Here is a 72,089-nt window from a genome sequence, read left to right as displayed (position 1 = left end):
ATGTGGTATCTATACACAATGGAATTTTATGCAGCCATGAAGAAGAACGAAATGTTATCATTTGCTGGTAAATGGATGGAATTGGAGAACATCATTCTGAGTGAGGTTAGCCTGGCCCAAAAGACCAAAAATCATATGTTCTCCCTCATATGTGGACATTAGATCAAGGGCAAACACAGCAATGGGATTAGACTATGAGCACATGATACAAGCGAGAGCACACAAGGGAGGGGTGAGGATAGGTAAGACACCTAAAAAACTAGCTAGCATTTGTTGCCCTTAACGCAGAGAAACTAAAGCAGATACCTTAAAAGCAATTGAGGCCAATAGGAAAAGGGGACCAGGTACTATAGAAAAGGTGAGATCAAAAAGAATTAACCTAGAAGGTAACACCCATGCACAGGAAATCAATGTGAGTCAATGCCCTGTATAGCTATCCTTATCTCAACCAGCAAAAACCCTTGTCCCTTCCTGTTATTGCTTATACTCTCTCTACAACAAAATTAGAAATAAGGGCAAAATAGTTTCTGCTGGGTATTGAGGGGGTGGGGGGGAGAGGGAGAGGGCGGAGTGGGTGGTAAGGGAGGGGGTGGGGGCAGGGGGGAGAAATGACCCAAGCCTTGTATGCACATATGAATAATAAAAGAAAAAGAAAAAAAAAAGAAAATGTGCCAAGGATGAACAATGGAATTTTACTCAGCCACAAGTAAGAATGAAATTTTGTCATTCTAAAGTAAATGGATGGAACTGGAGAACCTTACTAAAGTGAAGTTAGTCAGACTTAGAAGGCCAAAAGCTGCATGTTCTCCCTCATGTGCAGATTATAGACCTAATAGAAATGCAGAAGTATTATGGGACATAGGTCACACTAAGGGGAGGCAGAGCACAGGAGGGATAGGACAAGAGAAGGAAATCAAAAACTTGAATGTGGCTGATGTGCTCAAGGTACAGGAATGAATATAGAAATCTTAAACTGGCCGGGGCCTCCATGGGAAGGGGACTAGGGAGAAGTGAAGAGGACTGGTAGAGATGAAACATTTGGGGTTGTATGACACACATGCATGGAAACAAAACAAGGAAACTCTCTGTAGCTATCTTTATATCAAACTAGCAAAAAATGCCATGTTTATCTTTTTCATCTTTTATGTGTTTTCTTCTACAAAATTGGAGAACAGGAGATTGGAACAGGTCCTGCTTAGGGGAGGAGGGGGTTTAGCATTGGCGGGTGGAGGATGATATGGGGAAAGGGGTAGGAGGCTAAATACCGTGCAGATAATGTATACACATGTATGTAAATGAAAAGACGATAACTGTTGAAACTGTTCCAGGAATCAGGGGAGGGAGGATGAAAAGGAGCAGCTGAGGGGGTGAATTTAAGTATGGTATAATTAATACATTGTAATAATTTTGTAAATGCTACAATGTACTCCCACCCATCACAACAATAAAAAAAGAAAAAAAAGAAGTGATATTTAATTATTAAAATGTTGGAATTCTAAAGGGAAGGACAATACTGAAAGAAGGAAAGAAAGCTAAAATATCTTCAGAAATTAAAATTCAAGTTACATGAATTAGAGTGCAGTGTACATAATAGACCAGAATCATGGTCATTTTCACATTCATAAATATTGAAGAACAAATGTCATATTTGTTACAAAGAATTTTTCATTTTCTGCTATGAGTTTCTGAAGTAAACTGGAAAAGGGAGTATTTTTAGTTAACCTATAAAAAGGCAGATATAAAATGAAGTTGCATTTATATTTTAGTGAAATTACAGTTTAATTGATTACTGAATGGTTGAATCATTTAAATATTAAAAAATCTTACCCAGTTTTCTCCTTTTTTACTTTGCACTTTTTCTCACATTGTTTCTTCACATTACATTGTAGGGATTTAATTGCCTCAATCAGTTTGTTTAAATCATCATTCTTTGAAAAAATAAAGACAATTAGATTTAAAAGTATGGATTCTCACTCTTCTTTTGTGAAACATTATTCTCATAAGTTTAAGAGTTAGGTTTCTAGACAAGTTCACCAAACACATTTTATAAAACTGATGGCAATACGCACAGACGTACGTTATGACTTCTTTTAAAACAGCTGAAATTGAATTATACTTTCACAACTATGTTCTCTGTAATTTAAATTTCCAGATCTTATTTAATAAAAATAAATGTTGTTACACTTCTATTTACGAAAATAATTAAGTATAATTATGTTTGTTAACTTTTAAAAATACCATGGAAACATTTAAATAAATACTTCCAGCTAATCAAGGTTTATTTAAATCATTTTTTATTTAGGCAATTTTTAAAACTCTCAGCTCACCTTATTATATTCTTAATTCTCATCTGACTTTAGGATGAGAAAAATACTATCATTCTTTTAAAGAATTCTGCCAGGAGTTTTAAGTCTTCCTTTGTTAATAACAATTTCTATTTAAAATTCCTTCTCTACAATAAAAAAAATTAACATCTGTCTAGCTATTGAGTTTCCTATCATCCTGTTTATTTCAATCTTTGATTCCTAATATTCTTAAAATAGAGTCTAGTATACAAATCTATTTAAAAATCACTTAGTGTCTTATTTTACAATAAGAAATTACTTCTAATCCTATAACTTCAATGAAAATTTCAGGGTCATCAAAGACATTTTTAAATGTTTAGTTCTTATCCTTCACAATTTCTCAAAGCAAATGCCAAGAGTACCTGTAACCTTCACTCTGTTTCATTTCAAAACACCAGTCACTGTTGCCTTATCCTGGCTCATATATTTTTCTCTTTGTAAATTTTCTCAGGGTTTCTGAAATCCAAAGGCTTCAACTATTATTCCTAATCCACACTTCAAGCCCTGACCTCTTTACCAAGGTCATTTATATATTTCTGTCTTTCCCCTAGTTCACTTCTCATATACTATAACCTCAGAACCCATTACCAGTTGTGGGTTACTGTTGCACATAACTAATTTCATATCATTCATGTTGATTCCTATTGGTTTTACATTGAGTGGAATAAAATTTCTGAATTTCAAGGATGTGCTTGGGTCCACATTTGAATGATAACAACCATACTTTGTCTTCCTGTTATAATGCAAAACTTTTCCATGAGAATCTCTTTCTCAACTTGTCCTTTTTGAAATTTGAGTAAATTTATTTTCTATGTAGATATGACTTTATAGAAGTCTCCTTAGTGAAGTCTCTTCTATGAAGGCTTGAGTGAGCTGTTGCAGCTAGCTTCTCTTCCCAGCACACACAGTTCATAATCAAAATTGTGTACATCAAAAATCGTAACAGAGCGAACCACTGCCATAGAGACCCATGAATTGAGAGCTTTCTGGAGAAATCAAGAACTGTTGCCTGGGGTGGAGGTCCTTTGTTAAATTTGTGATTCACAGTGTAGAATTCAGAATGCTAAAAATTCTGTGCTATATTCCGATTTCATGACTTTGGAAGTCTATAGAAATTCCGTCATTATTTTCAGTAAGTTTAATAGGTTGGGGGCACTTTTACACCTTTTCAAATTTTGAAACAGTATTACATGTCTGTAAGGACACTTTTGTAGGGAGATATCTCCTGGGACTCTCATTCAGAGAAGACTCCCCAACAATAAACTATGTCACATGTACGAAAAGTAAACCAGTAAAAGGGTAAACCAATAAAAGGGGAATGAATTATATGAGTACTAAAAAATTATTTATTAATTTATTCAGCCAAAAAAAAGCACAAATTGCTCCCAACAGGCACCGATGGCTGATGGCTATAATCTTAGCTACTCAGGAGGGAAAGATCAAGAAGACTGCAGTTCAAAGACAGTCTGGGCAAATATTTTGCAAGACTCTATCTTGAAAATATCCAGCAAAAAAACTAGCTGAAAAGTATCTCAAGCGATAGAGTGACTGCCTTGCAAGTGTGAAGCCCTAAGTGAAAAACCAGAACTGCCAAAAAAAACAAAACATAGCAAAAGTTCTCTCAAGATGTTTATCTCTCTAATCCAACTGTATGAATGTAACCATTGTGACTTAAAGAAACCAGTCAGTGGGAGCAATTACTTCACTGTTCCAAGGTAGTGTCCACTGTGTGATTCTGTTCTCAATTTCTATGAAGAAAATGTAACCAGTAACGCAGACATTTGTATGCCAATATTCAGTGTAGCATTCTTCACAGCATCCAAAATGTGGATAAAATGCACTTGCTCATCAACAGATGAATGGAAAATCAATGCATGGATTGTATAAAATATAGGTTGCAGTCTATCACAATCTTTGTTATTAAAATGTTATAAACATCATTAACCTTATGATTTAAGTCACCCACTTCTATACAGTTAAGAATCTTTGCACTACTAAAACAAGTAGTAACAAATGCTTTTAATATTGTCTAAAATATTTCTATATATTATTAGTACACAAAGAGAAATTTTGTAACAGCATCACAGAAATTAATGACAGACATACTTACCAAAATTGAACTGAATTGCTTCTCCTGAAGTTGTTCCATTTTCTTTTTTTGCTCTCTTATTGTATCTATTAACTGGGGGTGTTCCAAAGTCAGCCTACAATACACATATATACTTCAAATTTATTCTCAGATCAAAATTGAAAATTCCACATAATGTGAAAACAAATTCTCAAAGATGATTACATAAATTATTATATACTAAAATATGAAATGTAGAGTATTTGATAACTGCAACATATTTTTAGTTGTGTTTTGTGGATAATGCACAAAGAAGAGAAAGGGAATATCACATCAAATAGCAACGCATACCAGTGGGTCATTAGTGAATACTTGTAAAGTTGATGTTGTAATAAACTGGAAAATCTAGAAAATATGGATAGATTTGTAGACTCATCTGACCTGTCTATATTTACTCAAGAGGCTACCAATTGCTTACAGTACTCTAAAAAAGCAAGGACATTGGAGCAGTAATAAAGGTACCAACAAAAAAGAGCTTAGGCTCAGAAGAATTCACTGTCAAATTCTTCCAGACCTTTAAAGAAGAACAAACATCAATGCTTCTCAAAATATTTAATAAAATTGTAAAAGAAGGAACTCTACCATACTCATTTACAAATCCAATATTATCTGAAACTGAAGCCACATAAGGAAATAACAAAGAAAATTATAGATCTATTCACTATATGAACATACTTGCAAAAAAACCTCATCTCAATGAAATACTTATAAACAAATTAAATAGTCTTTGAAAAGATCATACACTATAACCAAATTAATTTCATTAAGTTGATGCAAAGATTGTTCAACATACATTGGTCAATAAATGTAAGACAGCACATAAACAAATAAAGGACAAAAATCACATGATTATACCAATAGATTCAGGAAAGTTCTTTAACAAAATTCCATACCCTTTCATGATAAAAACTTTGAAGAAATAGGAATAGAGGAACATACTTCAAAATATGATAAAGCCTATCTCTGATAAGAACAACTGCCATCATTGTACAAAAAGGGATGAAACAGAAACCATATCCTCAATAACCAAGTGCCCAAAAAATTTAAAATAAAAATAAAATAAAATTCATATGGAAGCATGAAAGACCTCAAATAGCCAAACAAATCCTGGCAGAAATGAGTTATGGTTGAGGTAACAATATTTCACTTTATTTATTTTATTTTACATTTTTACTTTTACTTACATGTGTATACATTATTTGACTTTAAATTGTACTATAGAGCCATACTAAAAAAGCAGTATGGTATTGGCACAAAAATAGCCATGAATGCCAATGGAACAGAAGGCCCAGAATAAAGCAGCACAGCCACAGTCATCTGATCTTTGACAAGGAAACAAAAACCATGTGTTGGAGAATAGACCATCTGTTCAATAAATGATGTTGTGACTATTGGATATCCACATGTAGAAGACTGAAACTAGATCCCTTTGTCTTACCCTGTTATAAAATCAGTTCAAAGTAGATCATGGCCCTTATGGTAAGACCTAAAACACTGAAAATACTACAGAAAAGTGTAGAGAAAACCCTGGAAGATACAAATGTAGGAAACAACTTCCCGAATAGGACTCCAATAGATCAGCAATAAGAATAAGCATTGACAAATGTGGTTCTATCAAATAAATAGCTTTGGACATCAGAGAAAACAATTTCCAGAGTCCAGAGAGAACTTACAGAATGGGTGAAAATCCTTGCAAGCCATTCTTCAGACAAAGGAATAAAATCCAGAATACAAAGGAGTTTCAAAACAATTAAAGACTAATTGAACAAATAATCCAATTAATAAATGGTTAATCAAATTGAGCAGAAAGTTTTCAAAAGAAGTATCAATTGACAATGAAAAAATAATAATCCTTAAAGGAAATGCAAATCAAAACAACATTGAGTGTTCATGTGAAAATGGCAGCAAACATACAGATTGGGTATCCTCACAACCATGTTTAAGGCAGCACTGTTTACAACAGAGAAGATCTGGAACCAAGCTAAATGCTAACAAGCAATCATTAGATAAAGAAAATGTGGTACATATATACAATGGAGTATTAGTCAGGCATACAGAAAATGGAGTTATGTCCTTTGCAGGAAAATGGATAGAAATGGAGGACATGATGTTAAGCTAGATAAGGCAAGTTCAGAAACACAAATATTGCATGCTTTTGCTTTTATGTGTAATCTACACCAAAAAAAGTCCAATATGACATGATAGTCAAAGGGAACCATTTTGGGGAGTGGGACCAGTAGGCGTGGGTGAGAAAAGAGAGGGTGACAGTGGGTGAATATCACAATAATACAGTAATATACACTTTACCCTGGAGATATGTCCCCAGCCATAAACTAAACAGTCCAGTCAAAGTTAAACAAATTTCTTCCGGGCTTCACACAGGTATACTTTTCATCACAACTGATGTAATTCATATACTTCTAGACATATTTTAATCACTTACAAACACTCATATTACTCTGTAGGCTGGTTTAAATTATACCTTTGAAGAAGACAAGACCTCTTGTGAGCACACTCTCCAGCGTCTGTGTGTTTGTCCTGTGTTTTTTGTAACTGAATCAAATAGAAAAAAATCATTACTAATAATTTAACAGAAATCTTCCCACCCTGATTTTTATAGGAAGTTTTATTGGGACACATCTGCACCAAATCATATGCATGTTATTTGTAGTTTGCTTTTGCACTATAATTGGAGAATTGACTGAGCTGGTGTAACAGGGATTCCATGGCCAGTGGAGTCTCATATCATACTATGTGACACTTTACAGAAACATTTATGGGACACTGATCTTGGGCGAAAACATATTTTTTTTTAAAGTATATTTATCAGATACTTCTCACGTTGATAAAATTTGGTGAAAGGGGAATAAAGATGAGGCTAGCTATGGAGCAATTTATATTTTTGTATTCAACGCACCACAACATCAATGGTAAATTAAAGCATTGCTGCATACAATTGGTTGGGACTCTGCAACTGATGATAAAAATTAAAAGGATGCATTAGTTACAGATTGGTATCTCATGCAATGATAGAAGCAATATCTACCCAGAGGTCAGTATGTCAAGTCTGAATCCAAGCTCCATAGGCTAATAGCTATGGGGTCATGAGCAACCTGGTACAATGCCCAGAAAAGACCTGTTTTACCTTCCTATTCTACATTTTTTGAAGAAAGGCATTTTTGTTTGGTTAGGAGAGCTATATAAGGAGACTCATTCATTCATTGTGACATTTCCATGTACATATGTATCATAACCCAAATCGACTCATCTCCCCCTTTCGTCTCTTTTCAAGTTTAGTCATGCTCTTACGGTGATTTCAAAAGATTTACAAATTCTATATTTATTTTGTATAGAACAATTTTATAAACAACCATTTTATCCTTCTTAATTTCCTTCTTTTACCCTCCCTCTTCTACTAGCTGTCACTCTTTGTTTTGGTTAACAATAATTCATTTTGTGTTATTTTTACCAAAAAATAATTTTTAATTTAATGACGCAAAGGTTTCCTCACATAAAATGTTTTTGCCTCAATATATGTTAAACATGAAGACTTTATTATGCGTTTATACCCATTTTTGTTTTGTTTTTTTCGATCTTTTCCAGATTTTTAAAATATTTTTTATTTATGTCTTTTCAAAAGGACAATTAACTTGCAATTCAAGACAAACTTGAATTTATTAAGAGCAAAATCCATGACATCTGAACAGGCAGAAAAACAAATTGTTAAATTTTGGTTCAGAATATATACTTTTATAATGTATGGCTCTATATAGCCTAGATATACATTCTATCTGTATTAAGTTCATCTCAAAAATATACTAATCTCCACTAAACACAGTGGGTCAAAATTACTTATGTTTATTGATTTAATACAATAAAATCAAGTAAGGTAGAAATTTATTTTTTGTACCTTAACACTAAAAGGCCCATTCTAGAATATACATTTTTTTGAATAGTGATAAAGTGGTATCCAAATTTGGTGTATTTATACAGCTCATTTAAAAAGATAGTAGCATAAAAGTCGCAGGAAAAAAATGTGAACATAGAAAAAAAACAGAAACCATCCAGGAAGATGGTACAGCCTGGATACAGCAAATTTATGTCTCTGCCACACACAGAATGAATACCCTTTCCCCCTCATCCTTGTGCTGGCAATAGGATATGCATTTGGATATGCATTAGAAAATTTGATCTTGGAGTCAGTGAATGAAAGGATGAGCTCTCACATCTTGATCCCTCTTTCTAAAAAGGATGCTGATAATTTAGCGATGTCTCAATGGAAAGGAGAAGCTATAGGGCAAAAGGCTGTTTCACATTTTGTAGTCCACTAGTTTTGGGCAGCTTTCTACTGAGGACAGATTCATGTAGGAAGCCCCAGATCTGTGGGTATCTCCACGCGGTCAAAAGAAAAGAAAAGGAACAATTTAGAGGTGATCTCTGCTGTAGTGGTGGGCAGGGTTTAGGAATTCAGCCAAAGATGTTGCAGAGACTTGAAGCTGCAGTGGCTCACTTGTAGGGGATGAGCTCCAGCATGGGCAGAAAGAAATCTGTGAAGCCAGCTGCATCCTCTTGAGACCACTCATACTTTTCCACTACAACCTCAAAAAGCACCCAGGGCTTCAGCTTTGTGATGTGCTTCAGGTCACCTTTTTTTTGGTGAAAAATTCCTTGGAAAATTTTCCTGCCACAATGAACTTGCAAGGCACCTTCCCCCAAAGTTGTATGATCCGTGCAATGTGATCTTCATCTCGAGTATAATCTTCCCCTGAATGAGGTTCAAACAGTCACCTGTTTTTAACAGGCACTTCAGTTTATCACCCTATATGCTCCTTCAGTGTTCACTGCACTCAACTAAAGAATACAAGGCAGCATTCAGTTTTAACCTTGGTTATACTGACAGGTAATATAAAACATAAATGTAAACCACAGGGAATGATCACCCTTGACATGGATCTGACTCAGGGCTTATCACTGTGTTTTATTGTTCATTATTTCAACGGTGTAATCACAACACTCAACTTCCATCTCATCTACTTTATCATGTAAGTTTATTCAAATGGAAGCACAGTCGTTATTCAGAAAAATATTGTGTCAATACATATAACACAAAGTATATTCTGTAGTTTATAAAATATTTCAGGATTTATTGCTATTTAAAATGTTTTCAAAAATAATATTAAATATACATTATGATCTACTGATTCTAAAGTGTTAGTCTGAAAAATAATTTATTTACTACATTATTAAATCCAAGAAACCATTATTAAACCAGAAATTTAAAGAATAGTTTCTATACCTGGAACTTATTTTCACTACCATCAAGGCTCTCTTGCTCTTCATCTGATGACACTATTAAGCCCTTTTCTGTAGAAAAAAATATTTAATTAAAATAACCTCCTAGAAAACTAAGATTAAAAAAAATTTGTTATAAAAATGGATCAAAATTGATGAAAATTAGTAAAAGTTATTTTTATTTTCCCAATTAAAAATCTAAAATAAACTTAATGTTCACTTGAATATTCATTTCTTTAGGAAATCTTTCTAATCATCCAAAATTGGAATATATCACTCAGAGAATTTAGGTATCACAAATTTTAAGCATAAGATCCTCCCAAAGATTCATCCACAATTCATCCACCCAACATCAATGAACAAAACTTTAGAAACAAAATTTAGGAGTATACTACAAGCACATGAACTCACACGTTACAATTTCCCCTTCCATGTAATAGTAACTGGTTTTAGATAGGCTCTTGCTTTGTAACCTAGGCTGGCCTCCAACTCACAATCCTCTTATCTCACACAATACATTGTTGTGATAACAGACTTTATACCTTTTCTGGCTCATAGGAGACCAAGCATGTTCTTCAGCAATTATATTTTTCATAATTCTGGTTACTTTTTATGCATCATCTGAGAACACCCTGCTCCTTATGTCAGAAATATTTTCATCCACTTCCTTGCAAAATTCTCTTCTTCTTTTAATCCTTGATTATAGCAACTTTTCCTTAAGAACAAGTGCCTCTTTTGGTAGTGCTCCTATAGTACTTTATTGACTTTCCTACTATGTCTTTAGCACTCGAACAATGAATTATTTCTTTGCATATCTATCTTTTTGCTTCTAGACAGGCAGGGGAAAACTTATGTTCTCTTTGCACCATCTTTATATGTTTTCATTTCTCAATCATTCAATTTTTAGTTCCTGCGAAGTGATTGGCACTGGAGTTTAAAGAGTGTCAATAAAACGTGTTAGAATTGACACTTCTACAGTTAGTGTCTGGATGTGGAATTTCATGAGTAAACTCAGCCAGATAGAGGACAGGAAATGATTACATCCTGAAAGTCAGTTAGAAGAAAGAAGTAGCAAATGGGGTTTATATTTCTCAAAAATATACAGCTCATTGAGGAGGATACAATCAGCTGTTTCATAATGCTCAACATGAGAGTGGAGAATAAAATGGTAGGAAGGGAAAGTAACACAGAATTCACATCACAAAAGCTTCACATGTAGCCTTAAAATACTTGGACATTAATGATTTAAACAGTGGTTCATGGTCATATTTGCACCAGAGATAAGTCACTCCACATGTTGCTAGGAAGGTGAGTGTTGGAGTTTCAAATAAAAGGAAGGAGTTGATTTTTGGACAGCAACAGAACAAATTAAAGATGATGCAGATCTGAACTGAGAATATTTTTCCAGAAAATTATATAAAATTATCAGTGACAAGGATAAAAGAACATATTAAAAAATAAAGTAATGTTTGTATCTATTGAGAATTATATCCTCCTCATTACTTGGCAAATGGTTCGAATGAGATGTGAAATGAACTACCCACACTGTTTAAGTGCCTTGCATTTCCTTTGCATTTTGTCTGCTCTGCATCTTCCTATGCTGAGGGAACTCATTTAGGTTTTTGTTTTAAATCTCCTGCTTCTCAGAGTGACATAGCTTATCTAGAAATAAGAGTAGGGCTGGGGTTGCTCCTCAATGGTTGATCATGTGTTTGTCATCCATCATATTTTATGTTGCATCCCCAGAACTACAGAACAGAGCTACCCATTTTCAAAAGGTATTCACTGACCCTTGTGTGAGCAGGTATTACAGCAGTGATACTCATTTACTTTAATATTTGAAGAAATGACAACCTGAGTAACAATGTGAGCATTAGCTCCTTAATTGAAGAAACTGAAAACATATTCAACAAATAATTTCCATTATATAATTAGAACAAAAAATTAAGAAAAGTAAAATACTTTATCTTGTTTCAATGACAGAAATCAGGTTTATATGACACAAATGATTCTAGTAGATTCACTTCTAAATGAAGTCCATTTATCATAAAATTAAATAGGATACATGGCTGTTAGATTTGGCAGTACTCAGTTTAACCTCAGAACCTCACACTTTATAGATGTGCACTCTATGAATTGAACAATGCCTCCTACCCGCCCAGTTTTATTTTTTGGGATTTTGGGGGGGAAAGTTCTCCTATTTAACCCAGTTATTCCTGGAAACATCTGCCTATTCAAGACCTGCCTCCAACTCAAAATCCTCTTCTTTTACCTCCCAAGTGTTGGGATTACAGGTGTGAGTCACCACCCTTAAATCTAGAGTATCCATTTCACAACTTTCCAAATTTGTTATTAAGTGCCCATAGAAGAAAAATATAGTACATAGAGGAAAAAACCCTTTCTTTCTTTCTACTTAAATATACAAAAGCTTTCAGGGCCCAAATTAAATGAATCATTTTAGCACAAATACTGTCTTAGATTATAATTTTCATACAACTAAATTCTTTCATAATTCTGAAATAATAAATTTATTAGGAAGGACTGGAGGAGTGCATCAAGTGGTAACAGCACCTGACTCACAAGTGTGAGGCCCTGAGTACAAGCCCCAGTGCTACAAAAAGATATTTTCTAATTTATCTATTTTCCTAATGTAGAAGGAAAATATGTAAATGTCATTTATATATCAATTATTTTACCTGCTGTCCTGAGATTAAAATTTCTTGTTCTCACTCTCTTATATGGGATAAGATTTTCACAAGTAATATATAATCAGAAGTCTTACCTGGTTTGCTATTTGGAGAATTTTCAGGTGTTTTTCCTCCACATTCCAAAGGTATTGGTTTTCTGCCATTTAAAAAGTGATGAATAATATTATAATATTAATGTTGATATGAAAATCTTTTACTAAATGCATTAAAACTTTTATAGTATTTAATATTATAAGTAGTATCATATTTTTACATATGATTCAAACTTACAACCTACAACATTTTTTCAATTAATCTTGTATTCAAAGACAAAGTAAATGTTAGGTGAAACTGGCAATACATCTCACTACATTAACTCCATTAGCTTGATACAATAGAAAGTGATCTGAAATCAGAAGAGCTTCTAGCTCTGCAAACAATAGCTGTATTTCTAGCAAAAGTCCTTTGTCTCAGGGGCAAACTTTGTTCTGATTATGAAGGAAGGGATTTTACTAAATTAGTTAGCAAGGTTATTTGGAAGAGTTAATGACAGCATATAAAAATATTCATGGATAAATAGTAAGATTAATGTAATAACTTGTTCTTCCATGCTGAACCATTCTGAAAATACAACTAAAACAAATTTGTGTTATTACACAGACTATTACATTCAAATACTACATTTATCAGACAATCTTAAGTCCAATCCTTGGTTAAGAGATTTCTTGTTTTTACAGTTCATAAGTTGGAATAAATCAGACATTTAATAATTTGTATCTAATTTTAGCAAATTATCTCGAAACATAAATTACAAAATTTCCCCTACTTTTGAAGTAATCAACCCTACCAAGAGAAGAAGACTAATATATGTCATGACTTCGATAGAACTACCATTGTTGATTCTCTGCATAATCAAACTCTGAAACAATAGACCTTTACAAAATGACACTACATTTCCATGTTCATTAACAAATCACTTCAAGGCAGCTCCATCTGTTCTACACGGATACTGATGAGTCATGAGGGGGATTAGCTGTCTTCAATTCAAGTAAGCTTCTTTAGTTTCAGAGAATTCTGCTTAATGGCCGCTTTTTGAAACACAATTTGGAAATATTTTAAAAACTTAGGAGTGTCACTACTATGAAAAACATATGACTTGAAAGTCAATTAAATTTTGGAAAGGATAGTGAGAAAAAGAATTGTTGCAATGTTTGTTCTCTTTTTACCTCTCCAACTCACTTGTGAAGGAGAATTTTCTTCCTTGGTTTTAAGGACACCTTAAGTTACTGAGAAACTCAAAAACATGGTGTAAGGGAGAGCTCCAGGAGAATAAAACAAGATTTACATTAAGGTGGATTTTCCAAGACAAAAAAAAATGGTAATGAGAAAAATCAAAGTTGTGACATGCTTTAAACCTCAATTGGAATAAAATAGCATTCTCATGTAAACATTTACGTATCACAGCCACAAAAAAGCGTAATGTATTGCATGCTGTCTAGAAAGAACATTATCAAAGACATCAATACCAAGCAGAAGGTTTTACTTATATTGTGATAACACATATTAAAGCTTCTGGGCTGTCTTAAATTAAGAGACATACCTTCATTCTTAAGTACTTAAGATAGTTATATTTTAAAAGACATCTGAATATATTATAACAAGTTCATATTTTGCCTATCTGTGTAGAATTAACCAAATAAACATTCTTATAGACAAAAGTATCTTGGAACCTCAAGTGTTAATTTTTGTAAATTCACTCAAAGGCCTAAAGCAAACAGGAAGCCTCTTCTTCCATAAGGATATTGCATAGAAGAAGTTCCCATTTAAAATTTTTTGATGGGTAATAACCATGTAGATTTAATTTATCTGAAGTAGGTAAATGTATAATTGAAAAAAAACTCCATCACTTCTGTAGTCTGATATAATATATAGTACTTCATACTAATCTAAACTTTAAATAAATAAAAGCTATTTGAAGTCTACAATTAATAATACTAATATAATGTATTTAAAATAATGACATTATTAGCTTAATATGTTTTAGTCGGTAATACTGCAAATATTTTCTAGGACCTAAACTAAGTGCTATGTGTATAAACTTCCAAAAACTATTCAGAATTATATTATGCTCTTTTTCATATCATGAAGCATATGTGGGAATAAGTAATTATCAAAGATTACACACAAAGCAAGAATGAAAGCCCAGAATTAAGTCCACGTTGTATGAATATAAAGATTATATTTCTTCTCTTTACTCTTCTCCTATGACTTGTCATCATTAAAGAAAAAGTTTTCCTAAATAAAGTTATTTATCTTCCCTATGCTCATGCCAATTAAAACGAGAACATCAAAATCTATTAGAAACCAAAGAGGGAAAAATGAACAATGTGTGGTTAATACAATTGACAGTTACTCAGAGATGACATAACACCAGTATTCTTCAAAGAAACCAGTTTAATATTAAAAATCATCAAAAATACATTATGATTCTCAGCTCCTGCTCATGCTTCATGCAGCATTTGAAAGGCAACAGGTAAAAGAAAAGGAGGTGAAAAAAATGATGAAATGGTCATAAATTTCATTGTGAATCAAGAAGTAAACTATAAGTTTAAAATTTATAAAACTGATATGAAACTCCTTCAGCTAACATAAGAGCATATCACCAAAAAGTCAGATTATGAACAAACAACAATCTATACTATACTATTATTTCTGTTCTTCAGCCTAATGACTTTTTACCTGATGCTTGGTTTCACTATATTCCATTAAGTATAACTTAATCTTCTACATACTAATATAATATTTACAAATTAAGTAGTATTTACCACTGTACAACACACACAAGGTTTGAGAAAGTGATAAACATATATACCTTCCCATCCTATCAACTCCACATAGATCTTCTTTGATGTTTAACAAAGATTCTGCCATTTGATGTCTGTTTTCACTTATAGCAGGTATAAGCTGTGTGAGGACAGCCTGTAAAACAACAGTGACAATCTATTATTATTCTATATTTCTCAAATGAACTGAAAATCTAAAGATACCCTATGGAGGTATAACTACAATGCCAAGAATAAATACACAGCATACACAGCACTCCTTCCCTTCTCACCCACTGGGTTTTCATATGTGCCACTCCTTCCATGCGTCAATATCTTTGCCTTTGCTTAAAATCAACCCAAAATGCAAGTTAAAAGCCTCATAACACCTTTGCTTAATGAATTTTCCCATCATTTACTATTGTATACTCCATTAGTATTTAATTCTCCAATACTGTTAATTAAATGAATAATTATTTGCATACGATGGTTGAAACTAAACAATTAAAAGGACTCTCATATATATTCTCATGAATCTTATGGTTTTCAGTGTTTACTGCTCCCAGCCTGATGATTCCAGGGGACTATGAACTTAACAGACACAGTGAGGTCAACTACCACCCAGGAAACAATGACAAAAAATGTTGAGTGGAACTTTTCTGATAAAGGAAGAAAACCCTGCTTATAATTGTTACTTAGTGACCTGCTGAGCTGAATGATGAGAAGGGGATATGAAATCTTTGAGACGTGCTTCTACTTATGAAAATACAACTTAAAGCATATTTCTCAAAACTTTCTGAAGAGCAGTGAGTGTCAAAAGTTTGGAAAGAAAGGAGTATCGTTCTGTAAACCAAGAGATATGGCCAGTAATTCTCTTTTAACTTTTCTTCAAACCACAAAAGCAAAGGAAGACAGAGGAAATCTAGGCTAACATTATGGGAATGAAGACACTGGAAAGAAGCAGTACCCAATGAACCACCACCTCTTATAGAGATTTCATAAAGCTTTGAAACCTCTAAGATCATATATGACAAAAATGTATTCAGCGGTATTTATCAAAGAGCTGTATTAGAATGTCAAGGAAATATTTTTAATTTACCATATCTAGTCCAAATTAGATTTACTGAATCATACTCTCCAGGAGAAACCTGCACCTGTAAATTTTCAATACATTCCTTTGGTCAGTCACTTGAAATGCACAATTTTACTTGAAAAGTAGAGAAGACTTACTTAACTCTCTTCATGTATGGACAACTCCATTTAATTTTCTTGGGTAGGGTCAGAACAGGGACGATTCAAATCAAAATACAACCTCAATTCATTATTCAAAAATACAAGTAAAATATTTTTATTTGTCACAGCAAGACATTGTAGAAATAAGAGCTGTTTTAGTCTCTTAACCAATTGATTGTTTCTGCCAGTAAATGTTACTAGTGCAATGTTTTATCATCACTCTGGCTGTACATATAATACCAACTACACAGTGAGTTTGGTTTCGTCAGAATATTCCTAAAACTAATCTCTATGCATGTTTATGACTGAAAGTTTTTCTTTCTTAACTAAGAATAATCATTCAAAAAACTGAACAGCACCACTACATCAATATACATGATGTGGGAATCATCTCCAAACTCCTACAAATAACTCTTACTGATAGTTTCCATCAATTACCGCTTTTCAAAATTTTCTTGCATATTTTTATCTGTTTCCCTTTCCATTTCTCATTTTAGCTTGATCACTAAAGTTAAATCCCTTTGATCTAATTGCCCCAGCAACAAAATTTCCATTTACTGAAAAATATTTTTGAATGCTGAATGCTGAATTTTAAGATAAAGCTGATTTCCAAGACAAAGTTGGAATTCCTATATTGCATTACACTAATAAGGAAAAAATACAGTAACTAGAGAAAAGCACATGTAAGTGTAAAAAATTCAAAAATAAGAATAGGATTTTCATAAATATTTGACATGAATACATATAAGAAAACTGTGTTCTCTAATACTACTTTCAAACTATCCATATTTACATTGAAATCTTTCACAAGTAAGTTATTTTAACATAATTTTCACTCAGAGAATGTTTGAGAATTCAATATGGCATATCCGCTCTACTAAATATGTTTATCTCATGATCAAAACACATTTTTAAATTTTGGAAGTAAGTTTGGAGAATCTATACCTTGATTTTTTCATCTTTCTTTGCATTATACGCAAGCAGCTGGGCAGCTGTTGAGGTGTTCCCCATACAGACGGCATAGTGAAGGGCAGTGTTGCCCCTGGAGTCTTTCACATTTGGATCAGCACCATGTTTGAGCAGAATAGATAGACATTCCTCCTGCTGGTATTGCGAGGCCTGTTGGTTTTGAACCAAGAAATGGTTGTCAGTTGCATAGATTCAGGATAAGCTTTCCACGTGTTTCATAAACTAGTTCTACTTAAATGAGTTATTTTCATTTCTATTTCAAGAATTTAAATCAAATCCATCTCTTGATGATATTGTTGGCTTCCACTTACCTTTATCAAAGCAGTGCTGTGTTCATTGTCAAGAGTGTCAATATCACACTTCCTCTCTACCAAGAGAGTCACCACTTCTGGATGGCCATAGGCACAAGCATAATGAAGAGCAGTCCTGTGAAAGTGAGATTATTTTCAAGAAATTATGCAGCATAATCCCAAACCGTTCCATTCTTCATTCATTGCAACCATTAAATAGCATGCAATTCCTCTGCCTTCCATACACATTTTCTTCTGAAAAAGGACAATGTGTATTAGCTCTTAATATTTTCTACAAAGAAAAGACAGGCAATTTGTTTCTCTCTCTCTCTCTCTTTCTCTCTCTCTTTGTGTAGATGCATCCCAGGCCCAGAGCACCAGAGCACAGAGAAGCCTGTATGAAAACAAAGAGCATAGCCTTTGGGTTTACTTAACTTGTATTTGAATTCTATTTATGCTGTGCTGCTTACTACTATCACTTATTCTTTATGCAATTTCCTCACTCAAAAATGGGGATTTAAGAAAAAGTAGTTACTTCACAGAAATTATTGCTGACACATGAAAATTTATTCAAAGTATTGAGGCCAGTTTTTAGCACATAACACCTCAACACATTTTAGATATTATAATTAAATAGTATTGTTAGTATAAAAAAAGACTGCATTTCCACTAAGTGAAAAAATATGATTATACCTGATTTGCAGATATGTTTAAATGACATTTAATTATAATTAAATTATAATTGACATTTCAAAAACTTCTTAATAGAAAATAAAGGATGAAAAAATTTTGTGCAAAATGAGATTTTTTCATATGATATACATGTACGTTACAGACATACATGTAGATTGTAGATTATAATGCCTGTTTTTCTTAATTTTTTCACATACAACATTTTCAATTTCTTTTCATTTTTTCTTATTTTTATTCAGACAGTCCCTCACTGTGTAGCTCAATCTCAACTTGAGGTCCTGATCCTCCAGAATCACTCTCCCTGGTGCTGATATTATAGGCCTGTACACCATACACATAGCAGTGGCTTCAATTTCTGTTTCAATAAATTGACCTACAGAATGCTTGCTTTTGAGCTGGCAGTGTATCTTAGTGATAGAATCTGTGCATGGCAAACCCCAGGCCATGGCTTCAACCGCAGAACAACCACCAAAAAGAATGCATAATTTTGAGTTGTGCAAATTATGGTACTCTTCACCACCGCTAAAGTTTATAAACATTCAATTGCTTCCTTCATTCCTTTTCTCATTTTGCATTAGTTAAAATTTTAACCTGTATTCAATCAGAAATCAAGTGTCACATAGAGCACAGCTAGCTTGAAGGACTAGGGTAGACCATTTGCACAGCATACACCAAGCTCTAACTTCCATCTCCAGAAATTCCCCAAGCAAACAAACAAACAAAAACAACCTAGATGCTTTCTTCCAAATTTTTAAGGTGCATTTCATTCAGGAATAATTCATATTTTATAACTTGTATTGAATATCACCCATACCAAATTCTATATTCTTAAATATAATTGGGTGTTTCAGGGTTTTCTATTACATTACCCTCATTTATGTAGCTTACCTATTTTTTCGCTGATAAGGCATTATGTTGTGACAAGTAATGGCTCACATTGATTCCAGGAAGACTAGTGTGTTATGTAGAGACAGTTTCTCAGTGTTCTCAAAACCAAAGTTGACCAGCCCAGAAAGGGCTCTACACTTGGGGAAAGGAGACTTGCAGTTGAGTACACAGTGAACATAGCAGTACCAGTGACAAGGATCCTTCCGGTTAGGACACAGCCTGTAGGTAGCCTTGGATCACCTTCTCACTGCCTCCCTGGCAGTTGAGAGTGAGCTGGCTGGACCTACTCATGCTAGCTCCTGACCAAGATCACCCTAAGTAACCCTTCAGAACTAAACCAACTGTGATGAAAAGACATCAGAGAAACATGAGAAATCTAAGGACCAGCAAAAACAATGCCTCAAAATAATTTAGTGTCACATAACTTCAAAAAAAAAAAAAACACAGAGCACTTAAAATTTTCAGGTAGGTTGTCTCAATAAACAGAAATCATACATGAATGTGCATTGATATAAACTAGATCCTGGATTTTAAATGAAGACTATTGAGTTTTGATGGCAATACAGGCCAGGAAAATTTTTCCCTTTATGCAGTTTTCTACAGTATCTAAATCAGGATTTTTACACTATACATTAAAAATAAAAGAGTGAAATGTGCTTGTTGTTCCTGTCATCACTTTTAAATGTAAATATACTACTCTCTACACTAATTAGTGGGGCCCTGAAAGCAGCTAAAGTTTTGTTCTTGCGTTTGCTGTTCATAAAGACAGGCTTGGTTAGAGTCCAGCCCAGGGGCAGAGGACCTAGGTGCTAAGTAGCCTGAGGCAGGAAGAAAGCCCAACATCCCTGCAGAAACAGGACCCAGCCCTTCCTGCTCTTCAGTACTAGGGTTTGAACTCAGGGCCTCATGCTTTCTAAGCAAGTACTCTACCACTTGAGGCACCCCGCAAGCCCTTACCTGTTCTTCTTGTCTCTGCCATTCAAGCTATTTTCCCCACAAAGGAGCATTTGCTGCACTTTGGCCACATTGCCTTTGCTTGCAGCCTTGTAGATCTTTCCTGTAGGTTTGTATCCAGCAAGGTATTTGTGCACAGAGAGACTATCAGCACTCTGGATCTGTCGTCCGAAATCTAGGCAGGTTGTCTGCAGACCAGTGGAGAAGCCCGAGGGCTCCCGGCCCTTTCTCCTAAAGCCAAAGATCTTCTTCATGGCTTCTTCTCCAGCCCTCCCAACCTCCTCCCTCCCACCCTCCCTGTCTCCCACCCTCCCTCTCCTCTCCCTCTCTCCTCCTTGTCTCCTTGCCGCCTCCTGAACCAAAGACAGCACTTAGAGTGAACAGAACAGTGATTATAGTGATTGGATTAGTACTGCGATAATCGCAATCAGACCAATACAGCAATAATAGCGAAAGGACCAAGTGTCTCTCTCAGCAGCTTCCCAACAGGGCAGCACAGCTGTTTGGCAGCTGTCAATTGGCACGTGCACGTTGCCAAGCAACACAAATAAATGCAAGTACCGGCCTGTGCGCGCACTTGCATCACAAGCCTCCAGACAGCAGCGATAGCAACTGGCTAGAGCCAAGGTTGCGCAGTGCGCATGTGCAGAGCCACTGTCAAATCTCACCTCAAGGGCGGAGCTATAGTCCCTTCAAATGTTGGAAATTAGCGCGAGTTCACGTAGTAAGTCCAGCAAGACCCGGAGCAGCTTCCCAATGGGGTAGCAAAGCGATTATGTCAGTTAACCGCCTCCTTGTTGCTGAGCAACGCCTCTAAACACAAGCACGTGCTTCAAGTCCTTGTGCACCTGCAGCTCCTGCATTCTGACACCAGTAATAGCTCCTGGCGCTCTTTAAAGGTGCGCAATGCGCATGTGCAGAGCTGGCCTGTCACATCTCAGCTCAATACCAGAGCTGGGTTCCTGTCAAACGTCAAATGTTGGAAATCAGCAGCATGTTCACGTCACTTGCCAAAGGCAGACTCGTGCTTGTGGGAAAGGAGTGTTTGTACATGACTGGGTTTAAAGTAGAGTGGAATTTCAGGATGCTGAAGCAGGAGTCTCTAAGAACACTCCCCTAAATTCTCCAATCTCCCTGTCCCTCACTTTATTCCCCTTCCACATCAGCTGGGCTGCAGCTGGTATCCATGGACAATTAGCTGATGCAGTAAGAGAGGCTTTTGAGTGATTTCTCAAAAGGCTCAATTTTTTTAGAAGAAACTAGTGCACAGGGCTGCCTTTCTAGTAAGGGCGAGTCCCTTAGTTCAAATTCTTGTATCGCCGAAAGAGCAAATAAATAAATAAAATAAAATTTGCCTGGGAATGATGGACATCAGGGACAGTGGCCAGTCCACACCCTGCTGAGCATTGGTGCCTTCCATATGTACGGGGACGTGATGCAGGGCCAACAGCGTTAGAAGGACGTGAATGTGGTGGAGAACTTCAGTTGTGGCCGTTTTTCAAGAAGGTAATCTGGAATAGGTCAGTCACACACAGGTCACTCGATTTTATTTGTTTGTAGTGACAATGATTTACACCTCACACAGACAAGGCCTTGCACATGTGAGGTAACCATTGCACCGCTGAGCTAGATCATCAGCCCTATGGCACACCTCTTAAACGGCACTGATATAGATTTTAATCTTTTGTCTCATCCCTGCCCTTCTTCATTCCTTCCTTCCATTTATTCCCTCTAATCGCTTCTGCCTTCCAAACCAGCCCTTTCCGTTGCTTCTCACCACTAAACAGTCCTGTTACTTTACACTCTTGTCATTCATTTTTTAGGGCTATATTCTGAATATCAAAGAAAATATGTAATATTATCTTTCTCAGTCAGGGTTATTTCACTGAATACGATGTTTTCCTGCCTCATTCATTTTCTTGCAAACAAAATAATTCATTAAATACCATAGTGATTTCTGTACTGTCTGCACTAATTTAGATTCCAAACCACAGTGTATACGAATTGCATTTTCACCTGCATCTTCACCACCTATAAGTTTAGTAGCATTACTTCCTTCTCTATTTTCTGAGAAAGTTTGAGAAGCATTACTCTGATTTCTTTAAATGTATGATAGAATTCAGTAGTGAATCAACCTGTACTTGTCTTTTTCTTCATTGGGTGACACTTTCATCAGCAGGACAAGGCCTTGCATCTGAGAGGCTGGAATTGTAGAGCTTGCTTTTGTTGTAGAGGTTTGTATTGATACCCAAGCTGACCTGATCCACAACTATCATACTGACAGTTCCCTTCTAGCTAGGATGAGAGGCACATGCCATCGTGCTCCACGTTTTAATTGATAGGGATGTAGTCTCAGTAAATTTTCTGTCAGACTGTCTGTGGATCATGATCATTCTGAGCCACACCTCCCAAGTAACAAGGATAAAAGCTGTGAACCATCACGCCCAATGAGAGAGACTTTATTACTTCTTAAATTTCATTGCATGTTGTTGATCAGATTAGGAAATGTATGTTCTCCTAGTCAATTTTGTTAAGTCATATGCATCTAGAAGCTTACCCTTTTCCTCTATGATTTTCCATTATTAGAATATAAGTTTTTGAGATATTCCCTAAGATCCCTGTAAATTTCATTGCTGTTTCTTTTCATAATGCCTTATCACATGTCCAAATCTGTGATTTTGGATCTTTTGTTTCTTTCCCGTGTTGAGCATGGCTAAGGGTTTTTCCATTTTATTTATCTTCTTAAAGAAACCAATATTTGTTTCATTGCTTTGGTGTTTATTACTTCTTTCCAGCTACTGCTTTTGGGTTTGGCTTGTTCTTGTTTTCCAAAGACTTGAGGGGCATCATTGGATTACTTTTGGATATCTCTCTGATTATTTAGTAAAGATGCTTACAGGAATCAACTTTCTTGTTAGAACCCCCTTAAATATGTCCCAAAGTTTCAAAAAAGTTTTACTTTCATTTTTGTTTGATTCTAGGATCTTTTTGATACACCCCATTTCTTGGATGACCCAATGAGCACTTTAGAGTGAACTATTTCATCTCCATGTATTTGAGTATATTATGCAATTTCCCATGTTATGGATATCTAATTTAATGTCTTTGACAAAAACAAGAAATTATTTCAGTTTACTTGTATTTGTTAAGACTCACTTTATGCCTTACGATATGATGTATTTGAGGGAAAGTTCTGTGGGCTCCTACGAAGAAGGTGTATTCTGTGAATATTGGGTGAAATATTCAGTAATTAGCTTTAGGTCCTCTTGACCTAGTGTGGTTTAATTCCAGAGCTTCTGTGTTGATTGTTTCCTCAGTAGATTGTTTCTATTAATGAGAGAGATGTACTAAAACCATCCATTATTATTGTGCATGGATCTATCTGTGTTTTTATGTCCAGTAGTATTTGCTCAATATTGTTGGATGAGATGTCATTCAGTTTCTATATATTTACAGTTATTTTCAAATCCTAGATCATTGCCTTTATCAATATGAAATGATATCCTTTATCTTTTCTGACTACTGATGTTTGAAAGCTACCTTGTTAGACTTTAATATGTGTATTTTTGCTTGCTTTCTGTCTCCATTTGTTTAGAAAATGTGTTTCCATCCTTTCTACTCTGAGCCAATTTTTTTCTTTGCCAGTTATATATATTTCTTTACTTTTATTATTATTATTACTGTGTGTTGGGGGTACATTGTGACATTTACAAAAGTTCTTGCAAATTTCATAGTTGAATTCACCCCCTCCATCATTATCCTTTATCCTCCCTTCACTCATTGACATATATTTCTTAAATGCAATAAATGGTCAAGTCTTCTTTTCTAATCTTTGTTGTTCTTCAGTTTTTCTTTCATTTTTTTGTTGTTACAAATTTTTATTGGATATATTTTTTTTCAGGTGTGAATGAAAATAACAATCCTGATTAGGCTTACATTGTGCATTAGTTACAGTGCTCCCATCATCTCTCCTCAATTTCCTCCCCACCCACTTAAGGAAATTGCAAGATTTCTTTGTTCTACTTCATATATGCATATGAAATCCACCAACCATATATCCTTACCTTAAACTCCTTCATTCCCCTTCCCACCTCCCACTAGTACTCCCTGACAAACTGCACCTAAATTACAGTCCTGCCTTTCTTTGTTAATAATAAAGTATATGCTCAAAATAAAGTATAAGCTCAAATGCTGAAAATGGTTTTTCAGTATATTCCCATTGTTGGTATACTTTACACTTGTCCATTCACCCCCTTCCATTACTTTCTGTTACCCATTTACCTCCTATCCCCCTCATTTTTCAACAGCTTTCAATCCATACACTTATATCTTCTACATAACAAATGTTATGCTTTACAATATTACTTATGCTCTAGCATTCTCTTTTTCTTTCCCTCTTTTCTTAAGTTCCATGGAGTAGTTCTACTATTACAAACATGTTCTTCATATGAGTTTGTGTGCCACCATGCTTGGATTTTTTGTATATATTTATCTTTTGGATGTATCTTCAACATATAAGACAGTCTTTGTCTGTCTTACCCTGGCTTACTTCACTTAACATGATGTCCTCCAATTGCATTCATTTACCTTCATACCATATATCATTATTCCTTATGGATGAGTAAAGCTCCATTTTGTATATATATCACATTCCTCGATCCTTTCCTCAGTTGTAGGGCAAATGGGTTCTTTCCAAATCTTGGCTATTGTGAATAGTACTGTGATGAGTATCAGTGTACAAGTGTCTCTATTGTATTATTCCTTTGGGTATATGCCTAGAAACAGTATGACCATATAAATGACAGTTAAATCTTTAGCTTTTTGAGGAATCTCCATACTGCTTTCCATAGGGGTTGTATTAATTTGTATTCCCACCAACAGTGTATAAGGGACCCTGTTTCTCCAAATCCTTGTAAGCATTTGTGGTTGCTATTGACATTGAGATGGCCATTCTAACTGGGGTGAGATGAAATTTTACTGTAGTTTTGATTTGCATTTCTGTTATAAACAGGTGAGTTGAATAAATCTTCATGTATTTACTGTCCATGTGTATCACTTCCTTTGAGAATTCAGTTTAGTTCATGTGCCCATTTCTTCATTGGGGTGTGAATTGTTTAGGGGTTCAGTTTTTTGAGTTTCCTATAGATTCTGGACTATAATACCTCATTGGATGAGTAGCTGGCAAAGATTCTTCTCCCTTTCTACAGACTGTCTCTTGAATCTGATGACTGTGTTTTCTTTGCTATGCAGAAGCTCTTCAGTTTGATGCAATCCCATTTGATCATTCTCTTAGATGCTGAGCCTTTTGAGTTCTGTTTAGGAATTCATTCCTTATTGCTGTCTCTTCCACTGTATTTCCTACTGCTTCTTGGAGTTGTTTCAATGATTCAGGGCTTATATTAAGGTGTGTGATACACTTTGTGTTGATTTTAGTAAAGTGTCAAAGACAGGGGTACAGTTTCAGCATTCTACATGTGGATATCCAGTTTTACCAGCAACATTTGTTTAACAGGCAGTCTTTTCTCCATTGTGTGTTTTGGAATTCTTTTTCAAAGATCAGTTGGCTGTAGTTGTGTGGGATTATATATGGTCTTCTATTCTGATCCATTGGTCTTCAGTGCTGTATTTATTGTTATAGCTCTGTAGTTTAGTTTGAAGTTAAATTATTGTGATGCCTCAAACATTGCACTTTTTGCTCAGAATTTCTTTGGCTATTCAAGGTCTTTTGTGTTTTCTTATGCATTTCAGGATTGACTTTTCTATTTTGCTGAAGAATGTCATTGGAATTTTGATAGGGATTGCGAAGACTATGTCAATTGCTTTTATTTGGATAACCTATCTACTGATGATAATGGGGTAGTAAAGTCTCCCATGACCACTGCGTTGGAGTTCATGTATAATTTTAGGTCCTTCAGGATATGTTTGATGAAATCGGGTGCATTGACATTGGGTACATATGGGTTCATAATTGTTATTTCCTTTTGGTCTATTTCCCCTTTTATTAGTATGGAGTGTCCTTTTTTATCTCGTTTGATCAATGTAGGTTTGAAGTCTACTTTGTCAGAGATGAGTATTGCTACTCCTGCCTGTTTTCAGGGGCCGTTGGCTTGGTAAATCTTCTTCCAGCCTTTCATCCTAAGCCTATGCTTATTTCTGTAGATGAGATGGGTCTCCTGTATGCAACAAGTTGTTGGATCTTCCTTTTTAATCCAGTTCATCAAATGGTGCCTTTTGAAGGGGGAATTTATTCCATTAACATTAAGTGTTAGTACTGATATGTATGTGGTGATTCCTGCCATTTAGTTGTCTTTGTTGTTTGAAGGTTTGATTGTGTGTACCTAAATTGAGGTTACTCTCTACTTTCTTGCTTTTTCTTTTCCTGTAGTTTGGTGCTGCCTGCCCTTTCATGGTTATGTTAGGTTTCACTTTCTGTGTGCAGAATCCCTTGAAGAACCTTGTGTAGTGGTGGTTTGTGGTCACATATTGTTTTAGTTTCTGATTATCATGGAAGACTTCTATTGTTCCATCTATTTTGAATGATAGTTTTGTTGAGTACATCAATTGCTTTCGATAGTATGGCCATTTTTGCTGTGTTGAGTCTGCTTATCCATGAGTATTGGAGATCCTTCCATCTTCTGATGTCTAATTTGATTTCTTTCTTCAGTGGCTTACAGTTTTCATTAAAAAGATCTTTGGTTTCCTTTGTTAAATTTATTCCATGCTGCTTCATTGTTTTTGAGGCTATTGTAAGTAGGATTGTTTCCCTTATTTCTTTCTCAGTCTGTTTGTATATAGGAAGGCTACTGACATATGTATGTTAATTTTATATTCTATTAATTTGCCAAAAGAGTTTATAATTTCTAATACTTTTGTGCATAGTTTTTAGGGTCTGTTATATATAGGATCATGTCATCTGCAAATAGGGATACTTTGACTTCTACCTTTCCTATTTAAATCCCTTTTATTTCTTGTTCCTATCTTATTGCTCTGGCTAGGAATTCCAAAACTATATTGAATAAGAGCAGGGAAAGTGGGCATCCTTGTCTCATTCCTAACGTTGGTGGGACTGGTTTCAGTTGTTCTCCATTTAAGATAATGTTCAGTATAGAATTTTCATATGTAGCCTTCATTATGTTGAGGGACATTCTTTCTATTCCTAGTTTCTTCAGAGATTTTATCAAGAAAAGGTGCTGAATTTGGTCAAAAGCTTTTTCTGCATCAGTGGAGAGGATAATGTGGTTTTTAACTTTGCTTTTGTTTATATGCTGTGTTGTGTTTATAGATTTACATATGTTGAACCATCCTTGCATCCCTGGAGTGAAACCTACTTGGTTACGGTGTATGATCTTTTAGATATGTTGCTGAATTTTTTGCCAGTATTTTCTTAAGTATAATTGTATCTATATTCATTAAAGATATTGATTTGTAATTCTCTGTTTTGTTGCTTCTTTATTAGGTTTTTGAATGAGTGTAATGCTGGCTCCATAGAATGAGTGTGGTAGTGTTCCTTCCCTTTCTATTTCCTGGAAAAATTGGTATTATATTAGCTCTTCTTTAAAGGTTTGGTAACTTTCAGCCATTAATACATCAGGTCCTGTGTTCTTCTTTGTAGGGAGGCTCATTATTACTGCTTCGATTTCATTGTTTATAATAGATTTATTTAGGTGGTTAATATCTTCTTGGTTCAATTTTCCTTGGTTATATGCATCTAGAAATTTATCCAATTCATCTACATTTTCCAGTTTATTTAAATATAATTTTCAGTGTACTCTCTAATTCTTCACTGGAAGACATTAGTATTTGTGGTTATGTCCCCATTTTCACCTCTGATTTTATTAATTTGGTTCTTTCCTCTCCTCCATTTTGTCATGATATCTAGGGGTTTGCCAATCTTGTTAATATTTTCAAAGAACCAATTTTACAATTCATTGATTCTTTGTAGTTTTCTTGGTCTTGACAGAATTGATCTTGGTCCTGATATTTATACTTTCTCTCTGTGTGCTGGTTTGGGCTTTGGTTTGTTGTTGCTTTTTCTAGGAGCTTAAGGGGCATAATTAGGTGGTTTAATTGAAAAGTCTCTGTTTTTTAGTATCAAATATTTTTAAAGAATATGAGAAGACACAGAAACAAATAAATGAACTCATAGGAGCCCTAAATACATACCAAAGTGAAACAGAGAACATTATAAATAGAGATAAATGAATTAAAGACAAAAATTGACAATATTAAAGAGGAAACTACCCATGATATGGAAAACCTCAGAAAAAAGAACAAAAGAGAAACACAAAACACAATGGAAGGCAATTCCAGCATACTAGAAGAAGTGGAAGTCAGAATCTCAGAACTTGAAGATAAAACAGAAATTAATGGAAAAACACAAAAGCTATTAGTCAAACAACACAAGACCTGCAAAAGGATTTGTAAGAACTCACTGACTCCATCAAAAGACCAAACCTGAGAATCATGGACATTGAATAAGGAGAAGAGTTACTAGTAAAAAATATTTATAATATATTCAACAAAATAAGAAGAGAAAAATTCCAAAATCTAGAGAAAGCTATGCCCACTCAAGGACAGGAAGCCTCCAGGACTCCAGACAGACTTGACCAAAATAGAGCTACTCCACAATATATTATCATTAAAACAACAAGCACAGAGAATAGAGAAAGAATATTGAAGGCTGTAAGAGTGAAAACACAAATAACACACAAAGGTAAAACCATTAAGTTCACAGCAGATTTCACAACAGAAACCTTAAAAGCAAGAAAGGTACAGAGTGAGGTATTCGGGGCACTGAATGAAAATAACTTTAGCCCTAGAATACTCTAAACAGCAAAACTATCATTCAAAATAGATGGAGCAAAAAGTCTCCCACAGTGAGCAGAAACTAATACAATGTATGACCACAAGTCACCACTATGAAAGATTCTTCAAGGAATTCTGCATATAGAAAATGAAAGCAAATAAAACCATGAGAGGGCAGGCAGTAACCAAACAACTGGAGAAGAAAAGACAAGGAATCAGAGAGTAACATTAATTCAGCTGCACACAATCAAACCCTTACAACAAAAACAACTAAATGACAGGAATCACCACATACCTATCAATATTAACATGGACTTAACTTCCCTATCAAAAGGCACCATTTGGCAAACTGGATTTAAAAGGAAGATCCAACAATTTGCTGTTTACAGGAAACCCATAATATCAACAGAAACAAGCACTGGGTTAGGGTGAAAGGCTGGAAGAAACTTTACCAAGCCAATGGCACAAAAAATGACAGGAGTAGCAAAACTTATCTCGGACTTAGTAGATTTCAAACTTACATTGATCGAATGAGATAAAGAAGTACACTCCATACTAATGAAACTAGAAATAGAGCAAAATGAAATAATAATTATCAACCTATAAGCACCCAATGTTAGTGCACCCAACTTCATCAAACATACTCTGAAGGATCTAAAAGCATATATAGACTCCAACACAATGGTAGTGGAAAACTTTAATACCCTCTTATCACCAATAGATAGAGCATTCAAATAAAAGTCAATACAGAAATTGTAGAATTAATCACACCATAGATCAAATGGACCTACCTGAAGTCTACATAATATTTCATCTAACTTCCACACAATATACATTCTTCTCAGGAGCCCATGGAACATTCTCCAAAATTGATCATAACTTAGCACACAAAGCGAGACTCAGCAAATATAAGAAATTAGAAATAATCCCATAAATTATATCTAATCAAAATGCATTAAAATTAGAACTCAACAACAAAAACAATAGTTGAAAATATGCAAACAATTGGAAACTGAACAATACATTGCTCAATGATCAATGGGTCACTGATGAAATAGAAAAGGAAATTAAAAGGCTCCTGAAAGGTAACGAAAATGAAAACACCATCTACCGGAACCTATTGTTCACAGCAAAGGCAGTCTTAAGAGGAAAGTATATAGCCATGAGTGCATATACTAAAAGGACAGAAAGATCTCAAGTCAACGACCTAATGCTACATCTCAAACTCCCAGAAAAACAACAACAAGCAAAACCCAAAACAAGCAGGAGAAAAATAATTAAACTAAGGGCAAAAATTAATGAAATATAAACAAAAAAAAAACCCGTACAAAGAATCGACAATCAAAAACACCACCAACAACATGTGTTGGCAAGGATGTGGGGAAAAAGGAACCCTAGTACTCTGCTGGTGATGCAAGCTGCTGAAAACACTTTGGAAAAAAATTTTGGAGTCTTCTTAAAGATCTAAACATAGACCTGCTGTATGATCCAGCAATCCCACTCCTGGGGATATACCCAAAGGAAAGCAACACAGGTTACTCCCGAGGCACCTGCACACCCATGTTAATTGCAGCACTCTTCACAGTAGCCAAGTTATGGAAACAACCAAGATGCCTCAGTACTGATGAATGGATCAAGAAAATGTGGTACTTGTACACAATGGAATTTTACTCAGCCATGAAGAAGAATGAAATCTTATCATTTGCAGTAAATGGATGGAACTGGAGAATATCATTCTGAGCGAGGTTAGCCAGGTTCAGAAGACCAAAAATCGTATGTTCTCCCTCATATGTAGAATTTAGATCTAGGGCAAATGCAGCAATGTGGTTGGATTTGGATGACATGACAAGGGGATCGCATATATGGGAGATATAGGAATAGGTAGAAAACCCAGAACATGAAAGTGTTTGATATCCCCACTCCAGAGGAACTAATACAGAAACCTTTAAAGTGACAAAGGTTAACATGAGAAGGGGTTCAGGAGCAAGTGTAAAGATCGGTTACCAATGAGCAAAGTATACACAAAAGCAATGCTAAGAATATTTCTGTATAGCTATCCTTAACTCAACTAGCAAGAGTCCTTTGTCTTCCTTAGTATGTTTATGTCTTTTCTTCAACAAAATTGGAGAACAGTTTCTAACTGGAAGTGGGGGATGAGGGGAAGAAGGAGGCAAGGGGGAGAAATGACCCAAACAGTGTATGCACATGTGAATAAATGAATAATTAAAAACCAAGACAATCAATGAAACAAAAAGCTGCATTTTTGAAAAAATAAGCAAGATTGAGAGACCCCTGGAAAATCTGACAAAAATGAGGAGAAAAAAAATCCAAATCAGTAAAATCAGAAATGCAAAATGTGAAATAACAATAAACACCATAAATCAAGGGAATCATCAGAGACTACTCTGAGAACATATATTGCAATAAATTTGAAAATGTTAAAGAAATGGGCAAATTTCTAGATACTTATGACCATCCAAAATTGAACCAAGAGGACATTAATCACCTTAATAGATGTATAACACAAAATAAAATAGAAGCAGTAAGAAAGTCTTCCAAAAAAGAAAAGTTCAAGACCTCATGGATTTTCTGCTGAATTCCACCAGACCTTTAAAGAAGAACTAATAACAACTCTCCTTAAAGTGTTCCATGAAATAGAAAGGTAAGGAACACTGCCTAAGTCATTTTATGAAGCCAGTATCACACTCATCCCAAAACCAGACAAAGACATGTCCAAAAAGGAGAACTATAGGCCAATCTCCTTAATGAACATCAATGCAAAAATCCTAAATAAAATAATGGCAAACCAAATCTAACAACATATCAGAAAGATCAGTCAACTCGACCAAGTTGGCTTCAACCCAGGGATGCAGGGGTGGTTCAAAATATGCAAATGTGTAAATGTAATACAGCACATTAATAGAAGGAAAGACAAAAACAACTTGATCATCTCAATAGATGCAGTAAAGCCTTTGATAAGATCCAACACCACTTCAAGATAAAAAGCTTTTTTTTTCTTTTATTATTCATATGTGCATACAAGGCTTGGTTCATTTCTCCCCCCTGCCCCCAACCCCTCCCTTGCACCCACTCTGCCCCAAGAAAATTAGGAATAGAAGGAATGTACCTCAACATCATAAAGGCTATCTATGACAAAACTATAGCCAACATCATACTGAATGGAAAAACACTGAAACCATTTCCCCATACACAGGAATGAGACAAGGGTGCCCACTTTCCCCACTTCTATTCAACATAGAACTGGAATTCCTAGACAGAGCAATTAGGTAAGAAAAAGAAATAAAAGGAATAAAAATAGGAAAAGAAATTGTCAAAATATCCTTATTTGCAGAAAACATGATCCTATATCTTAAAGACCTAAACAACTCTACCCCATATCTCCTAGACATCAAAAACAGCTACAGCAAGCTGGCAGGATACAAAATCAACTTACAAAAATCATTAGTTTTTCTATACAGCAACAACAAATAAATTCAGAAAAAATATATGGAAAAAATTCCATTTACAATAGCCTCAAAAAATTAAATACCTAGGAGTAAACTTAAGAAAGGCTGTGATTGACCTCTACAAGAAGAACTACAAACTCCTGAAGAAAGAGATCAAGGAAGACTACAGAAGGTGGAAGAATATCCCATGCTCATGAACTGGTAGAATCAACATAGTAAAAATGGCTATACTACCAAAAGCAATCTACAGGTTTAATGCAATTCCCATCAAAATCCCAATGACATGAATCACAGAGATTGAAAAATCTACCCTAAAGTTCATTTGGAAACACAAGAGACAGGAAATTCTCCACTGATACTCAGCAAAAAGAGCAATGCTGGAAGTATCACAATACCTGACTTCAAACTATATTACAAAGCAACAGCAATAAAAACAGCATGGTACTGGCACAAAAACAGACATGAAGAACAGCGGAACAGAATAGAGGTCACAGCTATGCCCACCTTGTTTTTGACAAAGCCTCAAAAGTATATAATGGAGAAAAAGACAGCCTCTTCAACAAATGTTGCTGGGAAAAGTGGTTATCTGCCTACAAAAACATGAAACTAGAACCATGTTAATCACCCTGTACTAGTATCAACTAAAAGGGATCAAGAACCAGACTAGAGGACACAGCAAAAGGACAGAGTGGGAGAAAATATTTCCCTGCTATACTTCAGACAAATGATTGATGATCAGAGTATACAGGGAGCTCAAAACACTAACTCCCCCTGCAATCAATGAACCAATAAAGAAATGCACAACTGAACTAAACAGAACTTTTTCAAAGAAGACATTCAAATGTCCAAAAAGCACAAGAAAAAATGCTCACCATCTCTGACCATAAAGGAAATGCATATCAAAACCACACTAAGATTCCACCTCACCCCTGTTAGAATAGTGATCATCAAAAACACCACCACCAACAGGTGTTGGTGAGGATGTGGGCAAAAAGGACCCTTCATACACCACTGGTGGAAATGCACGTTAGTGCAACCTCTATGTGAAACAATATGGAGACTTCTTAAAAAATTAAATGTAGATCTGCTGTATGATCCCACAATCCCACCACTAGGAATATACCCAAAGGAATGTGACTCAGGTTACTCCAGAGGCACCTGCACACCCATGTTTATCACAGCTCTATTCACAATTTCCAAGTTATGGAAACAGCCAAGATGCCCCACTACTGATGGATGGATTAAGAAAGTGTGGTATTTATATATAATGTAATTTTACTCAACCATGAAGAAGAATGAAATCTTTCCATTCACAAATAAATGTATGGAACCATAGAACATAATCTTGAGCAAGTTTAGCCAAGCTCAGAAGACAAAAAAATCATATTTTTTTTCTCTCTCATATGTGGACTTTAGATTTAGGGCAAATGCAGTAATGTATTTGGACTTGTATTTCTACTCTAAGGGTAGAGCACATAAGGAGTAATGGGGATAGGTAGGAAACCTAAAACTTGAAAGTGTTTGATGTCCCCACTGCAGAGGACCTAACACAGTAACCTTAAATTGACAGAGGTCAATGTGGGAAGGTGACTGGGAAGTAGTGAAGAAGTCAGATAATAATGAATCATTCAGGTTGGAATACATTTGTGCATGGAAGCAATACTAGGAATCTCTCTGTATAGCTATCCTTATCTCAAGTACAAAAATGCATGTCTTTCCTATTATTGCTTATGTCTTCTCTTCAACAAAATTGGAGAAAAGGGCAGAATCAGTTCTGCCTGGAAGTGAAATGGGTGATGGGGGAGAAGAAGGGAGTGGGGTGGGCAGGGGGGAGAAATATCCCACACAATGTATCACATATGAATAAAAGAATATAGAAAAAAAGTAATGGAAATGAGAAGATTCAAACAGGAGGGGGAAATTGCATATTGTATTTGTGGTGAAAATTATACTGAGAGAGACACATTAAATATTTATAGAAAAAGACAAAGTGAGAATGGATGGTCAAACAAAAGAATAAACACTTTCAGAAAAGAAAGAAATACCTTAACCTGTTCATATTTTTTCCTTGTTGAGAAAAAAGGGTGGGTTCCCTCCTCCACAAAGCAAGTTTTTTTCTACAAATAAAAGGAGAAATGCACCAAAAGAAAATAACAATTATCAACCTATATGCACCCAACGTCAAACCACACAATTTCCTCAAACATACTCTGAAGAAACTAAACACATATATAAAGTCCCACTCAGTGATAGTGGGAGACCTTAATACTCCCCTATCACCAATAGATAGGTCATCCAAGCAAAAAATCAATAAAGAAATTCTAGAACTAAACCACACCATAGATCAAATGGACATAGCTGATGTCTACAGAATATTTCATCCAACTTCTGCACAATACACATTATTCTCAGCAGCCCATGGAACCCTCTCAAAATTGATATTATCTTAGGGCACAAAGCAAGCCTCAGCAAATATAAGAAAATAGAAATAATATCATGTATTCTATCTGGCCACAATGGATCAAAACTAGAAATCAATAACAAAAACAGCAGTAAAAAAATGTAAAGAATTGGAAGCTGAACAACACTTTGCTCAATGACGAATGGGTTATTGATGAAATAAAAGAGGAAATTAAAAGTTTCCTGGAAGTTAATGAAGATGAAAACTCGAACTACCAGAACCTATGGGACACAGCTAAAGCGGTCCTAAGAGGAAACTTTATAGCCAAGAGTGCATATATTAAAAGGAAAGAAAGATCTCAATCAATGACTTAATTCTACAGGTCAAACTCCTAGAAAAACAAGAACAATCAAATCCCAAAACAAGCTAAAGGAAAGAAATAATTAAAATAAGGGCTGAAATCAATGAAATAGAAACCAAAACTACCATACAAAAAATCAATGAAACAAAAAGCTGGTTCTTTAAAAAAATAAATAACATTAACAGACCCCTGACAAACCTGACTAAAATGAGGAGAGAAAAAACTCAAATCAGCAAAATCAGAAACACAAAAGGGGATATAACAACAAACACCACAGAAATCCAGGAAATCATCAGAGACTACCTTGAGAGCCTATACTCTACTGAATTTGAAAATCTTGAAGAAATAGACAGATTTCTAGAAACTTACAAATACCCAAAACTGAACCAAGAAGATAATAATCACATGAATAGATCTATAATACAAAAAGAAATTGAAGCAGCAATCAAGAGTCTCCCAAAAAAGAAAAGTCCAGGACCCGATGGATTCACTGCTGAATTTTATCAGACGTTTAAAGAAGAACTAATACCAAGTCTCCTTAAACTGTTCCATGAAATAGAAAGGGAAGGAACACTGTCTAACTCATTCTATGAAGCCAATTTAACTCTCATCCCAAAACCAGAAAAAGACACTTCCAAAAAGGAGAATTATAGGACAATTTCCTTAACGAATATCAATTCAAAAATCCTTAATAAAATAAAATAATGGCAAACTGAATCTAACAACACATCAGAAAGATCATACACCATGACCAAGTCGGCTTAATCCCAGTGATGCAAGGATGGTTTAACATACATAAATCTATAAATGTAATACAGCACATCAATACAAGCAAAGACAAAAATGACTTGATCATCTCAATAGATGCAGAAAAAGCCTTCAACAAGATCCAACACCACTTCATGGTAAAAACTCTAAGAAAATGAGGAATAGAAGGAATGTACCTCAACATTGTAAAGGCTATTTATGACAAACCTACAACCAACATAATACTTAATGGTGAAAAACTGAAACCATTCCCCATAAAATCAGAAATGAGACAAGGGTGCCCACTCTCCCCACTTCTATTCAACATAGTACTGGAATTCCTAGTGAGAGGAATTAGGCAAGAAGAACAATAAAAGGAATAGAAATAGGTAAAGAAACTTTCAAAATATCCTTATTTGCAGATGACATGATCCTATACTTTAAAGACCCAAAAAAATCTCTACCCCAAAACTCTTAGACACTGTAAACAGCTACAGTAAGGTGGCAGGATACAAAATCAACCTACAAAAATCATTACCTTTTCTATACACCAACAATGAATCGACTGAGAGGGAATATAAGGAAACAATTCCATTCATAATAGCCTCAAAAAATCAAATATGTGGAGTAAATTTAACAAAATATGTGAATGACCTCTACAAGTGATTTACAAACTCCTGAACAAAGAGATGGAAGAAGATTACAGAAGATGGAAAGATGTCCAGTGCTCATGGATTGGTAGAATCAACATAGTAAAAATGGCTATACTATCAAAAGCAATCTACATGTTTCATGCAATTCCCATCAAAATCCCTGTGACTTTCATCACAGAGGTTGAAAAATCTACTCTACAGTTCATTTGGAAACACAAGAGACCATGAATAGCCAAGGCAATACTCAGCAAAAGAAGCAATGCTGGAGGTATCAAAATACCCGACTTCAAACTATATTACAAAGCAACAGCAATAAAAACAACATGGTACTGGCATAAAAACAGACATAAAGACCAGTGGAACAGAATAGAAGATCCAGATATGAATCCACACAACTATACCCACCTCATGTTTGACAAAGTTGCCAAAAACATACGTTGGAGAAAAGACAGCCTCTTCAACAAATGTTGCTGGGAAAAGTGGTTATCCATCTGCAAGAAACTGAAACTAGATCCATGTCTATCACCCTGTACTAGTATCAGTTCAAAATGGATCAAGGACCTAAATATCAGACCTGAAACTCTGAAGTTACTAAAGGAAGGAGCAGGAACCACTCTGGAAGTAAAAGGTGTAGGCAATGACTTCCTCAATAGGACACCAGCAGTCTAGCAACTATGAGAAAGGGTAGAGAAATGGGACTTCATAAAATTAAAAAGCTTCTGCACAAAAAAGAAATGGTCTCTAAACTGAAGAGTCCACCCACAGAGTGGGAGAAAATATTTGCCAGCTATATATCAGACAAGGGACTGATAACCAGAATATACAGGGAACTTAAGAAACTAAACTCTCCTAAAATCAATGAACCAATTAAGAAATGGGCAACTGAACTTAATAGAACTTTCTCAAAAGAAGAAATTCAAGTGGCAAAAATCACATGAAAAAATGCTCACCATCATTAGCCATAAAGGAAATGCAAATCAAAACCACATTAAGATACCCTGTTAGACTAGCCATCATCAAAAACACCACTAACAGCATGTGTTGGCAAGGATGTGGGGAAAAAGGAACCCTAATCCACTGCTGGTGGGAATGCAAGCTGGTATAACCACTATGGAAAAAAAATGGAGATTACTTAAAAATCTAAACATAGACCTGCCATATGATCCAGCAATCCCACTCTTGGTGATATACCCAAAGAAATAAAACATAGATTACTCCAGAGGCACCTGCACACCCATGTTTATTGTAGCGCTATTCACAATAGCCAAATTATGGAAACAACCAAGATGCCCCACTATTGATAAATGGATCAAGAAAATGTTGTACTTGTACACAATGGGATTTTACTCAGCCATGAAGAAGAATGAAATCTTATTTGCAGGTAAATGGATGGAAGTGGAGGACATCATTCTGAGCGAGGTTAGCCAGGCTCAGAAGACCAAAAATATTATGTTCTCCTTCATATGCGTACTTTAGATCTAGGACAAATGCAGCAATGTGGTTGGACTTGGATCACATGATAAGGGTAGAGCACATTTTGGTGATATAGAAGTAGACAGAAAATCCAAAACATGAAAGAGTTTGATATCCCCACACGAGAGGAAATAATACAGAAACTTTAAAGCAACAGAGGTTATAATAAGAATGGGATCAGTAACCAGGGTCAAGATCAGTTAGAGATGAATCAACATGGGTCATAACATGTGTACACGAAAGCAATGGTAGGAATATTTATGTATAGCTATCTTCAACTCAACTAGTTAAAACACTTTGTCTTCCTTATTAGGCTTGTCTCTTTTCTGCAACAAAACTAGTGATAAAGGACCTGCCTGGAATTGAGAGGGGAAGGGGGCAAAGGTTGGGAGAGCGGGGCAGGGGGGAGAAATGACCCAAATGATGTATGCACATGTGAATAAACAAAATAATAAAAAAAGGTGACAGGAGGGTTAATGTCTAATAGAATGGCCTCCATTTTGAAGGTGGTTCACTGAAGACTGCATCTCCCAGAGCAGGAGAATAACCCTTTTCACATGCTAGCAAAAGAGAAGGGAGCAAACTCATTTCTTAACTCTTATTTATGGCAGAATTAATCCATTCATGAGGACAGAGACCTTATGACTAAATTACCTCTTAAACACCCCACCTCTTAATACTATTAGAATCCCAATTACATTTTAATATGACCATTGCAAAGAAAAAGTCACACAATAGCACAGATGATCACCAAAATGAATAATCATAATGAAATTAGTGCAGTACATTTGTAATGAAATGAGTGTTGAGGAAAACAGTAAAGAAGAAATCAAAGAAGATAGATGGCATGTTAGAAATAGTCATCAAACACTTGTATCCCAAACACCAAAAGTAAAATCTCAAGTATGTGGCTCCAAAGAAAGGTGGTTAATTTAGAAAGGCACAGGATACCAGTAAAGAATAGAAAATATTGAACTTTAGACCTAATAAAAATGAGAAAACATTACTTAGGTATAGCTCAGAGAACTTACAGATCCTGGGTACTCCCAGCTCAATGGCAGCTACATTGTCAGGAAATTCTGATGAGTGATACCTGGCTCAATTAATCTCTGGACACACCAATGTATTTGTATGATGCAAGACACACCCGTTCTGGTCAATACTTTACAAACTGAGTGCCAGCCTAGCAGGCTAGGAGATACACAGTAAGCCTAAATGCAGGTGACCTTGTGCTAACTGGCACCTGAGACCACAACCAGGGTTGGACATAGGTACAGGGTCAACTGTAGAAGTGGGAAAACTCCATGCAGTGCTCAGTAACTTGCTTCATCCCTCGACCTATTACCATGCATATTTATACGGGAAGAGCTAGCCACATACCATGTTTTAAACAGAGCACCAGACCAATGAGCTAGACAATATACAATAAACCTCTATGCAAAACAGAAGTTGCTCCCTGTTAAAATGTGTCACCAATACAGGGAAGTGACCAGACCCAAGTAGGACCATAGGACTAGGCATAAATTGCAGAGTGCTCCCTGATGCACTAGCCATGCACATATGCTTCTCCAAACTCCTTTAGCTACATCCACATGTCCTGAGTTGCCTCACCCTCACCAGAACCATTGCATTGAATCATCATGGCCTCAAATCCAGAACATCCCAGGCCACTGGAATTGTTGCTACTGCATAGGAAAAGCATCATCTCCTGTTTAGGTACAGTACCTGACCAGAACTTTAACTGTCTATCTACTAAATTAACTAAGATGCACCCAAAGTGGGTATCAATGGCATTTCCAGGCTCAAAAGATAAATGGCAGTGTACACACTGGGGAACTACAGACAGAACTCTTAGGGCTAATTGCTAATCAATCAAGCTCAATGAATTTTCAAATGAATAAGTACAAATGACTAATGAGTTTTAGCATCTTTTTCTTCTTAGGCATCAATTTTTCCTTCTGATTTTAATGCTGACTCTCCCTGCCTTACCAACTAAACTAAATTTAAGCTTAGAAAAGGGTGGCATTAATTTGGAAAATATTTTTGGATGATCATATGGTCCTAAGCACTGTTGGCTACTTCATTCCAATGAAAAGTAATGTGATTCAGAAGCCTCCTTTCTTCATTTTTCTGAATCTGGATGAATTTTCAACATATTTATCAATTAGGGAAATCCAAAATCTAAACTATATTGAGATTCAAGCTATAATGACTATCATAAAAAAACAACAACAAATGTTATATTTTTGTTCACTTCTGGTAGGAAAGTAAATTAGTCCAGTCACTCTGAAAATCAGTATGGAGGTTCCTCAAAAAATATTTGTGTTTAAGCTTACTACAAAGAAACCTGTATTACCATGTTTATTGTGGCATGAGTCACAGCCACCAAAATATGGAATCATCCTACATGTCAATCAATGGATGAATTGATAGACATGTTGTATATCTACACAATGGAGTTTTAGACAGCCATTTATAAGAATGAAATTATGACTTACAGGAGAATGGATTGAACTGGAGATCATTGTGTAAATGACATAAAGCAGTACCACAAAGACAAAAATCACATTTTTTACTTTTGCAGAAGATGGGGTAAGACAAAACAAAACAAAAAGCCAAAAACATGATACTAAAAAGACTAATGGGGTGAGGGGGAGAAGGTTGAGGGAAGAGTGAAGTAAAGAAAGAGCAATAGAAGGTATGAACTAGTCTATATTCATATATAGAAATGTAATGAAATCCATTAGTTTGTATAGTTTTGTGCATGCCAATAAAAGAAAAAACAAGAAAAAAAATAAACTAAACAGTGTGGGCATTAATTAAATTCTAGTAGTACACACAAAGGGAAACACACACCAAAAACGATCTTTAAAGATATATGTAAAGTCTTCTATTCCAATTATACAAATCATTAATGAATTTACTAGAAAAAACACTTATGCAAGCCAATCTAAATATCAAAAATACTTTACTCAACTAATGATGATGAATGTGTCATCATATGTGAAATAACTTATAATTTTAAAATATGAGAGGTGGAAATTAATTAAATGATCTTACAACAATTAGCCTCTTTGATGAATGAACAGGTTTTGGGAATGATGTGAGACACTAGGAATATCTAATGGGAAAGCCAGTTATTGCAACAATTTAGAAAAAAAAACACTTTGCAAATATCCAAATGTGATTATCTACTTTGTAGAGACAATAATCTCCATGCTGAGTATAAACTCCTTCCATTTCCATCAGAAGTGATAGAAGAGAATATTGTTTTATTTTTATTAAAAGTAAAATACCTAACAAATTTCATCAACATCATAAGTGCTCCATATTTTAATGTCAGAACACAAAGTATATAAAGATAGAGTTTTGACGATGAGTAAGTGATAACCCCCAAACATCATGATCGATCTTGAAGCACAATGATGAGAATAAAAACAAAACTGGAATTCAACAACTCTGAATTTTAAAAAGGTTTAAATGAGGACATTTATGCACAGATGGAATTTTTAAAACAGGGGAAATAATTCATATATAAGAGGAAATAATTGCAAAACAAAAAACATCCCCATACAGTAGTCACTGTGGGTGTGGGGTATTTGGGTGTGTGCGGGTGTACATAGATTATTGATAAAGGTAACAACATTGGCCTTCTTGATGACTTGAGCAAGTGAACAGAGTAGGGGATTTCCAGATCATTAGAGGAGACAGTCACAGTAGCATCAGACTGCAGAATAGGACATGCACAGTACTAATGATCAGGGAGAAGAGAACCAGTGGGACGCAGAAGTGGGATTTAATGATGACTGTGTACATCAAGGTGTGACAAATGGCCACATAACTGTCATAGGCCATTACTACAAGGAGACAAGTTTCTAAGTACAAGAACACACATATCACAGGTATAGATTAAAATTTTGGAACTTTGTTGTCAATATTGGTAAAGAAAATGACAAGTTATCCGAAAAGTAGTTAACTTGTGATATAAGGAATCTTTGTGATATTAATAAAAACTTTTAGTTCTTGTTACCCTGATGATTATAATTTTAGCTGAGTGAGGTGCTGCAATCATAAAGATATGTGAAAACAGTGCTGGGGAAAATACAAAAACCCTATTGTTCAGGAAAGACAGACTAGACAATACATCAACACATTAATAATGGCACACAATTTATTTCTGAAATGGCATTACAGTGAGCAAATGAATGGTAATTATTTTTTAAAGGTGCTAAGAAATAAAAGTGAACTTCTGTTTCACATCAAAGGCAAAAAATACATTTTAGGTAACTTCAAACTCAGATGCAAAAAACAAGAATACAAATCATCTTTCAAGGAAAGTAGAGATTTCAATATCAATACCTATGGAACACAGATAATGGGTAAAATAACAACAAATTAAGCCATGTTAACACTTAACATTTGTAGTTATCAACTGAATAATAAAAGCATACGCGAAAGGAGTCATGACATGTGCGTGTGTGTGTGTGTGTGTAATTCTGCATTCTGAATATATAAAACTTGTTATGAATTGTTTTTAAATTAATAATTAGCTCAGTGGAAATATCATGAATGTATAGACCACAAGAGTAAAAGCTGGGCCATTTCCATATTATCAATATGGCCCTCAACCTCTCAGAAAAACACATGGAAATTGGTGAAATGCTATTTTATTCCCATTACTCCAACAAAGTAAATGCAAATTTAGGGAGCGGGTATTGTGGGGTACAAGTAATATCTAATGGGAAGTTAAATTGAATCAAGAACTTAAGAATACACTGTAGAAATACTGAAACACAATAACCTACTCTGCTGCATCCAGTAATTTCACCCTGAGTAAAAATGCTAGCTTTTCTTTCCTGCAAAAGTCATAGAAAGTATCCAAATGGCTTTATTTACAGTAGCAGAAAAATACCTACCAAATTTCATCACCATCAGAAAAGCTTCTTATATTTAGTGTCATCATATATAATATGAAATTGTAGAATATTAAAATAAATGCATAACTGATGAATCCAACATCATTGCAGTTCTGAAGCATAATGATGAGAATAATAAGACATGGAGTTCACAAGTTTGGCCTTGACTTTACCCATGTTAAGAAATTAGCATATTACAATAACTTGTGTATGTGTTTTCCTGTGGGTGATAGAAATACATTAGAGTCATATGAAACTGAGAGATCTGCAGGAGAAAATTGGTCACATACTCAAATGAAATTCTGGATACACAAGTCCAATTTTGACCTCTATGATTAAACTTACTAATTTTGTATATAATTCTTTTCTCCCCTTCTGTCTGTGTAAAGGAACATGACTACATTTGTAACCCAATGAGATAATGAGTAGCGGCAACTCCTCTGTAAATTCCCTTTGAGAAACCATTCACCTGTCTGTCATATAAGAACCACTAGATAACAGAGAAAGACATAGATATATTTTGAGTTCCACCATTCAGTCCCTAACAGTGATGTAGTCTAGAAAATCCATTAAAATTAAATAGTAATGGACCAAGAGAAAGACCCTCCAGTTTCTGTCTCTGTCATCATGTCTGGGTAGGACATGCTTATCTGTGTTTATTGTGCTCACCAGGTGACATGGAAGAGAACAAGTCCTAGGATGAGATTAAACATGAAGTGCTGAATGAAGCTCAGCTCACTGTTCTAGAATATTGCTTATTTCTGGAGTCTTTGAAAGAAAAAGATAACTCTATTTTTTGAGTATGTTAATGGTAGGATTTTTTTTCTTATTAGCTTGAAAGTATACTCACTAATCAATTTGAAATATAACACAATCATCTCTTGACACAGATATTATCTAATTGTGACTATTTTCCAGAGGACTACACTGAATTTGATGGATCCCATGATTACCCCGGAAGGATATGGTTTGACAAAGACAGGTTTCAGTAATTGTTTCACACAGTCTGCGTCTGCTCCTCTGATCCACAATAGGATTAGCTGTAGGATTCAATTCTCATTATTTAACCAAGTGATCAAGTGGAAATTATTATCAAGATATGACAGTAGATTTGATTAAATTTTATCCAGACTCTGTCCAGCTTCAACAATGTGATTTCTTTTGAGTGTGCAAATCAAAAGCAATTGTTATGTTTAGAAACACTATTCCATGATTTGCTTCTGTGGAAACCAAGCAAAAGTGTTTCAAACTGCACAGAGCTGGACAAAAACAATGTCCTAATTTAAGCCATGTTAAAATGCACCTGGACATTATATTACTCATTTTGAAAAAAGAATCTGGCACTTTAGCCTACCAGGAATTCTCATGCTTTGAATCTAGAAAGTCTAGTCTAAAAGAAATGAAACATCATAGAGGAAACACTAATCTTCCAAACAATTTCCTCAAGGCTTCCTTCACATTCCTGTCCCTTAAACTGTAGGTAAATGGGCTCAATATTTGAGGAAAAACAGAGTGCATCACTGAAGCTGCTTCAGACTTTCTGGATGAATCTGTAACTGTGGAGCTAATGTAAACACCAAAACCAGTCCCATTAAACAAGGAAACAACTGAAAGATGTGAACCACAGCTTTATATTTTCTTTCTGATAAAACTTTTTTTGGAAAAGGCTGTATATTTTCCTTCTGATGATGGCATACTCAGGACAGAGGACGCAATGTGACCATAAGACAAAATTATTCCAGAGGGAGGAACACCACCAAATATGCAAGATGAAACATATATCAGTATGTTATCAGTAAGAGTATCAGAACAGGCTAATTTGGTAATCTGAGTAAGTTCGCAGAAAAAGTGGGGGATTAAAAGTTCTGTGCAGAATATCAAATGTAACATCATTAGACAATTCACTATGTTATTGATGATAATGGTAACTAATAGAGAAAACATCACCAGAATGAGACAAAGGCATGATTTCATGATGATCCTATATCTCAGGGGATGACAAACGGCCACATAAGAGTCATAAGCCATTACTGCAAGAAGACAATTTTCCATGCCAAAAGAAAGCAAGGCAAAGAAAATGTGGGACAAGCATCTTATGTAATTGATATTCTGGTTCTGTGTTTGAATGTTCACTAGCATTTTAGGGATTGTGCATATGATTAAAAATGTCAGTCAATGAAAGAGTTGAGAAAAAGAAGAACATGGGTGTATGGAGATGGAAGTCAGAGGACACAACCAAGATGATCATCAGATTTCCTGGGATGGTATGTAGATATATGAAGAGGAACAGGATGAAAATTAGGAATTGCAGTCCTGGATCATCCATGAATTCCAAAAGAATAAATTCTGTAACAGTCGATTGAATTAGAGTTCTCATGTTGTTGATGAATGTCAAAATGTATGGAAAAGAAAACAAAATGTGTGGACAGCAGCAGCCCTTGAGAATGTAGGAAAACACCCCATCTTTTAATTTTATCTTGCACAACTGTATTAAAATGAATGTATTCTTATTAAATCACATAGTTTATAGTATTTAATTAGAGCATCCCTAGTAGCTATTACAATCATCACATCACCTGCCCATCATGAACACAAGAATAGGATTAAATGACAGAATGGTTTATAAAAGCAGTCAGGATCGAGAAGGAGCAGAGTTCTGTTCTGAAGGAAATGGGATCTTGTAGAAATATGAGAGGATCAATGGGAGACCTGTGTGTGTATCAGCTCAAACATAGGAAAATGTGTCAAGAGGATTAAAGACAGTTGACAAGAGTGGCATGAGGTATCTTACTTCTTATCATATCATGCATGGTCTCTCATTGCTTCCCTTTATGAATTCTAATAAAACAGCTCCCTTCATTTCCAAGGCATTTACTAAGGGACCCTCTGTTACTTGATTTGTCATAAGAGCAATGAAGCTCAGCATCTCACCTGTTTGGTTAAGATGGAATTTCTGTCCTCAGACGTTCAAACAGACTGAAGTTGTCAATGCACTTCTGAGCAGGAACTATCATCTCTAGGGGGAGGTTCAGGTTGTGCCCTCTGACAGTAGCAGAACTGCTCAGTGAGGTTACAGACTGAATCACACAGTCTCAGTCTCCCTGGGGGTACAATATCCAAAACTCCTCATTAGCCGTGCTATATTGTCATCATTCTAATCTCATGGGGGGGAATATCATTATAAACCAACTCTATAGAAGTAAAGAATTTATCATGATCCATGATTCCTGAGGCTGGTAAAACATTCAATTCCCACCATTGTTTCTGCTCATCTCCTTTAGCAGGAACTTGAATAAAAAATACAAACCACTAGCCAGATGTGGGTATGCATTCAGGAAGCTGATGCAGTAGGATCACATTTTGCAGGAATTCTGAGATACATTAGAACAACTTTTCTCAAAAATATAAAAAAACATGCTGGGCACCAGTGACTAATGCCTGAAATCCTAGTAACTCAAGAAGTGGAGATCAGGAGGATCATAGTTTGAGGTCATCCCAGGTAAAAGTTCATAAGAACTCATCTCAACAGAAAAATCTAGGTCTGGTGGCACATGCCTGCCTTTCTAAATAGTCTAAAAAGCAAAAATAGGTGGATCACAACTGAGACCAGCCTGAGAAAAAGCAAGAAACTACCTGAAAAATAACCAAATCAAAAAAAGCTGCAAATGGGGTCAAGTGGTAGAGCACATGCCTAGCAACCATGAAGCCCTGAGTTCAAACCCTAGTACTGCAAAAAAAAGAAGCAGAAATAGAAAAACACAAAACCAAACCCAACCAAAACAAAACATAAAAAAACCTCAAATACTACAACTATAATAAATTACAGAATTCCTTTTCTTTTAAATTATAACGAAAATTATATATTCATTTCAGCAAGACTATCTCCAATATTAAAGGTGGTTATACATCATATATGATATAAAGTTGTGTAACTATAAATATTAAATAAGATATTATAAAAATGTAAACTTCAAGGGAGTCTATTTTTAAGCATCACAAATGTTTACTAAATCTTAATTTTATTTTGTATTTTGCACAGATGATCCTAAATTATTTGTTTGATCAATGCCAAATTTCAAAAATATATGCATGATCATAACTCCCTGGTTTTAATTTTATTTATGTATTTACTGTTTTATTCATTCATTTGATGTTTTGAGAGAGGGCATACTATGTAGTTCAAGCTGAACTCAAATTTTAGTCCTCTTGCTTCCACCTCCCAAGTGCAGAGACTATGGTATGTAAAGTTTTAAAATCGATTTGTGAATATTGTCACAAGGGTTTAAGTAGTTTTCTTCATAAACAGACTGTGAGTAGAAAATATGGTTCCTCATTTTTATTGAGGTGTTTTTATTTTCAAATTTTATTTTATTGTTTTCACATTTACTTACATGTGTCCACATTATTTGGGCCACCTTCCCCCCAAATCCCTGCCCCCCCCCACCTCTGAGAAGAACCTGTTCTACCCTCTGGTTCTCCAATTTTGATGAAAAAAAAAAACATATAAGATAAAAAGAAAAACATGTTGTTTTTGCTAGTTTGAGATGAAGATAGCTATGGAGGGAGATTCCTTGTGTTGTTTCCATGCCTATGTGTATTACAACTCAAACTGGCTCATCTCTACCAGACCTCTTCACTACTTCCTAGTCCCTTCCCCATAGTGGCCTCTTCCAGTTTAAGATTATTATATTTGCTGTTATGCAGTGAGCATATCAACTATATTCAAGTTTTTGGTTTCCTTTCCTTTCCCTATCCCTCCTGTGAGTAGTCTCCCCTTAGTGTGTCACTGATGTCCAATAATATTTCTGCAGTTGTTTCAGGTCTATAATACACATATGAAGAAGAACATACGATTTTTGGCCTTCTAAGCCTGGCTAACTTTGCTTAAGATGATGTTCTCCAGTTCCAGCCATTTACTTGCAAATGACAAAATTTCATTGTTCTTTGTGGTTGAATAAAATTCCATTGTGTATAAATATCATATTTTCTTCATCCTTTGGTTGGTAGTGTGGCATCTTGACTTTTTCAATAGCTTGGCTATTGTCAATAGTGCAGCAATTAACATGGGTGTGCAGGTGTCTTTGTAGTAACCTGAATCACATTCCTTCAGGTTTATCACTAGGAGTGGGATTGCTGGATCATATAGCAGATCTATTTTTAGTTTTTAAAGAAGTCTCCATATTTTTCCATACTGGTTGGACAAGCTTACATTCCAATCAGCTGTGTGTGAGGGTTGCTTTTTCCCTGTATCCTCACCAACATTTATTCTTGGTGGTATTCTCTATGGTAGCAATTCTAACAAGAGTGAAGAGGAATCTCAGTGGGTTTTGATTTTGATTTCGTTTCCTTTATGGCCAGGGATGGTGAGCATTTTTTCTTCTGTTTTTTGACAATTTTTACTTCTTCTTTTGAAAAAGTTTTGTTTAGCCTTCCTGGAACTGATGGGGAAAGGGAAAGAGAGTAGGGGAGGAGGGCAGGGGGGAGAAATGACCCAAACAGTGTATACACATGTGAATAAAAGAATAATAAAAGAGAAGAAAAGAAAAAAATTTGTTTAGTTCAGGTGTTTATTCAAAGAAAAAATATCGTGTAAAGCAGACCACAGAGGGCAAGATGGAAGAGGAATAGAAGCTTTCTCCATCAGTCTTTATGAATAAGAGTCTGAAAAAGAAGAAGAGATAACATACAGAAGAGCAAAACAGAGGAAGACCATGAGAACAACAAAGAGGGAAAAGATCATTGAAACTTACTGTAAAAAAAAAGCCAACAGAGTCAGTTAAGGAACATTGTGCATCTCCAGCCCAGCTTCTCTAGCTGGAAGGGGATGACAAAGCTTCTGTTTCCAGACTAATACCAAGTGGTTTGATGGTAAATGAATGGAATTGGAGAACATTGTGAATTAAACCAGGTTCAGAGATGGAAAGGCTGCATATATTCTTCATATGTGGAAGATAGATCCAAAAGATAAATTTATATACAAAAACATATATCGTTACAAACAAATATGTAGAACTACTTTATTGAACCCGGGGGGGGGTGGGAAAACAGGAGAGAATGATAGAGAGTAAACAATATCAAATACATAATATCTGCGCAGGTAGAAACTATTGCTATATGAACTGAAAGCTGTTGAATAATGGGGCTGTGTGAAAGAAAGGGTAAAAAAGAGTAACAGAAGGTGCTGAACTGACTAAATTAAAGTATATTCACAGCTGGGATACATTGAGAAACTCCTCAGACATTTACCGTAGAGTTAATAATGAAAAACAGGACTGTAAAACAGGTACAGTGTGTTTGGTGGTACTTGTGGGAGGGGAAGGTGAATGGAAGAGGTGCACATGAAGGAATATTGTTGATGGGGTCCATGATAATGAAATCTCTTGTGATTGCTTTAAGTGGGATAGGGAGAGGGTTGTGTGTGTGAGGGAAGATGGTGGGTGTAATCTATCCAATTTATACTGTAAAGCTATTTGTAACTGTCCCACTGAATATATGCTAATAAAAATACATATGCTAGTATTTAAAAGGCAACTAGCTCCACTGGCAGAGATATTAAGTTACAGAAGCTGCCTGCAAACTGCCTGCAGGTAGAGGAGCATTGTGACTGAGTAATTCTGAGGATTAAAGAATTGCAGCTTGGGAAGTTCCAGTACTTGAAGACACATTGTATACATAAGAGACTGCCACCAGAGGCAACCTAGAGGGGGTGAGGTTTTGACTGAGGCAAACTGAGGGCTACTGGCAGGATCCCTGGAAGTAGCAAAAGGGCAAGAATTTGGTGGCCCACCCTATCTAGTGACAGCAACTCAAACCACTAATGACAGTTTTAAAAACAAAGCACCTAGTATCCACTCAAAGACAGCTCAGATTATTGGGGTGGCCCTAATCTGCTGGTGAACAGGCAGGCTTTTAAAATGAGCCATTATGGGAACTGGGAAAGTGAAGGAACAATTGCAGTTCAGGATCACAACACTGGAAGAGAGATAGCTAAGAAAAGCAGACCAGAAGAGGAAGGGGCTATTGAGGATTCACAAATTATTGGATGGTGGTCAAAAACTTGATCCAGAACCTATCAACCCTCTTGTTAGTTCTGTACATACCAGAATGGAAACATGGTAGTAGAATAGGTATGAAAGAAATTACCTTTGAAAGGAAGTAAGTAGAAAAGTATTGGAGACTGGAATACTAGAACTGAAGCTATCCTGTCTGGATAGCTTACCAAATATGTCTCCAAATTGGATCACCAGGTTCAGGGAACAGAAATGTCTTGGTTTCATCCAAGGATGAGGAGGAGACTTAAGCAGGAGTAGGTTTACTAATGCAAAGCCAAACATAAGTGCACCCCTGGGTGGGAGACTGGGCAGGGTCAAGAAGGAGCACTGTTCTGGAGGTCCCCAGACTTCAAGCTTTTATTAGAGTCTGTGCACATGGAAAACTGTGTTAATAAATCAACTTCTGGAGAGTATGCTATGTGTCATCAACTCCTCCCACAAGTTGGATTGCAGAATTCTTGGCCTTGGATGGTCAGATGCAGGTAGCCATGGGGATTCTGAGTCTGTAAGATTCTGCTGTATGTCACAGGTCATTTAGTTAACATCACCATTCCAGGATATGATTCATTATCAACATTCAAGCCATCATTCTGAGCCATCAGGTTTGTTATTTCACAGCCTAACTCCTATGCCAATTCCATGTATCAAATGAGGTAAAAGACTAAAATATATAAGTGTAAATAATTTGTGACCATCAGAAACTGTAGGAAGGAGTAAATGGAGTGTGACTGATAATGACAATAGGGTTTCTTTGGGTACAATGAAAATATTCTGGAGTTGGGTAGTAGTAATAACAAAATTCTTTAAATATCCTTTTTAAAATTGTTTGGTACATGTGAAAATCCTAGTCTTTATTACAAAGTGATGGATAGTGTACCATCTAGTAAACACACATCTGAGCTCAATAAATAAAGAGACTGTGTCAACCTTACAAATTTAACTCAAGTTTTGAGTTTGGCAGCATCATATCTCGGTAGTATGTTCTCTGTGACGTGTTCAGCAAGTCTCACTTCTCAGTGAAGTCCACGGCCAATCATTATGGTTAGTGAGCTCTGAAATACCAATACATTCTGTAGGAACAAGATAATTATCCTATCCATGCTCCAGGGAAGAAGGTTCTTACCAGCAACACTGGTGATGAAAGAGGACTTCATAGTAACTTCAAATAGGATTCTGAGTTATTCAAAGTTGAATCCTTAGAAGCTTAACTTCTCAGTTCGTGTTTGTTTCTTAAGTGATATGACACAGTATCAAGGATTTTAAGCAACTCTACTAAACTGGCATTATATTTCACATAAACACAAATATGAAATGATAAAAGTAACTACAAAAACATAAAAGTGTCTGCAGAGTTCAAAGACTCAAAGAGAACATAATGAAGACAAATAAGGGGCCTAATACAGATGAATGGAAAAGCCATTATAGGGGATAAGAAAAAAGTTTTATGAAACACATGCACATAGATATTCAAAGCCCAGAGTTATCTAATGCAGTTCAGGTTTACAGGTAGTTTCAGGTGGTCAATATAGTAATATTATAAATCTCTATATAATATGTAAACAACTGGTCTGGCATTGAAGTTGTGAATTTGTTATTGCTAATTTACATTTTCAGGTCAGGGATAGAAACAGCAAATCAACCTAGCTAATGAGTAAGCCAGTCGCAACTCAGTAATTAAGTCAATGTAAAGATAACAGGTGATTAAAACCACCCACTAGTCAATCAATAACATAAGAGCACAGCACAAAACAGAAGCATGGGGAAGAGAGGCTAGGAAATTCTACCCCTCAGAAGACCAACAATTCAATAGAGGATTTAATGGGAAATGAAGAAAATGAATACCCTGTTTCCAATCCCAACATAAATATGATAAATATAACCAATGAGCTCAATGATATTCATAACAATTTCTTAAACAGGAAATCATGAATGAGCTCATTGAGATATTCATGGAGAAGCTACAAGAGATGATTAAACAGAATGTACAGAATGAACTCATGGAAAATCAGAAATAAAAATCTTGAAAAGACACAGAAATAGTGATAGGAACTCAGAGAGGAATGCAACAAACTTCAAAGTGAAACAGAGGAGACTATAAATAAAGAGATATATGAAATAAAGAATACTGCACAAGAGATAAAAGAGGAGTTTAACAAAGATATGCAAAATCTCAGAAAAAAATCAGACAGAAATCCTGGAAATAAAATTTCCTTTAATCAAAAAAAAAAAAACACAGTGAAAAGCCACTCCAGCAAACTAGAACGAGTGGAAGACAGAATCTCAGGGATCAAAGACAAAATAGATATTAAACAAGAAACAGAAGAATTCTTAGATAAAACAATCAAGAGTCATGAAAGGAATACCCAGGACCTCAGTGACTCCATCAAAAGATAAAACCTGTGAATCATGGCATCAAAGGAGAAGAGGTACATGACAAAGGGATATGTAATATATTCAACAAAATAATAGCAGACAATTTTCCAAATCTTGAAAAAAGTTGCCCATTCAGCTACAGGAATCCAGGACACCAAACAGATTAGACCAAAATAGAACCTCTCTATGACATATTACCCTTAATGCAGCTAGCACAGAGAACAAAGGATGTTGAAGTCTGTAAGAAAGAAAATACAAGTAATATGTAAAGGAAAACTGATCAAAATAATGACAGATTTCTCAACAGAAAACTTAAAAGCAAGAAGGGCATGGGGTGAAATATTTTGAGCACTGAAAGAAAAACATTTCAGTTCTAGAATACTCTACCCAGAAAAACTACAATTCAGAAGTGATGGAAGAATAGATGTCTTCAATGATAAACAGAAAGTAAACAATATATTACCACCAAGCCATCACTACAGAAGATTCTGGAAAGAATCTTACACACAAACAAATATAACAATGAACAATGGGAAGTATTAAATCTCATGAGAAGAAGAGATAAATACTCTTAGAGTAGCATTGAGTCAGCTGCACACACTTATCCTTAAATAACAAAAACAACTACATGGCAGGAATAACCACATACCTCTCAATATTAACACTGAATGTTAATAGACTCAACTCCCCCATCAAAACACACCATTTGGCAAACTGAATGAAAAGGAATATCTGGCTATCTGTTGTTTACAAGAAATGCACCTTATTGACAGAAGCAAACACTGGCTCAAGGTGAAAGGGTGAAAGGAGATTTACCAAACTAATGGCCCCTGAAAAATGGCAGGAGTACCTATACTTTCATCAGATAAAATACACTTCAAAGTTAAATTAGTCAAGAGAGACAAAGATGGTCACTTCATTCTAATAAAATGAGTAATAATCAAGGAGAAATAACAATTATCACCTTATATGAAACTAATGTCAGTGCACCCAACTTCATTGAGCATACACTAAAGATTTAAGTTCAATACAGACCCAAACACAGTGGTAGTTGGAAAATGTAATCTCTCTATCACCAATAGAGAGTTCATCCAGATGAAAAAGTCTATAAGAAATCCTGGAACTAAATGACATAATAGACTGAATGGAAATAACAGATGTCTACAAAGTATTCCATCTGCAAAAGCAAAGTACATGTTCTTCTCAGCAGCCCATGGAAATTTCTTCAAAATATACCACATCTTAAGGCACAAAGCAAGTCTCAAAAGATAAGAAAATTGAAATATCCTTGTGTACTATCTGATCAAAATGTGATAAAACTAGAACACAACAACAGAAGCAGCAGAAAAAACACAAACATCTGAAGGTTGCTCAATGACAAATGGGTCATAGAAGAAATAAGCAAGGAAATCAAAAAGTTCCTGTAATTTAATGAAAATGCAAACACAGTCTATCAGAACTTATGTGACACAGCATAGGAAGTCCTAGAAGGAAATTTCATAGCCATGAATGCATATAATAAAAACACAGAAAGATCTAAAATCAACGACCTGTTGCTATGTCTCAAATTCCTAGAAAAAGAAGAACAAGCTAAACACAAAACAAGCAGAAGAGAAATAATAAAAATAAGAAAGAAAATCAACAAAAATATGATAAAAAATAAAGAATCAAGCAATAAAAATCTGTTTCCTTGAAAAAATAAACAAGACTGACAAATCCCTGGCAAATCTAACTAAAAAGAGGGGGGAAATGCCTAAATTAAGAAAATAAAAAATGAAAATGGAACATAACAAGAGACACCAAGGAAATCCAGGGAATCATCACGGATCTATATTAAAATAAATAAATATAATAAATTTATTAAATATTAAAATAAATAAAGCCTACATTAAAATAAATTGGAAAAAGAAGAAATGGAAAATGTCTAGATACATATGACCAACTAAAACTAAATCAAGAGTATATTAATCACATAAACAAATCTATAACATGGAATGAAATTAAAGCAGAAACAAAGAGTCTCCCAAAAAAGAAAAGTCCAGGACCTGCCAGATTTTCCACTGAATTCTACCAGAACTTTAAAGAAGTACTAATACCAACCCTCCTTAAAGTGTTCCACAAAATAGAAAAAGAAGGAACACTACCTAACTCATTTTATGCAGCCAATATTACTCTCATCTCAAAACCAGACAAAGACACCTCCAAAAGGAGAACTATAGGCCAATTTCCTTAATGAACATTGATGCAAAAATCCTCAATAAAATAATGGCAAACAGAATTCAACAGCACATCAGAAAGATCATCTACCATGACCAAGTCAGCTTCATCCCAGGGATGCAGGGGTAGTTCAACATAGACAAATCTATAAATGTAATACAGCACATTAATAGAAGCAAAGACGAAAACCACTTGATCATCTCAATAGATGCAGAAAGAGCTTTTAATAAAATTCAACATCACTTCATGAAAAAAGCTCTGATGAAACTGGGAATAGAAAGAAAGTACCTCAACATAATAAAGGTTATATATGGTAAACCTAAAGCCAACATAATATTTCATGGGGAAAAACTGAAACCATTTCTCTTAAAGGCAGAAATGAGACAAACGTGCCTACTTTCAGCACTCCTATTCAGAATGATCTTGGAATTCCTAGCCTGTGCAATAAGGCAGGAAGAAGAAATAAAAGGAATACAAATAGATAAAGAAGTCAAACCTATCCCTATTTGCAAGCAACTTGGCCTAAAAGATGCCTCTCCCCCAAAAAAATACTCCTCAAAACCATAAACTCCTTCAGCAAAGTGGCAGGATACAAAGTCAACTAACAAAAATCAGTAGCCCATCTATATACCAACAACGAACAGATTGAGAAATAATATAGGAAAACAATTCCATTTAGAATAGCCTCAAAAAATCAAATATCTAGGAATAACTTAAAAAGATGTGAATGATCTTTATAATTAAAACTACAAACCACTGAAGAAAGAAATTGAAGAAGACTAGAGAACATAAAAAGATCTCCCATTCTCACGCATGAGAGAGTAAGCATAGCAAAAATGGCTATTCTACCAAAATCAACCTACATGATCAATGCAATTCCCATTAAAATCACAATGACATTCATCATAGAGACTGAAAAAATCAACCCTAAAATTCATATGGAAGCGCAAAAGATCACAAATAGCCAATGCAATTCTGAGCAAAATGAGCAACACTGGAGGTATCACAATACCTGATTTCCAAATATACTACAGAGTCATAGAAATAAAAACAGTATGGTACTGACACAAAAATAGAACAGAAGACCACTGGAACAGAATGGAGGACCCAGATATAAATCCACAAAACTATTCCCACTTAATTTTTGACAAAGGTGAGAAAAACATATGATGGAGAAAAATCAGTATCTCAATAAGTACCTGAATATGTCAATGAAGATAAAAGAATGAGTGGATACATACGTACATAAATACATCAAAATACATAAATAAACTATTGAGTGAATGAATGACTATATCAATGAATGTATAAAAATAAGCATATAAGACAATAAATACTCAGATGTGCCAATAACAAATAAATGCATAAATGAATATATGAATGAATGCATGAATGAAGAAATATATAAAAGAACAAATAAATGCATAGGATTTAAAGAGTGAATGAACAAATGACTGAATGAATTCAAATAAGAATAAAATGATAGAAAGAAAGTAGTAAGAAAGAAAGAAATAGAAATAAATTTTAAAAAAGAAAGAAAACTTCACAGATAACATAAATGAAGACATCACTTGTTCATTGACCCACAAGTGATCCATGGGTAGCTTGGTGGCTGCCAGCACAGCCCTGGTTGTGTGGAGGTTCCACAGGGCCTGCTGGATGACATTAGTCCAGAGGAACGGAGGTTTGTGAAGCAGGTGCAGGACATGACCCAGGGGGAGGGGGGGTGGTGCAGCCACCTCTGGCTTCCACCGGGCTGCCTCAGGCATTGCAAGACTATAGGGCAGCGTGGAGCCTGCTTCCACCAGCGAGTCTGGGTGGCGCGTTAGGCCTGCAGACAGCTGATGTGGGCAGCAGGGCCCAACCCTTCCTGTCACGTGACCATGGTCCCCAAAGAGGCAGCACTTTGCCTCTGAAGGCAGCAGTGGCTGATCAGAACCCTTGGCTTGGTGGGGCTCAACAGTTCATGCTCAGAATTGCGCTGGCCAGCTTGCTTCCTCCATGATTGGTTCTCCCTAAGGGGCCTGTAGGAAGGGAAGCAATACAGGAGAGCAAATCAGCTCACAGGAATCAGCTGACTGCATAGCTCAGGCATTGGAGTGGTGGGCTTGGGGGCAGTAGGTCCAAGGTGCCTGGATACGGTCCTGTGGCCTTCCTCCTAGGAAGCTGGCGTTTTCTTTCTTCCAGCTGCCCTGCTTCTCTTGCGATTCAAGAGGGGAGTGGGATTGCCCTGCAAGTCCCACACCTGCCAAAATAGTTGGTGCACCTCCACTTCACCAAAAAGCATCAGAAAACCAGGGCTGTCATAAGGATTAGGAGATCATTCCTCAGCACACAGTTTCATCTCCAGTCCCACAAAGAGAAAGACAGAAAGAAACAATGAAGGAATGAGTGAATTTATGAATAAATAAATATGTAACTGAATACCTCCACAAGAATAAAAGAAAAGATAAATATATAAATGTATGGGTATATCAATAAATGCACACAGAAATAAAGCATAATACTTAATAAATAAAAAATAAAAAATAATAAACATCCAAAGAAATTAAAATTAAAACACATGCATCAATAAAAGTACATGAATAAATGAAAAATTAATATATTCTAAATAAATGTCAATAAATACATAAATGAATATCAATAAATACATAAATAACTACATAAATATAAAGACATGAATAAATGAAAATACAAATAAATACATGAATTCCTAAATGATCAAATCAATGAACAAAGGAGGAGTGAATACCAAAATGAACAAGTGAATACAAATAAATGAATGAATAAACAAATAGCTACATACACAGACACATAGATGTATAGCAAAGTACATAAAAGACTAAATACATGAATGGCTAAAGAAATACATAATTGAATACATAATGAATGCACACATGCATAAATACCAAAAGGAATGAATGAATAAAAACTACATACATATACAGATACATAAGTCCACAAATGAATAAATAAATGAATGAATGAATATCTAATAACCATACAAATATATTAATAAATGAATTGAAACACACGTCAATACATAGAATACCAATAAATACGTGAAAAGTTCAATGAGTAGATAAAACAAGGAGTGGATACATACATACTAAAACACATCAATGAACACATCAATACATAAATGATTGAGTGAATGAACACATAAATGAATGAATTCGAAATTGAACACAGAAGACCACAAAAACGTGTCAATAAAAAATAAATGCATGAATGAATATGTGAATGAAGGCAAGAATGAAGAAATACATAAATAAAAGAATAAAGGAATAAATGAGTGAATGAGTGAACAACTGAATGAGTACAAATACGAATAAATGAATAGAATGAAAGTGGGAAGAAAGAAAGAATGTTGAAAGAAAGAAAGAGAAAAAAAGAGAGAAAGAAAAAACTACACAGATAACTTGTGGTTCTTTGGCCCACAAGTTATCCATTGGCGGCTTAGTGGCGAGCAGCACAACGCTGGTTGGTTGTAGGATCCGCAGGGCCTGCTGGATGACTGTGGTCCAGAGGCACTGAGGTTTCCGAAGCAGGTGCAGGACGTGATGGGGGAGTGCAGCCGTCCAGGTTCCAGCTGGCTGCATCAAGTGATGCAAGGCTATAGGGCTGCGTGGATCCCGCCTCCACTGACCGGTCGGTGCAGCTCGCTGGACCTGCAGCAAACTGGTGAGGGCAGCGGCTGCCAGACCAGAGTCACAGAAATGGCTCAAAGGGGCTCCTGGAGGCAGTAACACCTAACCAAGGCACTAGGGGCCAGCCAGGATTCCTGCTCAGGGAGATGGCCCTCTTTGGCGCCTGGAGGCCAATTTCAGCCGGCCTTGATCTGGCCTCCCTCGAGCCGGTGCACCTCACCCTAACACCACAGCAGAACCTTCTGCCCCCCCATTAGGAAGCTGTCCTCCTCTGCCACTTCCTCCCCCCTCAGCTTCCTCACAGCATTTCATCTTCCTCTTTCTCCTGTCTCATGCAATTCATGCCCCCTGCACCTGCAAAACCACCAACTACCTTCTCCCTCTTCTTGAGTCCATTCTCTGACACAGCTGACAGCTGACAGCTGGCAGGGGCTTCACTTGGTCTCCCAACACCTGCTTCTCTCACTAATGGCAGATGGAACAGTGAGTGAGCGCCACATCCTTTTGGTGGGCTGCAACCTTTTGTGCTGAGAATTACTCTGGGAAGTTTGCTTCCTTCCCTGATTGGATCTCTTCTCTCTAAGGGGCCTGGAGGAAGGGAAGCAATATAGGCGAGCAAATTGGCTTGCAGGAAGCAGCTGGTAGCTGAGATCAGGCGATTGAACAGTGGGCTTAGGAGCAGTAGATTCGAGTTTCCTGCAGCCATCTTCGAAGGAGGTTTGCATTTTCTTTGATGCATCTCCATCTCAAAAAACACATGGGAAAACCAGAACTATCATAAGAATTAGGGCTCATTCCCCTGCACAGTGTTCCATCTCCAGTCCTGTAAAGAAAAATACAGAAAGAAACAATGAAGGAATGTATGAATTTCTGAATAAATAAATATATATCTATATAACTCCACAAGAATGAATAAAAAGATAAATACATAAATGCATGGATATATCAATAAATGAACACAGATAAAAACATAATACTAAATCAATAAAAAATAAATAAAAATTAAAATTAAGATAAATGCATAAAAAAACTGAATAAATGAAAAATTAATACATTCATAAATAAACATCAATAAATGCAAAAATAACTACATAAACATAAAGACATGAAAAATGAAAAGTACACATGAATACCTGAATGATTAAATTAATGAACAAAGGGGGAATGAACACTGAAATGAATAAGGGAATACAAGTAAGGGATGAATAAATGAATAGGTAATAAACACACATAAATGTGTAGCAAAGTACATGAAATACTAAGTACACGAATGGCTAAAGAAATACATACATAAATACATAAATGAATGAACACATGGATAAATGCAGAAGTGAATACATGAATGAATGAATAAATACTACATACATAAACAAACAGGTACATAAATCCAAAAATGAACATAGAAATGAATGAATGAATACATAAAAAAACCATAGGAATATGTAAATGAGTGAAACAAATAACACGTCATTACATAGTACATCGAAAAATACACGAAAAGGTCAACGAGTAGATAAATCAAGGAGTGGATACATACATACTAAAACATTAATGAACACATCAATACATAAATGATTGAGTGAATAAATGAGTACATAAATGAATCAAAAATGAACACATAAGACCATAAAAATGCAGATGTTTCAGTAACAAATGTGTAAATGAATATATGAAAGAATGCATGAAAGAAGAAATACATAAATAATCAAGTAAAAGCATACAATATTAATGAGTGAGTGAGTGAATGAATGAGACAAATAAGAATAAATGAATAGAAAGATGTGGGAGGAAAGAAAGAAGGAAAAGTGGAAAAGTGCAGAAAGAAAGCAAGAAAGCAAGCAAGCAAGAAAGAAAGAACGAAGGAAAGAAAGGGAACTACATACATAATATAAACGAAGATATCACTGACTGTTTGGTTCACAAGGGATCCAAGGGTGGCCAGGTGGCTGCCAGCACAGTGCTGGTGGTCTGGAGGTTCCGCAGGGCCTGCTGGATCAACATTGTTCCTGAGGCACGGAGGTTTCAGAAGCAGGTGCGGAATTTGACGGGGAAGTGCAGCTGCATTTGGGTTCCACCTGGCTGCCTCAAGCATGCAAGGCTATAGGGCAGAGCAGAGTCCACTTCCACCACCTGGTCTGTGTGGCGAGCTTGACCTTTAGGGAGCTGGTGCTGGCAGCAGGGCCCAGCAACGTCTGGCACTTGACCATGGTCCCGGAAGAGAAAGCACCTGGCCCCTGGGGGCGGCAGCACCTGACAGAAGTCTCTCTGGGACTACTCAGCGCAAAGGCGCACCATCAGGCCTATTGGCCAACTTCATCCGACCTCCTCCTGCCGGCCAACCTCGCCTTGGCTGCCCTGCAGGCCAGACTGCATCCCATTAGCCAGCGGTCTTCCTCCACCACCTCCTCCCCCTCGGCTTCCAGGTACTGATCCACCTTACAATTCCTGTTGCCTCCTGCAAAGCATGTCCCCTGCACCTGCCAAACTGCCAGTGCCCTTCTCCCCACTGTTTGATTTATTTTTCTTATACTAAATGTCTCTACATTTGCCACCCTATTGTGCTGATATTACTAAATGACATAGAACATGCTCCATATATATTATTTCTAGAATTTTGCTTTAATCATTAAATCAACTCTCCCAAATACTTGAGAGAATTTCTATATATACTATTTTGTGTCTGGGTATGTTTCTTTGAGAAACTATAGCATTGATTACTTAAAATTATGTTTTAATTTTGAGCTGATTTACATTACATATTTTATTGAGAGAAATGTGGCCAGTTGTATATGGCTGCAGTGAAGATCAGCAATTCCATTTGTACATGAAACACATTTACTCTTGGAATTACCTCTGGAAATCTTCACATCTTATTCATCACTTTCCTCATTTTATTAGATCTCTATTCTACCATTCTTGTTTTAAAAATCAGTGTCATTAGGATGTTGAATAAAACCATTCTGATCTTATCTCATCATAACATTAAAACAAGTTATATGTTAAACTATAAAAACAAAGAAGACAATATTAAAAGTAAAATAAATTTCATAATGATATGAAGCATTCAAAAAAGAAAGTTTTGAAAATAAACACTAACATGGAAGACCATTTCTACCTATGAAATTCCATTTCAAAACTAAACAAATCATTGTTTAGACACATCTAATATTCAAGTACACTCTGGTAGCTTAGTAATTAAATTACCAACTTGATTCAAAATTAACAACCATAAATTTAACTCATAGCCTCCTTATGTGAAAAAAATTATCATAGGACATTGTGAAAAAGATGTTCATAAAAATTAAAACAAGGAGTTAATGTCTGCCAATATTCTTGACTCTCAGTAGTGAACATAGAAAGTGGAGAAGAAGGCCATGTATTGTGGCACATGCCTTTAATCAAAGATAATAATGAGACAGATGCAAGAGGATCATAGTTGAAGCTATCCAATGAAAAATGTTAGCAAGGCATTCTCTTAAAAATAAGCCAGTTGTGATAGCATACACATGTATACCCAGTTACTCAGGAAACAGAAATAAGAGGTAAGAGGTTTGAGGCCAGCTACACAGGAAGCAGAGATAAGAGGTAAGAGGTTTGAGGCCTGGATTTGCAAAGTTAGTGTGAGCCTATATGAAAAAACAAAAACAAAACTGAAAGCAAAAGACTAAGGGTGGAACTCAAGTGATAGAACACTTACTTACAAAGATCAAGACCCTCAATCTAATCTCCAGAATATCAGTAAACAAAAGTAAGGAAGAAAGTGAAAGAGAAGAAAATAAAATAGATTAGAATCTTCATGGCTAAATATAAATAACAACAATTATTGTTCACTCAACATTAATGATATATAAAAATAAATAACCCTGAGTCTGCATTTTCACAATGTTTAGCTAATGTGTATAGATACCTTACTTATAACCCCATATATGTTTTCAGGCTTAAAATACAGAAGTGTTATGCAGGTGTGAGGAAGTAAAAAGAAAGGACTTAACTTACAAACTGTAATTTATGAGTGAAGTGATGTGTTATGAATGCTACTTTATGAAATGTAGGTGATTAGAAAAAATGGAGAAGTAAATTTTGTATACTTGGACTCAGGGTTCATTAAATCAGCAGTCTCAAATTCCTTCTGCCAGTCTTGGTCATTGAGGATATGAACTCTTGGGTTTAGAATGATAAAAATATATCTGAACTAATGAGAACCTTTGGAAATTGAATCCCCAGATATATAGGGATGTAGAAATCAGCATGTGATCTCATCCAGTATTCTTGCCACACTGAGGAAGTAACACCTGAGACTCAACCCACAGATGATCCTGTTTGACCTGCATCCCTCTCTTATGAGCCTGCCTGCATTTTCTGGGGACAGATGACTCGTTTCCAATATGATGAGTCATCCAGGCAAGATGATCATTTCATCATTATTGAAGACAAACAGGGAACCTAGGGAGCCTGAGGTAATTATTAGAAATAAAGTAGAATGATCTTGGAAAATTTCATTTTGGGGAATCAATGAGGAGAAAACATGTATAAGATGATAAGGAATGTCCCTTCGCCTCTCATGTTGTATTGTTTTAATTTTCTTGACATATCACATTCTCACATTATTCTACTAATTCTTCTACTCTCATTCATCCACAAAGACAGGTTCCATTTCATTAAAGAGGAGAACTATAACACGCCACACATGACTGTTAAAAAATATTCTGACATGTACTTGTATTCTAGTGCTAGTGTAAAGCATGTTTATTTTAGTGGGTTAGTTTCTAGTTCTAACATAACCAAGTATAGTAAACTGCATGATTTGAGAAAAATGGATGTATTTTCTCTGTTACAAAGGCTAACTTTCAAGGATCAAGGGGCCTAATGGGGTGATAATATAACATGTAGTATAACGTACTGCTGCAGCAAATGTACATATTTTGTTAACTTTTCATAATTTTTTACCTTCAGCTTTCATCTCTGTCATGGAAGCCAGAAACAAATCAGCAATTTCTAAATTTGTTCTCCTGGGAATGACAGATGACCTTAGACTTCAGCCCCTCCTTTTCAGCCTGTTCCTGTCCATTTACCTGAACACCATCATGGGAAACCTGCAGATCATTCTGACCATCAACTCTGATGCTTGCTTCCACACACCCATGCATTTCTTTCTGTACAACTGTTCTTCAATGACATGTTTCAGCCGGGTCAGAGTTCTAAAGATGTTGACGTACATTCAAAGACAAGATCATAGAATCATTCATGCTGGATGCTTATCCCAGGTTTACTTTGTTATCATTTGTATTGCCTTAGAAATTTTTCTTCTTGCAGCAATGGCCTATGACCACTATGTGGGTATTTGCTATCCCCTGAGGTCATTACAAGCCCCCACTTCTGCTGTCTACTTTTAATAATCTCTCTGGCTATTACCATTATAGATGTCATTCTGCACACACTGATGGTGTTGCACCTGTCCTTCTACACAGACCTGGGAATCCTCCACCTCTTCTTGCTCAGTTCATAAAGCTTTTATGTTCTGATACTCTCATTGACAATATCTTGATATTTGTCTCAGTTTGTGTATTTGACAGTATTGCTCTCTCTGGAATAAGTTTTTCTTATAATAATGTTGTGTCCTCTGTGTTGAGGATGCCATCAGCAGCAGGAATATACAAAGCCCTTTCAACCTGCGCGTCTCACCTGTCTGTAATTGTCCTGTTGTTTTTGACAGCTTTTTGTGTTTACATTAGCCCTGCAAGTACTGACTCAGTCAGGAAGACCGCTTTGGCTTCAGTGATGCATTTTGTGGTCCCTCAGAAGATGAACCCCTTTATCTACAGTCTGAGAAACAGGGACATGAAGGAATCCTTGAGGAAACCCATCAGCAGGATACCTCCTCCTTGATGATATTTTATTGCTTTGGACTTGTGTTTCTAGAGTAATTCAAAATTAAAGGATTCCTGGTGAGCGACAATGCTTAATTTTTCTGTTATCTCATTTTTCCAGAAAAATGAGATAGCATCATGTCCTTAACTTGATTTTGCTTTATGTGTATCTCTTTGATATTTGACACATCACATGAAATTGCTAAATACAATTGTTTTCTTTGATTAACTGTTAGAAGAGTCTGTTGCACAGTTTAATTTTTGCTAAGTTAGCTTGGTGCACCTCAGAAGATGCAGGTTAGAATAGATGGTCAGATCCAGGAAAATTAAGTATATTTTTCATCACATTTAGAGTTTAGCTTCCATGTGATCATTTATCAATGTCCTTGTGATTGTGCCCTAGATAAAGTTTTACTATGAGGCAAAGGAATGGGTATTCACATCTGAGAAAAATTTACTGAGTCAAATTCCTGACAAATGTGTCTTTCTCAGGTAATAACAGCCATGAGCGTAGTCCTTTTATTATCTATAAATTTCTCATAATATAATTATATGAGTGGTTTGAGATGACTGTGATATCTTTGTAATTCATGAAAAATATATTTTCAGTTTAAATAAGGAAAAGAAACCCTAAAACTGATAGACTAATAAGGAGCTTTAAGTTTCATTCTAAGCATGTCTGAGTTTGATAATATATGAGAACATGGAGTAGGGCTTCAACCAGTTTTACTTGGAGGGGGATCATATCAGGAATGGTTCTTTCCCAGGTTCCTGGTGAAAAGGATCAAATGTACATGTCAGATCTGGATGAGATGCCAGAGACAGAAAACTAAGTTGTCTTCCCCTTGACTCACTGATTTTTAACTTTTCCATGGATTAACCAGACATCTCTGCAGTGAACTATATCCTGCCCTTGAAACATGTCCAGGTTCTGTCCTACTAACTTGTGCCTGTCTCATTTGATAAATATGTGAATATTACTTGTATGATAAATGGGGGCAGTAGGGAAACATCTGGGTGTTCACACTTGCAATCCATGTTGTTACGAGGTGAAAGTAGAATCATTGCTTTCTGAGGCTTGCCCAGGAAAACTGCATGACCTTTTCTGGAAAATAACTTAAATATAAAAAGGCTTGAAGCATGACTCAAGTAGGAGAACTCTTGCCTAGTAGGCAAAAGGCCATGAGCTAAAACCCTTTGTCCTCCAATGAATGGGGAAAGGTATATATGCAGAAAAGGAGATTTTCCTCAAATAACTGACTGGCCCTACAAAATGTAATGATGTTTCCTCATGTTTTGTAAGATATGCAGTAAAGCAGGAATAATTGTAATCAATGTGATAAAAAACATACTGACTCAGGCAATAATGACTGCCACTATTTGATCTTATTTGTCCAACAAAAATTATTATATACATAGAACTCTAGTCCTTTTAATGATCCATGTAAATATTGCTATACATATTATCACTTGAACTTGCTTCTTTTTGACCTTGCCATTTCTGATCTTTCCCCACAAAAACTGCTACAATTAGAAATTTTATGCTAAGATCTATTACTCTATGACCCAAGGAACAAAATACGTTTAGAGAATTGAAATGTGTAAGACATAATCCTTCTTAGTTAATGTGTTAGTTTCATATTTTTTATTGTGATCCTTGTGCTTTTATGTTAATCATGATGCTAGGTTGAAAAGGTATTCACTTAGTTTCAATGTTCTGTACTTTTAAATAGTGTAAATTGATATTATGAATAAGGATCATCATTGGGATTGGTCATTGTGGCATACAACTGTAATCCCAGCTAATTGGAAGGAAGAGGTAGAAAGGTCATGACTCAAGGCCAGTCCAATCTTAGCATGAGATGCTATCTGAAAACAAATTAAGAGCAAAGTGACTGATGCCTGAGGAAGTGGCTCAGGTAGTAAAGCTCTAGTCTAGGAAGCATGAGGCCGTAAGATCAATCCCCAGTATGGCAAAGCAGGAAAGGAAAAAGAAATAAGGATTATTTTTGTTGCTGGTGTAATTTTAATATCTCTTTTTTTTTCTAATTTAAAGTGTTGGAATTTTCATCCCATGTATTCTGACAAAATTAAAAGTTAATTTTTCACCTGTGATTAGATTATTGGCAATTCTAGAATACATTTTAAACCTTTGGTATATCTAAAGAATATTTATAAGTAGTTGAATGAATTTAGGTTCTGATTAGATATTCTTGATATTCCTTATTATCTGGAGAACATTCTCACTTGACATGATATATAAATGATGTTTTACTAATTACTTTGTATTTATCTTATTATGAAGTTGGTGGTCCTTTCACTTATTAGGAGATATTTATTTTTTCCCTGTGCAAATGTATTTATGGCCTTTCCATTGAACTTCCCATAGTTTTCATAATTCATAAAAGATATTTTTACATTTGTAATATCATTGCAAATTTATTATCTAGGTATATGCCTCCTCTCTGACATACATTAAATTCTTTAGTAGACATTCAAATGTTTAGGTATTTTTCTTTCTTTAATCTTTGAGATCAAGCATTTGTCCTTATGCATACTAGACAAGCACTCTTGGGTGTTCACAAATACTCATGGTTTCACGTGCCAACATTCTCTTCATGGTCTGTAGAATAATTGGTCTTACTTTTGAAACTTCTACTAGGCTGTACATATTTATCATCTTGACTTATGCAGTTGTGTCAGAGCCACCTAAAGTGTACAATTTCCTATAATAGGAGAAAGATATACAAATTAATTTTAACTTATAGTAAACTTTATTTAATGGTCCACCCATAATTTCTAATGCCAATTCAGTAATAAGGAAAATGTTCATTAATGTGTCAGTGATTTTCTACTAGAATGCTTTGTTTTTGAGAACAGACACCCTTCGGATTAGAATGATACTAACCTAAGTGATCTAATGAGGACTTTTGCATATCAAATGTTCAGGAATAAAGAGATGTAGCAGTCAACATGTGATCTCATCCAATATTCTTGCTCCACTCTGGAAGCAACACCTGAGACATTCAGTCTATATGTACTTCTTGAAGACAGATATTCCATCTTCAATATTCAGGTATGATTGTCATTCATTCCTCTTGAATCCAGACAGGAATATAAGAAGTCTTAGATGTATTTTTAAAAATGAGAAAGGATGACATTGAAAATTTCCTCTTGGGGAAGGAGCAAGGAAAGCAAGTGCTTAAGATGACGAGGAACAATATTCCCTTGATACTCTGGCCAACACTGTGTCATTGTCTTCACTCATTCTCATATGTGCTTACACTCTTTATGGCTCTCATTCTTTTTTTTATTATATCATTTTACTTTTGTTATTTAAACATGTCATTCATCTGTAGTTGAATTTTGGTAGTGTCAGGTACACCATGGATATCCAAATGACCTGCCTACATTTACTTAAAAGATTATTCCTTTCTCTGCCATAGTGTAGTGCCTCATTTGTCAAAAATCGAGTGTTCATACATGTGTAGTTCTGTTTATTCTTCATTGTGTCTGCTCTCATTCTTTCCATCACACACTCTCGCAATGACAGGACTTATTTCATTCAGAACAGAAAATTTCCCCTTCTATTACAATATGACATACCAAATTTTCTGACATATTACTGTGTTTTTGTACTTGTGTTGAGCAGTGGGTTTTGGGAGTATAATAGTTACAAGTGTTGCTTAGCTTGAGAGAAATGATGTTTTATTTTGGATCTGGAGACTAAATTTCAAAAAGCAATAGTTTTACTGGAGTGATTTTTGCATGTGTACTGATATATTGCTTCTAGTAGTGTATATATTTTATCAAATTTTAATTAATTCTTTTCTTTCAGATTCACCCATATCATGGAAGATAGAAACAAAGTAGCTATTTCAGGATTTGTTCTTCTGGGACTAACAGAAAAATCCAGAACTGCAGCTGCCTATATTCAGCCTGTTCCCATCCATGAATCTGGTCACCATCCCAGAAACCCACTCATCATCCCAGCCATCATTTCTGACTCCCAGTTCCACACACCCATTACTTCTCTCTGACATGTCCTTTACTGAGAACTGTTTAAGCAGCATCACAGTCCAAAAGACACTGCTGAACATCCAAACAGAGACTCAGAGCATCACTTACACAGATGCCTGTCACAGTGTTAAGAATATCATCATCTGAAGGAAAGAATAAAGCCTTTTCAATCTGTGCGTCTCACCTGGCTGTTGTTTCGGTGTTCTATGGTCCAAATTAGCTGCAGTTACTGACTCAGCATGGAAGACTGCAGTGGCTTCAGTGATATATTCTGTAGTTCCTCAGATGATAAACCCCTTTATCTAAACTCTGAGAAACAGGAACATGATGGAAATCTTGAGAAAACTCATAAGTAGAATAGCTTTTCCTCAATGATATGCAATTTTGTTGGAATTGTGTTTCCAGAATAAGTCAAAGTTACAAGATTACTAGTATCCCAGAATACCTGATATTTCAGTCAGGTAAACAATTAGACAATATAATGGCCAAGTACTTTTAAACTGCCTTGGAATTTGCCTTTGCTTTATGTACTTCTCTTTGATACTTGACACATAATTTTACTTCTCTAAATGTACTTTTATTTGGTTGCATACTAAGGTTAATTTCAGCTAAGTTATTTTAGTGCACCTCAGAAGAGGCAGGTTGGAGCAGGTGGTCAGAGCAAGGAAAGATAAGACTAGCTGTGGTCATATCTAGAGTTTAGCTTCTGATCATTTAGTTAAGTCCATGTGAGTTGTGACTTACGTTTACTATGAAGCAAAGCAGTGGACATCTGCACCTTGTGAAGCAACAACTGAGTCAAATTCCTGGCAGATTGTAACCTTCTCAAACATTAATAATGTATATGATACTCCATTTTATTTTCTATAAAATTGTCCTATTTTGATTATTTCAGTGGTTTTAGGCAACTGTAATATGTTTGAAATCTATGAACAAATATGATTTCAATTTTAATAAGAAAAAGTGGCCCTAATATTGAAAGGATGAAAGAATAAATGTTTGAGGACATGTCTGGGAACATGGTCTATGACCTCAATCAGTCTTATTGAAGGGAACTTCTCCTAGGACTGCTTCCCCTCCAGGTTCCTGGCAATAGGATCAAATGCTTATGTCATATGTGTAAAAACATTACAGAAACAGAAAACTGACATGTCTCCTTTGATATATTGATATTTAATTTTTCCATGGATCAGCCAGACTATATCTCTGCAGTGGAATATATGGTGCTTCTTGAAACATGTCCAGATCTTGTTGTACTAACATGTACTAGTCTAATATGGTAAATACATTACTGTTATTACTAGATAAATGAGGAATAGTAGGGACAATATTTTATTGCATAAACATACTTCTTTTTAACCTGTCTTTTCTGAGGGCACACCAAAAAAATTGCTAAAATTAGAAAGCCTAGGTTAAGTACTTATACATCATTACCAAAAGAAATGAAATGTATTTTAAAGAATTGAGAGTCTGTGTAATTATTCTTTTAATTAATTAATTAATATCACATCTTATTATTCTACTTTGTGTTTTTTATTAATCATAATATTGAGCTGAGCAGATATTCATTCATTTTCATTGATATGTATTTTAAACAGTATATATTTTCATTACTGGGACTTGTTCGGGTATCATACTCCTGTAATCCCAGCTACCTGCAAAGTAGGACTACCATGGATCAAAGCCAACTTAGACAAAGTCAGCATGAGACTATTGAAACACAAACAAAAAGCAAAAAGAGCGAGGTTGTGGTTCAGTTGTTAAAGAACTTGGTTAGTAAGCAAGATGGTATGAGTTCAGTTCCCAGGATGGCAAATCAAGAAAAGATAAAGAAATAAGGATTGTATTTGATATGGGTGTGATTTTGTTATCTTCTTTGCTGCCATTGTGATAAAAACTGTTTGAACACTGACCCCAATATCTTCTGAAGAAAATAAAAGACAATTTCACACCTGTGGTTAAATTACTAGCAATTTCAGAGTAGTTGTTAAACTTTTGGTACATATAAAGAATATTCAAATTAGCTGAATAAATTTCATTTCAGTTTAGATATTCCTGGAAATCCTTCAAATTTGGAAAACATTCTAATTTCACTTAGCCATCTCTTGGGTGTAAAAGTACTTATTAATTTATATTTCTCTTATTAGAGGTATAGGGCTCTTTCACATATTAGGAGATATTTATTTTCTTCCCTTTTTTATTAGTGATTATAACATTTTCACTGAATTGTGTGCAGTTTTCCTAATTCATATTAGGTTTGAGTTTTTTTGCATTTGAACTAGGAATCCTTTGTAGTTTTTTTTGTAAATGTTGCAAAGTTAGTCTTTGGGAGTACTCCTCATTTGTCATGTTCTTTTAACTCACCAAAGCTCAGGATTACAAGCACTCATTTGTAACATGATTCAATATGTCAGTACTGTGTACTTGATCTGCAAACATTTTATCCTGGCATTAAAACACCTACTAGCTTCTATATCATATATGAAGACTTGTCAAAAGGCAAGGGATAGAAGCCACCTAAAATTCATGTTTTTGTTTTTTAGGAAAATGTATGAAAGTTGATTTCCATTACAGCACTTTTTATCAAATAGCCTATCCATAAACTCTAATCCCAATCCATAAATATGTAAGATATTCATATATGTGTTGACTGTTTCTGCATTCTTGTATGAATAAAATAATGATTATGTCAATCCCTTCACAAACATATCCATCTTAAAAATTTCATCACATCCGTCAGTTAAAACTATATCAGTCATACAAACACATATATCTTTTTTGGTCACAATCACAAAGTCACACTGTACCAGAGGTTAATTGCTTTTGTGCTATTTTGCGATCTCTTGTAACAATATTGATAACCATAACAAATAATTTTAACCTATGTCTTTCAGAATACCTGTTTGTTTGTTTAGTAGCTGTATGACATTTATAAAATGTCATTGTGAAAATCTGCAAGAGTAATTGCCATTTAAATGCTATTTAAAATGGTAGAAACATCTGCTTATAATTTGCAAAAACAAGTTCAAATTCACTGAGACATGAACAAAATTAATTCTGTTTGGTTGCATTCTTGTACAGTTTCTATAACATTTGTATTACAGTTGGCAGATAGGTCTCTGTATGCATTCTTATACATATACATACAGATATAAATGGTTACATTCATGTATGCGTGGGTCTGTGTGTGTGTATGTGTGTGTGTGCGTTTGTGTGTGTATCTTATTTTTGAGTTTAACTTCATGCCTCTTCCTGATAACTTTTGTTAGAGTAATGTGACTCTAAAGATATTTATTGAATGGAAAATAGAACTCAGTACAGAATAATGTTGAATTCCTATGTCAGTGGTATATGGAAGAGTCTTGAGAAAAAAATGATAAAGGGAAACTTATGGAATACACATGGTGTTACAGGATGAGGGGCCAGGTAACACCAAAGCCAAGTTGAAGAATTTCTCAAATTAATGTTTTATTTCATAACCACTTATCCCAATTCTCAACTATATCAGTAGTTTATACTTAACCAGGAATAGAAGGAATTTACCTTGTAAAATATATTATATATATAAAATATATGAATATATATATATATATATATATATAAAACCTCTATTCAACAGCATGATAAACAGGAAAAAATCAATCTGTTAATAGAAAATTATTACAAATGAAGTATCAAATATAGCTCAGATGTAGTAATAATAATTACAATGAATGTAACTGGTCCATATGCTAACTCAATTAAGAATTTAAGACAAATACTATATCTAGGTATGTATACATACAT

General features: G+C 35.4%; 1 pseudogene; it reads right to left on the bottom strand.

Moving 5' to 3' along the window:
- Nucleotides 1-44,531: 44,531 nt before the first annotated feature.
- On the bottom strand, nt 44,532-45,501 carry LOC109676579 (olfactory receptor 7G2-like; annotated as a pseudogene).
- Nucleotides 45,502-72,089: the final 26,588 nt, after the last annotated feature.

Source organism: Castor canadensis, chromosome 15 (genome assembly GCF_047511655.1).
Source record: "Castor canadensis chromosome 15, mCasCan1.hap1v2, whole genome shotgun sequence".
Classification (NCBI taxonomy): domain Eukaryota; kingdom Metazoa; phylum Chordata; class Mammalia; order Rodentia; family Castoridae; genus Castor; species Castor canadensis.
This window is presented reverse-complemented; position numbering and strand designations above follow the sequence as displayed.